This window comes from Lampris incognitus, chromosome 16 (genome assembly GCF_029633865.1).
Source record: "Lampris incognitus isolate fLamInc1 chromosome 16, fLamInc1.hap2, whole genome shotgun sequence".
NCBI classification, from domain to species: domain Eukaryota; kingdom Metazoa; phylum Chordata; class Actinopteri; order Lampriformes; family Lampridae; genus Lampris; species Lampris incognitus.
This window is the reverse complement of record NC_079226.1, coordinates 45,382,184-45,454,272: the sequence shown is the minus strand read 5'-3', so window position 1 is coordinate 45,454,272 and position 72,089 is coordinate 45,382,184. Positions and strand designations below refer to the sequence as shown.

Sequence of the window (72,089 nt, the reverse complement as noted above, 5' to 3'; positions counted from 1 at the left end):
TTGTTCTTAGAAATGAAGGCTATTCCATGCGAGAAATTGCTAAGAAATTGAAGATTTCCTACACCGGTGTGTACTACTCCCTTCAGAGGACAGCACAAACAGGCTCTAACCAGAGTAGAAAAAGAAGTGGGAGGCCGCGTTGCACAACTGAGCAAGAAGATAAGTACATTAGAGTCTCTAGTTTGAGAAACAGACGCCTCACAGGTCCCCAACTGGCATCTTCATTAAATAGTACCTGTTAGAGCCTGTTTGTGCTGTCCTCTGAAGGGAGTAGTACACACCGGTGTAGGAAATCTTCAATTTCTTAGCAATTTCTCGCATGGAATAGCCTTCATTTCTAAGAACAAGAATAGACTGTCGAGTTTCACATGAAAGGTCTCTTTTTCTGGCCATTTTGAGCGTTTAACTGACCCCACAAATGTGATGCTCCAGAAACTCAATCTGCTCAAAGAAGTGCCCATCCAACCAATCCAACTTGTGGGAGCTGCTTCTGGAAGCGTGGGGTGCAATTTCTCCAGATTACCTCAACAAATTAACAGCTAGAATGCCAAAGGTCTGCAATGCTGTAATTGCTGCAAATGGAGGATTCTTTGACGAAAGCAAAGTTTGATGTAAAAAAAATCTTATTTCAAATACAAATCATTATTTCTAACCTTGTCAATGTCTTGACTCTATTTTCTATTCATTTCACAACATATGGTGGTGAATAAGTGTGACTTTTCATGGAAAACACAAAATTGTTTGGGTGATCCCAAACTTTTGAACGGTAGTGTATATATATATATTTATTTATTTTTTTATTACCAAGTATTTTCCCTATTATTTGCGAGTTCTTAATAGCTTTTTTGTTCGTTGTTATCTTAGAAACAGACTCAAAGAGATGTTGTGCTTCAACACAAAACAGCCGGATATTAGTTGTGATCTGAAGCCCTTTAACCTTATGTATGTGGTATGATGTATGTGATATTATGTATGTGATATGATGTATGTGGTATGATGTATGTGATATTATGTATGTGGTATGATGTATGTGATATTATGTATGTGATATTATGTATGTGATATTATGCATGTGATATTATGTATGTGGTATTATGTATGTGATATTATATATGTGGTATGATGTATGTGGTATTATGTATGTGATATTGTGTAAGTGGTATGATGTATGTGATATTATATATGTGGTATGATGTATATGATATTATGTATGTGGTATTATGTATGTGATATTATATATGTGGTATGATGTATGTGATATTATGCATGTGATATTATGTATGTGATATTATGCATGTGATATTATATATATGTGGTATGATGTATATGATATTATGTATGTCATATTATGTGTGTGGTATGATGTATGTTATATTATATATGTGGTATGATGCATGTTATGTTATGCATGTGGTGTTATGTATGTGATATTATGCATGTGATATTATGTATGTGGTATTATGTATGTGATATTATGTATGTGGTATTATGTATGTGATATTATATATGTGGTATGATGTATGTGGTATTATGTATGTGGTATTATGTATGTAATATTATGTATGTGGTATTATGTATGTGATATTATATATGTGGTATGTTGTATGTGGTATTATGCATGTGATATTGTGTATGTGGTATGATGTATGTGATATTATATATGTGGTATGACGCATGTGATATTATGCATGTGATATGATGTATGTGGTATGATGCATGTGGTATGATGTATGTGATATTATGTATGTGGTATGATGTATGTGATGTGATGTATGTGGTATGATGTATGTGATATTATGTATGTGGTATGATGTATGTGGTATGATGTATGTGATATGATGTATGTGGTATGATGTATGTGGTATTTTGTATGTTATATGATGTATGTGGTATTATGTATGTTATATGATGTATGTGGTATGATGTATGTGATATTATGTATGTGGTATGATGTATGTGATATTATATATGTGATATGATGTATGTGGTATGATGTATGTGACATTACGTATGTGATATGATGTATGTGATATTATATATGTGGTATGATGTATGTTATATGATGTATGTGGTATGATGTATGTGATATTATGTATGTTGTATGATGTATGTGATATTATAATGTGATATGATGTATGTGGTATGATGTATGTGACATTACGTATGTGCAATGATGTATGTGATATTATGTACGTATGTGGTATGATGTATGTGATATGATGTGTGTGATATTATATATGTGATATGATGTATGTGGTATGATGTATGTGGTATGATGTATGTGGTATTATATATGTGGTATGATTTATGTGATATGTATGTGGTATTATATATGTGGTATGATGTATGTGATATGTATGTGGTATGATGTATGTGATATGATGTATTTGATATTATGTATGTGATATGATGTATGTGATATGATGTATTTGATATTATGTATGTGGCATGATGTATGTGATATGATGTATGTGATATTATATATGTGATATGATGTATGTGGTATGATGTATGTGACATTACGTATGTGATATTATATATGTGGTATGATGTATGTGATATTATGTATGTGGTATGATGTATGTGATATGATGTGTGTGGTATTATATATGTGATATGATGTATGTTATATGATGTATGTGGTATGATGTATGTGATATTATGTATGTGGTATGATGTATGTGATATTATAATGTGATATGATGTATGTGGTATGATGTATGTGACATTACGTATGTGATATGATGTATATGATATTATATATGTGGTATGATGTATGTGATATTATGTATGTGGTATGATGTATGTGATATGATGTGTGTAGTATTATATATGTGATATGATGTATGTTATATGATGTATGTGGTATGATGTATGTGATATTATGTATGTGGTATGATGTATGTGACATTACGTATGTGATATGATGTATGTGATATTATGTATGTAGTATGATGTATGTGATATTATATATGTGATATGATGTATGTGGTATGATGTATGTGATATGATGTATTTGATATTATCTATGTGGTATGATGTATGTGATATTATATATGTGATATGATGTATGTGGTATGATGTATGTGACATTACATATGTGATATGATGTATGTGATATTATATATGTGTTATGATGTATGTGATATTATGTATGTTGTATGATGTATGTGGCATGATGTATGTGATATGATGTGTGTGGTATTATATATGTGATATGATGTATGTGATATGATGTATGTGGTATGATGTATGTGACATTACGTATGTGATATGATGTATGTGATATTATGTATGTAGTATGATGTATGTGATATTATATATGTGATATGATGTATGTGGTATGATGTATGTGACATTACGTATGTGATATGATGTATGTGATATATATGTGGTATGATGTATGTGATATTATGTATGTGGTATGATGTATGTGATACGATGTGTGTGATATTATATATGTGGTATGATGTATGTGATATGATGTATTTGATATTATGTATGTGATATGATGTATGTGATATGATGTATTTGATATTATGTATGTGGCATGATGTATGTGATATGATGTATGTGATATTATATATGTGATATGATGTATGTGGTATGATGTATGTGACATTACGTATGTGATATTATATATGTGGTATGATGTATGTGATATTATGTATGTGGTATGATGTATGTGATACGATGTGTGTGATATTATATATGTGGTATGATGTATGTGATATGATGTATTTGATATTATGTATGTGATATGATGTATGTGATATGATGTATTTGATATGATGTATGTGGTATGATGTATGTGACATTACGTATGTGATATGATGTATATGATATTATATATGTGGTATGATGTATGTGACATTACGTATGTGATATTATATATGTGGTATGATGTATGTGATATTATGTATGTGGTATGATGTATGTGATATGATGTGTGTGGTATTATATATGTGATATGATGTATGTTATATGATGTATGTGGTATGATGTATGTGATATTGTGTATGTGGTATGATGTATGTGATATTATAATGTGATATGATGTATGTGGTATGATGTATGTGACATTACGTATGTGATATGATGTATATGATATTATATATGTGGTATGATGTATGTGATATTATGTATGTGGTATGATGTATGTGACATTACGTATGTGATATGATGTATGTGATATTATGTATGTAGTATGATGTATGTGATATTATATATGTGATATGATGTATGTGGTATGATGTATGTGATATGATGTATTTGATATTATCTATGTGGTATGATGTATGTGATATTATATATGTGATATGATGTATGTGGTATGATGTATGTGACATTACGTATGTGATATGATGTATGTGATATTATATATGTGGTATGATGTATGTGATATTATGTATGTGGTATGATGTATGTGATACGATGTGTGTGATATTATATATGTGGTATGATGTATGTGATATGATGTATTTGATATTATGTATGTGATATGATGTATGTGATATGATGTATTTGATATTATGTATGTGGCATGATGTATGTGATATGATGTATGTGATATTATATATGTGATATGATGTATGTGGTATGATGTATGTGACATTACGTATGTGATATTATATATGTGGTATGATGTATGTGATATTATGTATGTGGTATGATGTATGTGATATGATGTGTGTGGTATTATATATGTGATATGATGTATATGATGTATGTGGTATGATGTATGTGATATTATGTATGTGGTATGATGTATGTGATATTATGTATGTGGTATGATGTATGTGATATGATGTATGTGATATTATGTATGTGGTATGATGTATGTGATATTATGTATGTGGTATGATGTATGTGATATGATGTATGTGATATTATGTATGTGGTATGATGTATGTGATATTATAATGTGGTATGATGTATGTGATATGATGTATGTGATATTATGTATGTGGTATGATGTATGTGATATTATAATGTGATATGATGTATGTGGTATGATGTATGTGACATTACGTATGTGATATGATGTATGTGGTATTATATATGTGGTATGATGTATGTGATATGTATGTGGTATGATGTATGTGATATGATGTATGTGACATTACGTATGTGATATGATGTATGTGATATATATGTGGTATGATGTATGTGATATTATGTATGTGGTATGATGTATGTGATACGATGTGTGTGATATTATATATGTGATATGATGTATGTGATATGATGTATGTGGTATGATGTATGTGGTATGATGTATGTGCCATTACGTATGTGATATGATGTATGTGGTATTATATATGTGGTATGATGTATGTGATATGTATGTGGTATGATGTATGTGATATGATGTATTTGATATTATGTATGTGGTATGATGTATGTGATATGATGTATTTGATATTATGTATGTGGCATGATGTATGTGATATGATGTATTTGATATTACGTATGTGGTATGATGTATGTGATATTATATATGTGGTATGATGTATGTGATATGATGTATTTGATATTATGTATGTGGTATGATGTATGTGATATGATGTATTTGATATTATGTATGTGGCATGATGTATGTGATATGATGTATTTGATATTATGTATGTGGTATGATATATGTGATATTATATATGTGATATGATGTATGTGGTATGATGTTTGTGACATTACGTATGTGATATTATATATGTGGTATGATGTATGTGATATTATGTATGTTGTATGATGTGTGTGGTATGATGTATGTGATATGATGTGTGTGGTATTATATCTGTGATATGATGTATGTGATATAATGTATGTGGTATGATGTATGTGACATTACGTATGTGATATGATGTATGTGGTATTATATATGTGGTATGATGTATGTGATATGTATGTGGTATGATGTATGTGATATGTATGTGGTATGATGTATGTGATCTGATGTATTTGATCTGATGTATGTGGTATGATGTATGTGATATTTTGTATGTGGTATTATGTATGTGGTATGATGTATGTGATATTATATATGTGGTATGATGTATGTGATATGACGTATGTGGTATGATGTATGTGATATTATGTATGTGATATTTGCCGACAAGACAGTTAACCTTGAGAGCATCGTTAGTGGATTGTGAATCTGGATCACAGTTCAGGAACTAGACCATGTCTTCTAAACTTGGTGTCAATCTGTTAAAGCTTAGAAAAATCAACAGAGCGACTTCAACCCAGAACTCTTGAGAGTAAGAACATTTGTAGAATAAGTGAGAAATATATTCAATTACTGTTTTGCAGTGCTGGAGACATATCTTCTTTAAGTCTATGCAATAATTTATTGCAGGGGGAGTATCCATGGAATACCTTCTTCACGTGAACTTCTTTTACTTCATTTGGAATGAGGAACTCATTGGGGTCTGACCAAACTTTCTCTGCTAAGATTTCTGGAAAACTTAGTTTCCATAAAAGAGTCGATTTGGGAAAATAAGTCTGATCTGAGGTCAGTATGTTTCTGATATGGTGATTATTACACGTAGGATCTGGTAGATCTTTCCCACCAATTAGCCGCTCGGGGGTCTAAGCACGCAGAGGGCGTCTACTAATGCACTTCGGATGAGAAATAGGAACTTTGGTGATGGACTTCTCATAACGTTGTTATATTCTTTTCGAGAAATTGTCATGTCCTTCATCCGAACACAATCTTCATGTCCACAGAGGTGGCTGGCCTCTCTCAGTGGGCACATCTAATCCATGAATCAGGACGCACCTCATCACACTTGCTGTCATCTGTCATTCATGCGATTTATGATGTGTGTTGTTCTTGCCCTGTGGTGGTGGTTTAGGGGGAGATACTGCTGGCGTCGTGTGGAGCGGCCGCTTCTCCCTCTAGTAGCCCCCCTTCCCATCCACCCCTGTATGTTTGCCCCCCTTCGCATCCACCCCTGTATGTCTGTTCCCCTTCCCATCCACCCCTATATGTTTTCCCCCCTCCCCATCCACCTCTTTGTTTTCCCCCCTTCCCATCCACCCCTGTATCTTTGCCCCCCCTTCCCATCCACCCCTGTATGTTTTCCCCCCTTCCCATCTACCCCTGTATGTTTGCCCCCCCTTCCCATCCACCCCTATATGTTTTCCCCCCTTCCCATCCACCCCTGTACGTCTGCCCCCCTTCCCATCCACCCCTGTACGTCTGCCCCCCTTCCCATCCACCCCTGTATATTTTCCCCCCTTCCCATCCACCCCTATATGTTTTCTCCCCTTCCCATCCACCCCTGTACGTCTGTTCCCCTTCCCATCCACACTTTTTGTTTGCCCCCCTTCCCATCCACACTTTTTGTTTGCCCCCCTTCCCATCCACCCCTGTACGTCTGTTCCCTTTCCAAACCACCCCTGTATGTCTGTTCCCCTCCCCATCCACCCCTGTATGTTTTCCCCCCTTCCCATCCACCCCTGTATCTTTGCCCCCCCTTCCCATCCACCCCTGTATGTTTTCCCCCCTTCCCATCCACCCCTGTATGTTTTCCCCCCTTCCCATCCACCCCTGTATCTTTGCCCCCCCTTCCCATCCACCCCTGTATGTTTTCCCCCCTTCCCATCCACCCCTATATGTTTCCCCCCTTCCCATCCACCCCTGTACGTTTGCCCCCCTTCCCATCCACCCCTATATGTTTCCCCCCTTCCCATCCACCCCTGTATGTTTGCCCCCCCTTCCCATCCACCCCTGTACGTCTGCCCCCCTTCCCATCCACCCCTGTATCTTTGCCCCCCCTTCCCATCCACCCCTGTATGTTTTCCCCCTTCCCATCAACCCCTGTATGTTTTCCCCCCTTCCCATCCACCCCTGTACGTCTGCCCCCCTTCCCATCCACCCCTGTACGTCTGTGTTGTGTTTATCTGTCGTCTTGTCTCACCCCGTTTATTGTAAAGCCACTCTGAGCGTTAGCAAAGCGCTACTGTGTAAGAGTAACGTGTTATTGTTATTGTTATTATCTAAAACAAAGAGTACAGCCCATTCCTTCACATACTACGTATATGGGCATGTGTCTAGACAACACATGCTGATTGTTTCAAACGATGCATGAATGTGGAGAAACATGGTGCTTGAAAGCAATCCCCCGAGCTTCAAGAGCTTGTTCGTGAAAATTGGCGAGCTTGAGAGGCAATTTATTACACCCGTAATCACAAGATAATAGAAATCTTAGGCCGCCACACTTATCACATAATAAACTGGGAATATAAAACCACTGACAATTACTGTTAGCTAAACATCGCTTAATCCAGGTGACCTTGGAAATCTGATTGTTTGCGAGTGTAATGCATAAAGCCCCTTCAGACTAGCTTGTAATGCCTGGGTTTCTTCTAACAATCTCACTTGCGTTTGGCCGTGTGAAGCTGAATAGGAGAGAATCCAGGGCTGCTCATGTGTTTGGATCAGCATGACGTGACATGGCAGGGTATGGTATTCTTCTTCAGATGCCTTCTGCCTTCGACAGCAGCACACGGCCCTGTGTGGTAAGGTCTCTCTGCAACCAACAGTTAAAGACTCGTTTTGCTTTTTCTATCCTGGGTGAGCAATTGGCAGATACTCTGTCACCTAGGTCCCCAAATGCTGTGCCTCATGGCACACTGGCGTGCCATGAGGCAAGTCCGGGTGTGCCATGGGGTTTTGTGAAACCATACATTATTATTGCAATATACAACTAAAAATTTATTAGTGATTTTTTAATTTTCTGTCAGTATTTTGTACACACTCATTTCTGAATACAGAGACGAGGTGTGGCCGACATCGAGGACTATGACTGGATTCGAGACCCATTCCATCAGGAATCCTCAACAGAAAAACTCGTCTGGAGAGAGAGGAATGCTCAGACCTCCGTATGGACCGCACATTGAAACTCAAGTTTAGTGAGCTCCCACTAGATCAGGTTTGGGTGGCCTCTGCATCAAGACTACCCAACCATTCCCAGCCACGCTATTGAGCAACGTCTTCTTTTCCCCACTACCTACCTGTGTAACTTGGCAGGAGGTCTACCTACCTGTGTGACTTGGCAGGAGGTCTACCTACCTGTGTGAGTTGGCAGGAGGTCTACCTACCTGTGTGAGTTGGCAGGAGGTCTACCTACCTGTGTGAGTTGGCAGGAGATCTACCTACCTGTGTGAGTTGGCAGGAGGTCTACCTACCTGTGTGACTTGGCAGGAGGTCTACCTACCTGTGTGTGACTTGGCAGGAGGTCTACCTACCTGTGTGAGTTTGCAGGAGGTCTACCTACCTGTGTGAGTTGGCAGTAGGTCTACCTACCTGTGTGACTTGGCAGGAGGTCTACCTACCTGTGTGACTTGGCAGGAGGTCTACCTACCTGTGTGACTTGGCAGGAGGTCTACCTACCTGTGTGACTTGGCAGGAGGTCTACCTACCTGTGTTAGTTGGCAGGAGGTCTACCTACCTGTGTGAGTTTGCAGGAGGTCTACCTACCTGTGTGACTTGGCAGGAGGTCTACCTACCTGTGTGAGTTGGCAGGAGGTCTACCTACCTGTGTGAGTTGGCAGGAGGTCTACCTACCTGTGTGAGTTGGCAGGAGGTCTACCTACCTGTGTGACTTGGCAGGAGGTCTACCTACCTGTGTGACTTGGCAGGAGGTCTACCTACCTGTGTGAGTTGACAGGAGGTCTACCTACCTGTGTGACTTGGCATTCTCTACTCTGGTTCACATGCAGAACAACAGGAGGTCACGGCTGTCTGCTGAACAGGACTTGCGAGTGGCCCTCTCTTCAGTACCACCAAGGATTAAAAATATCTGCGAGCACCGACAGGCAGGCGCGGCGCTAAGGAGGGGCTTGCCGGTGCTGCAGCTCCCCCTAGTGGTGGCATGGCACCCCATGGAATCAAATAAAAAGTTACCAAACTAATAAGGCTGTTTATCTTTTTCACTTTTTATCTAATGTTAGTCCGAAAATGACCAACATCTATTTAATGACGTTACAAAACGTCGGAAATGCACTTAGGTCTGATGTCATGTTTTCTGTCCTGGCCCCACAGCGGTGGAATGAACTCCACACTGATGTCAGGACAGCGGAGTCGCTGCCCATCTTTCGGCGCAGGTTGAAAACTCACCTCTTCAAGAACTACTACTCTGTTAGTAACAGGGTAGTAGTTCTTGAATATACTATAAGTGCTAAGAACAAGTTCACTCATAAAATATATATATTGTAGGAGCCAAATGTCTCCTAATGGTTAATAATTAATGTTCTAATTAGTAATTTGACTAATTAGTTTAAATACTTAGTTTTTACACATCGTATGCTTTAAGTAACTACTTTCTTTATGTATTATGTTTGCTGTGTAGTCTTAGATAGGTGCATGTCACTTTAAGAACCGGAGAAGGGTGTTCCTGGGTTAGAGGAAGTAAGCGGAAGGGCGAGTTGCCTAGAATGGAAGAGTGGAACCACACGGTTTTTCTGACCATGCATAGCCTACGTGTTGGCTATGCATAGCCTACGTGTAGGCTATGCAATGCAGGCATTGCAGTCATGGCAGATGTGGAAGCAATGTTCCACCAGGTTAGAGTGCCTGATGACGACTCTTATTTACTCAGATTCCTTTGGTGGACAGGTGGTGACTATAACCAAGCCTTGTCTGAGCACAAAATGGCTGTACACTTGTTTGGGGCTATGTCTTCACCTGGCTGTGCCAGTTTTGCTCTGAGAAAGTGTGCTGAAGATCAGAGTGGGCAGTTCAAAGCTGAAGTGGTAGAGACATGTTGCAGAATGTCTACGTGGATGACTGCCTGAAATCTGTTGCTACAGATGAAGCAGCCATGTCAATATGTCAGGACGTGATCAAATTCTGCCAGAAAGAGAAGTTCTCAGATGAGATTTTAGCTCTACTCAAGGGACAGAATGTGAAGCGTAGTAGCCACCTGTATAAGCTGAACCCTGTGTTTCGAGATGGTCTGTTGCGAGTTGGTGGAAGGCTATGTCGAGTGGCTATGCCAGAAAGTTGTAAGCAGCCTGTCATTCTGTCTAGAGACTTTCCCATTGTTGATGTAGTTCTACGACAGATCCATGAGGAAACTGGACATGGAGGCCGCAATCATATGCTCTCCGAACTGCGGCAGAGATTTTGGATCCCTAGTGCCAACACAGCCATTGGAAAGGTTCTCTCAAAGTGTGTTACATGCCATTGCTAACATGGAACAATTGGGAAACAACTAATAGCTGATCTTCCTCGAGATCGGTTGATGCCAGATGATCCACCCTTCACCAGAGTTGGGGGGGGGACTATTTTGGACCATTTGAGATGAAACGTGGAAGAAGCCTCACAAAGACATATGATATATTCACTTGTTTAGCTGTTCATGCAGTTCACATTGAGCAAGGAGAGGACAAGTGAAAGAGATTCATTCAAATAATGAAACGAACTTTGTTGGGGCCAATCGTGAGCTGAAGGCAGCCATTGCTGACTGGAACTCCTCAAAATTCCAGCATTTGTTTCATCAGTATGGGATTAAATGGACATTCAACCCTCCCACAGCTTCTCATCATGGTGGAGTGTGGGAGAGGTTAATAAGATCAGTTAGAAAGGTGCTGAATTCCACTGTGAGAGAACAAGTCCTTGATGAAGAAAGCCTTCACACAGTCTTATGTGAAGTTGAGTCGATCATCAACAGCCGACGTATCACAAAGACATCTTAGTGGCCCAAATGATTTGGAGGCACTGATGCTGCTGAAGGTGAAACCATCTTTACCACCAGGATTATTCGACAAGGATGATCTCTACTCACGGCGTAGATGGAGGCAGGTGCAATATATGTCGGATTTGTTTTGGAAGAGATGGATTAAAGAGTACCTACCTCAACTCCAGGAGTGGCAACGATGGTCCACAGCATCAAGAAACTTTGCAGAAGGAGACGTGGTTCTTCTGGCGGACGACTGTGATCCAAGATATTCATGGATTATGGGAAAAGTCATTAAGGCAATTGCAGACAAGAAGGGGCTTGTTCACAGAGTTCGCAACAAGACAAAGACCAACATCTTGGACAGGCCCATCACAAAGATCTGTCTCCTCCTGGAATCTGAATGGGCAGGTGGTAAAGACTGGGCCCCCACGATGAGCCATGTGCTGGAAACCTCTCTCTTTCTCGCTCGCTCTCCCTCTCTCTTTCTCTTTCTCTCTGTTTCTTTTTTCTTTCAGAAAATGGACCTGTCAAGCTGACTGGCGAAATATTGGACTGTGTGCTTACCAAGCACTTCCTTTTCATATTTGTAACATCAGCTGTTTGATAATACAAAGGCCTGTTCATTTTATGTATTGATGTAATTTCATATGGAATTTGTTATGGATGTGGTAATTGTTCTAGGCTGTAGCATTATCAGAACAATTAGGGGCCGTTAATGTAGGAGCCAAATGTATCCTAATGGTTAATAATTAATGTTTTCATTAGTAATTTGAATAATTAGTTTAAATACTTATTTTTTACACATCGTATACTTTAGGTAACTGCTTTCTTCATGTATTAAGTTTGCTGTGTAGTCTTAGATAGGTGCAAGTCACTTTAAGAACCGGAGAAGGGTGTTCCTGGGTTAACGCGCTCCGGAAGAGGAAGTAAGCGGAAGGGCGAGTTGCCTAGATGGAAGAGTGGAGCCACACGGTTTTTCTGACCGTGCATAGCCTACGTGTATTTGTGCTTGGTGTATACGTGTATTAGGTCAGGTTAAGAGTTATTATTTCATGGATACAATTCATTATTTCACTGTGTGTCTTCAAGTAAGTTTAAATAAATACTTGAGACGCAAAGGAAGAATCACTCTTGGACCAAACAGACAAGTGGAACACGCGTCAGCCATAAGGCTCTTGTCTTTTATTCAGTTTACTTTATCGGGATAGTTATAGCAGCCCCTATATATATCCTTCGCTTTTACTGTAGCACTGGTTTTGCTCTTAGATGCTTGTTTAGATGCACTTATGACCTCTGATGACTAGTAGTTCTCCTGATTTCCTACATTAAATGCCCTTATTCTAAGTCGCTTTGGATAAAAGCGTCGGCAAAATGACTGTAATGTCATGTCATGTCATGTCATGTCATGTCATGTCATGTAAACTGTGTGTTTCCCCTCGAAATTGTCAACGTCCCGCTCGCGCTCAGTGCTGTTTGCTAGCAGTCTTTTTGCCCTTGCCAGCAAAACGGAACGTTTCGTGATCCAAATTAAGCGTGCTCGTAGTTCGGAAGAACCAGTACCAGTAAGCAGTGTGGAGGACACCGACATTCCACCGCTAAATACTGAGGATATGGCAACAGACAACACCTCGGAGTCAGATGAAGAGTGTTCAGCAGCAAGTGCTGGTCCCGCGGGGGAGCTGGCTATTGCCAGTGGCAGTGTTGCTCATGCTAATACTAACTCGTCCGCTGTTAACCTTGGCAGCAGCTCAGCCTCAAGCCAGGTTTGTGGACCGGAGGATCTCCGCGAAAATCCAGTGGAAGGACCGCGACGCCCTGTGCGCAAGTACCCAGCAACGACCTTTGGTACTCAGAAAATGAGCTCTAATCACGTGTGGTATGAGCAATATAGCTGGCTGGAGTGTTCAGTGATTAAGGGCGCAACCTCCTGTTTCTCATGCAGACATTTTGCCCCTGCAGGCAGTTATAGATTTCGTTCAGAGGAAGCTTTTACTGTGTTGGGGGTCCGGAATTGGCGTAAAGCACAAGCATCTTTCAAAGCCCACAACGTAAGTGCTGCACGTAAGTTTTCCATGGAAGCATGGTGTGAGTTTAAGCAGAGAAAGCAGGATGGTTCGGAAATGGAGAAAATGCTCGATAAGGGACATTCAAAGTTGGTTCAAGAAAACCGGGAGTATATGAAGGCGGTAGTGGAGAGCCTGCGATATACAGCGCGCCAGGAGATAGCTCAACGAGGCCACAGAGAGGACGGTCAGGCGGCTAACAGGGGAAACTTTGTCCAGCTCTTAGATATTACCGCTATGTTTAACAAAACAATTGCTAAAAAGATCTCAGACAACACACCTATCGCAAAATACACCCACCATGAGATACAAAACGAAATGTGCAGTGTTATGGCTGCCATGGCGAGGAAACAAATCAGTGATGAGATAAAGGAAGCTGGGCATTTTGTCATGATGGGAGCAAGGTCATTAGTAAGAAAGAGCAAATCTCAGTGGTGGTCCGCTATCCGCACAACGGAACTGTGCTTGAGGATGTTTTACACTTGATGCCAGCTGATGGACTGGATGCAGACTCAGCTGAAAAGTATCAAAATGACACTTAGCCAATGCAGCATTTACGTAAGTCACTGCATCGGCCAATGCTACGATGGAGCCGCAGTGATGTCGGGGTGTAATAACGGGCTACAAGAGAGGTTCAGGGAAGAGGTGCCACAAGCTCTGCTGCCCAGTTTTTTGAGACAGTGCGACTATTGTACAATTTCTTTTCTGGCTCGTGGTCCATGACATGCTCTTGAAAAAGCAGAAAGAACTGCAACCATCAGAGCAGCATGTTGAGCTGAAAAACTATCCGATACACGCTGGGCCTGCCAATGCACTGCATTGTGCGCTATTAAAGTATCCCTCCGACCCACCCAGGCTACTCTCCAGGACATCATAGGCCAGGCAAACGCGAAAAGACAGAGGCTATGGCTGCGCAAGGGCTTATCGATGAACAGTTTGTTTTAAGCCTCACTTTACTTGAGGATGTATTCAGGATGAGCAAGTTTGCCTCGGACCAGTTACAGTCACCCAACCTGGATATCTCGTTGCAAATGATCTGGTTCAGTCAGTCATTGCAATGTTTTTGGAGAAACGGGTCAGAAGAGTCATGGAGCAACATACAAGAGCGTGCTAAAGAGCTGTGTGTCAAGGCTGGCATAGCACAGCAGAGACCACCGCCACCAAGGAGAGGGGATCGGCAGCAATCCAGTCGTTTACGGGACTATGTGGTTGAGTCCCCGAATCCGATACGCCACACACATTCAGCAGATGACCTGCGCACAGCTTTTTCAACCGGTAATTGACAGGCTGGTCAATGAATTGAGGAGACGCTTCTCCACCGCTGCGGGTCATGTGCTGACAGGGGTCTCAGCCCAAAACAAAATCTTTCTTAGATAAGCGGTGCATGTTGCCAACGGCACAGAACTATGGCATCACCGAAGATCATTTAAATGCGGAGTTACACCAAGTCCGGCGTCTCCTCGAAAGGAAATCACAGCAAGGACACACCGTTAATACCACTTTGGAATTTTTGTCACCAATGGCACCATACAAGGACGCGTTTATGGACCTGTACAAACTCACATGTATATCCTTGACACTTCCCGTTACATCTGCATCCTGTGAGCGAACTTTCTCCTGTCTCCGACGCTTGAAGACATACTTGAGGAGCACCAGCGGAGATGCTCGTACCAGTAACCTTGGACTTTTTGGCCGTGAATATTAGGAGAGCAAGAGCCTTGGATGTCCACCAGATCATCGATGCATTTGCTCTCAGCCCCAACAACCGACGCATTGTCCTTCTGTGAAACGTCGACTGGTAGTTGACTGGTGTTTTTTCCCCCCACGGCGATGGGTTGAATATTGTGTTGTATATTGTGAATGATTGTAACTGTGTGTTAACATGATTATTCTATGGATAGACATGTAACCGGTTATTTTCTTGCCCGGTGCGGGATTCGAGACGGGGTGTACTGCACCACAAGGCGACGTCACTAACCGCTCGGCTAAAGGGTCAGACCCGTTAGCTAGGGACCAACGTGTCTTATTAGTAGTTTACAGTCGTCCCCCGTCCCCGGAACCGCGCCCTCGTGCTTTGTTATTCCCGCGCTCCGAAGAGACTCCTGAGGATCTGCACACCACCGCTGCCACCAATGTAACGGGTTATTTTCTTGCCCGGTGCGGGATTCGGTACGGCGTGTACTGCACCACAAGGCCACATCACTAACCGCTCGGCTAAAGGGTCAGACCCGCTAGCTAGGGACTAACGTGTCTTATTAGTAGTTTACAGACATTTAGTTGTTTTGGTATCATATGGCATTGATGGTTATAACCAATTGCTTAGTAATTATGTGGCTACTGTGTTTGAGTTCCCTGCAGTTTTGTGTTTTGACATAGCGGCCTCTGGCGTTAGGTGTGCGCGTCGCATGGTGCGTGTCGTGTTGTGAGTCTGCTGTAAATCTAGCTGTTTATCTACATCTGTGTGGAACACTACATTTGGCTTTTGTATTGAGGGGATGTCAGCCATTGGCATTATAGCAATTACAGTTCTGTGATACTTGCAAACTAGTATTAAATTAGCGTGCCCACACCCGTTTTTGTGGTTTGTACCTGTGCACGAGGCTAGCCTATATCTCAGAGCTCCCCCAGTCAATGACCAAGCACCCCCGTAGCACCGGCAATCAAAGCTCTCTGGCGCCGCCACTGCCAGGCACGCGTGTCTCACTAGTTTGGGAATAGGCAAAAAAATTTTTTTAATAATAATAATAAATGAAACTACGATAACAAATGTTTTAATGCTGCAAATTTAAGTTACATTTACAATTTCTGACTAAAAGTCAGGGACCAACGTTGCTACTTATCCATGCACGTTACACTACCCCCCCTCCTTCGAGAAGCGCGTCCCCGCGTTTAAGTATATCAGCTCCTTCACGCCTCAGGGCGCCTATGCTTTCGATGGCCTTACGGTCGCTCCATCCCACTTCTGACACCAGTGTAGCGAATTCGGGGGACAACGCAACCACAGGAACTGCTGCGGCCGGGACGCGAACCCGTATCGCCCGCACCGCGGGAGGCGTCGCTAACCGCTCGACTAAAGGGTCAGACCCGTTAGTCAAGGACCAACGTGTCTACTTATCCATGCACGTTACACTTTTATTACATGTTTTAAGGAAAACATATAATAAACCAAAAAAAAAAAAAGATTCGTCCGGCTCAGGCATCAAAGGTACATTTTTTACGAGATGTTTTACTTGTTGTGCGCCATGCTTTACGCAACCCTGTTACAAATATTCAGGAAGCGGAAAAAGTATATTCTAAAATATTGTTCAATTGAAATCCTTTACCATTAATTAAAGAAAGTCACATTCACATTGAATATTCGGGTAATTTCGGAAAAGACTTGTTTTATCTTCATTTAAGCATCTTTTGAAATCTATCTTGCCCAACTTTTCAATAGTCACACGTTTCTTTTTACTAATTTCAGCATTTATTTTCAAATACATTTTGCATATAATCACTGAAGCTATTAAAAGGACAAAAGCTTAAACCCTTGTGAGCTGAGAAAATAATTTTAGGTTATTTTAATAAAAATGATATGATAACAGGGTTGAAATTAGAGTAACAGGGTTGCAAATCAATATTCCAGCCACTGAGGATGCACAAGCCAGTGCATCCTTAGTGCCGGTCCCAAGCCCGGACAAATGGGGCGGGTTGCGTCAGGAAGGGCTTCCGACGTAAAATCTTTGCCAAATCAAATATGCGGATCATAAATAAGACTTACATACCGGATCGGTCGAGGCCCGGGTCAACGACCACCACCGGTACTGTTAACCAACAGGGTGCCGGTGGAAACTATGCTACTGTTGGGCGAAGGAGAAGGAGAGGGGGAAAGCATGTCCAGAGGCAGCTAGAGAGGAGGAAGGGTAGGAGTGTGGAGGTGAGAGTTGGAACTTTGAATGTTGGCACTATGCCTGGTAAAGGGAGAGAGCTGGCTGATATGATGGAAAGAAGAAAGGTAGGCATACTGTGTGTGCAAGAGACCAGGTGGAAGGGGAGTAAGGCCAGGAGTATCGGAGGTGGGTTCAAACTCTTCTACCATGGTGTGAATGGGAGGAGTAATGGGGTAGGGGTAATTCTGAAGGAAGAGTATGTCAAGAGTGTGCTGGAGGTGAAGAGAGTGTCAGACAGAGTGATGAGTATGAAGCTGAAGGTGTATTGCTGAATGTTATCAGCGCATATGCCCCGCAAGTTGGGTGTGAGATGGATGAAAAAGAAGAATTCTGGAGTGAGTTGGACGACGTGGTGGAGAGGGTACCCAAGGAGGAGAGAGGGGTGATTGGATCGGACTTCAATGGTCATGTTGGTGAAGGGAACAGAGGTGATGAGGAGGTGATGGGAAGGTATGGAGTCAAGGAGAGAAATGTGGAAGGACAGATGGTGGTGGATTGTGTGAAAAGGATGGAAATGGCTGTGGTGAATACATATTTCAAGAAGAGGGAGGAACACAGGGTGACATACAAGAGTGGAGGAAAGTGCACACAGGTGGACTATATCTTATGTAGAAGGTGCCATCTAAAAGGGATTGGAGACTGCAAGGTGGTGACAGGGGAGAACGTAGCTAGGCAGCATCGGATGGTGGTCTGTAGGATGACTTTGGAGACCAAGAAGAGGAAGCAACTGAAGACACAGCCGAAGATCAAATGGTGGAAGTTGAAGAAGGAAGACTGTTGTGTGGAGTTCAGGCAGGAGGTAAGACAGGCACTGGGTGGTAGTGAAGAGTTGCGGGTTGGCTTGACAACCACTGCAGGAATAGTGAGGGAGACAGCTAGGAAGGTACTTGGTGTGTCATCAGGACAGAGGAAGGAAGACAAGGAGACTTGGTGGTGGAATGAGGAAGTACAGCAAAGTATACAGAGGAAGAGGTTGGCAAAGAAGAAGTGGGATAGTCAGAGAGATGAAGAAAGACAGGAGTACAAGGAGATGCAGCATAAAGTGAAGAGAGAGGTGGCAAAGGCAAAGGAAAAGGCGTATGGTGAGTTGTATGACAGATTAGACACTAAGGAAGGAGAAAAGGACTTGTACCGATTGGCTAGACAGAGGGACCAAGCTGCAAAGGATGTGCAGCAAGTTGGGGTGATCAAGGATAGAGATGGAAATGTGCTGACAAGCGAGGAGAGTGTGCTAAGAAGGTGGAAGGAGTACTTTGAGGGGCTGATGAATGAAGAAAATGAGAGAGAGAGAAGGTTGGATGATGTGGGGATAGTGAATCAGGAAGTTCAGCGGATTAGTAAGGAGGAAGTGAGGGCAGCTATGAAGAGGATGAAGAGTGGCAAGGCAGTTGGTCCTGATAATATACCTGTGGAAGCATGGAGGTGTTTAGGAGAGATGGCAGTGGGGTTTTTAACTAGATTGTTTAACACAATCTTGGAAAGTGAGAGGATGCCTGAGGAGTGGAGAAGAAGCATACTGGTACCGATTTTCAAGAACAAGGGTGATGTGCAGAACTGCAGCAACTACAGAGGTATAAAGTTGATCAGCCACAGCATGAAGATTTGGGAAAGAGTAATAGAAGCTAGGTTAAGAGGAGAGGTGATGATCAGCAGCAGCAGTATGGGTTCATGCCACGAAAGTGCACCACAGATGTGATGTTTGCTTTGAGAATGTTGATGGAGAAGTATAGAGAAGGCCAGAAGGAGGTAAATTGTGTCTTTGTGGATGTAGAGAAAGCATACGACAGGGTGCCGAGAGAGGAGGTGTGGTATTGTATGAGGAAGTCAGGAGTTGCAGAGAAGTATGTAGGAGTGGTGCAGGATATGTATGAGGGAAGTGTGACAGTGGTGAGGTGTGTGGTTGGAATGACAGATGGGTTCAAGGTGGAGGTGGGATTACATCAAGGATCGGCTCTGAGCCCTTTCTTGTTTGCAATGGTGATGGACAGATTGACGGACAAGATCAGGCAGGAGTCTCCATGGACGATGATGTTCGCGGATGACATCGTGATCTGCAGCAAGAGTAGGGTGCAGGTTGAGGAGAGCCTGGAGAGGTGGAGGTATACACTGGAGAGAAGAGGAATGAAAGTCAGTAGGAGCAAGACAGAATACCTATGCGTGAATGAGAGGGAGGACAGTGGAATGGTCAGGATGCAAGGAGTAGAGGTGACAAAGCCATATGAGTTTGAATACTTGGGGTCAACTGTCCAACGTAACGGGGAGTGCAGTAGAGAGGTGAAGAAGAGAGTGCAGGCAGGGTGGAGTGGGTGGAGAAGAGTGTCAGGAGTGATTTGCAACAGAAGGGTACCAGCAAGAGTTAAAGGGAAGGTTTACAAGATGGTTGTGACACCAGCTATGTTATATGGTTTGGAGACAGTGGCACTGACAAAAAGACAGGAGGTGGAGCTGGAGGTGGCAGAGGTGAAGATGATAAGATTTTCACTGGGAGTGATGAAGAAGGACAGGATTAGGAACGAGTATATTAGAGGGACAGCTCAGGTTGGACGGTTTGGAGACAAAGCAAGAGAGGCAAGATTGAGATGGTTTGGACATGTGTGGAGGAGAGATGCTGGGTATACTGGGAGAAGGATGCTGAATATGGAGCTGCCAGGGAAGAGGAGACAAGGAAGGCCAAAGAGGAGGTTTATGGATGTGGTGAGGGAGGACATGCAGGTGGCTGGTGTGACAGAGGAAGACGCAGAAGACAGGAAGAAATGGAAACAGATGATCCGCTGTGGTGACCCCTAACGGGAGCAGCCGAAAGTAGTAGTAGTAGTAGATGTTTCACAAAGAGAAAAGTGCATGTAGTGGGACAGGCAAAAGAGGCAAGCGACAGTGATGATGATGATGACGTGCTGTATGTAGAGACAGTAGCACTAGTGGATGAGGATGGCACTGAAGATGAATGGATAGCCAACTTAGAAGTGGATAATGTAACAGTCCCAATGAAGATAGACACAGGGGCACGTGTCAATATCCTACCCATGAAATACTACAAGAAACTGAGAATAAAGCCCAAAGTGAGACCAAAGAAAATTAACACAAGAGCGTATAACAATGAGCCTATACCATCAAAGGGTGTGTAGGGCTACCCTGTCAGGAGAGGGGCGCTCTTTTAGCGCACTCTTTGTCCTATTAGAGGAGGATAGACAGCCTTTGACAGGTCTGAAAGCAAGTGAGAGGCTAGGGGTTGTCAAACGAGTCCATGTCATATCCAAAGGAGTTGAATCCGTTTCACGGATATGTACCAAGTCCAGTTGCACTTGATTCAACTCCTTTGGATAACCATGACCTGGATGAATGAGAACATTCACAGACAGTCCATGTCATAGATAGCACTCTAGTGACCCCCAGAGGAAGTGCAGGGGAGTCTGCGAACAAAGGCTCTACAGCGGAGATAGTGAGAGAGTACAAAGATATCTTTCATGGGATTGGTCGCTTACCAAATAAGTACAAAATACAGTTAAAAGAGGGTGCCGAGCCTGTAATACATGCAGCTAGGAGAGTGCCAGTAGCATTGAGGGAAAGACTGAGAAAAGAGCTGCAGTCTCTGATAGACAAGGCATAATAAGAAAAGTAGAGGAACCTACAGAATGGGTTGATTCCCTTGTTATAATCGAGAAGAAGACTGGTGCTTTAAGGCTATGCTTTGATCCAAAAGATCTGAACCAGTGGATCAAGAGAGAACACTTTAACCTACCAACAAAGACAAGACATCACAAGCGCAATGGCAGCTGCACAGTTCTTCTCTAAACGTGATGCATCCTCAGGCTTCTACCAGATTGAGCGGGATGAGGAAAGCGCAAAGTTGTGCACGTTCAACACGCCTTTTGGAAGGCACTGCTTCCTCCGCATGCCCTTCGGTATAGCCTCTGCTCCAGAGATTTTCCACAGGACAACCCAACAACTGTTTGATGGCATGGAGGGAGTGGGCGTATTTTTGGATGACATTGTCATTTGGGGAAATTCAAAGTCAGAGCATGATGAGAGGCTATGGAAAGTGTTGGCCAAGGCATAAGAGTCAGGGTTAAAGCTGAATGAACAAAAGTGTCAGTTTAGGGTGCGTGAAATAACTTACTGGGGAGACAAGCTATCTGCAACAGGGATCCAGGCTGACCCAGAAAAGATAAGAGCAATAAAAGAAACGCCGGCACCAAAAGACAAAACAGAGTTGCAACGTGCCTTGGGCTCAGTTAACTATGTGGGCAGATTTATTCCCAACCTAACGGCAAACACAAGAGCACTGCGCAGCCTACTGGAAGACAAAAATGAGTGGCAGTGGGAGCATGAACACAAGGCTGAATGGGAAAAGCTAAAGACGTGTCTCATACAGGATCCAGTCTTAAAATTCTATGACCCAGAGCTCCCAGTGAAAGTGCCCACTGATGCTTCTAAAGAGGGATTAGGAGCAGGTTTTGCTTCAGGAACATGACGGTACGTGGTTCCCTGTAGCTTACGCATCCAGAGCAATGAACACAGCGGAGTGTAACTACGCACTAGTTGAGAAAGAGACATTAGGAGCAGTATTTGGGTGTGAAAGGTTCCATGAATACATTTATGGACGAGAGGTGGCGCTAGAGGCTGATCACAAACCACTGATAGCGATCTCAAAAAAGGCACTGGGTGACACACCACCACGTATTCATCGCCTTGTGCTCCGCCTCCAAAAGTACAGTCTGACCTTCGAGTTCACACCAGGAAAGCATGTGGTCATGGCAGACGCTCTCAGCAGAGCGTACTTGAACAACACAAGCCCAAGCAGTACAGCTCAAGATGTGCATCATAGACTGTATACAAAAGAGCACACCTGTGTCTGAGGAGAAATGGAGGCAGATTGCAGAGGCAACAGCAAAGGACCGCGAGCTGCAGGTTGTTATGGAGAGAATACACCAGCCAGGATTACAAAGGCTACCACACCCATACCTGAACTTCAAGGAGGAACTAACTGAGGTAAATGGGGTTCTCATGAAAGGCAATAGGATTGTCATACCCACCTCAATACATTCACACATGGCAAAACTCACACATGAGGGGCACTTAGGCATATAAAATGCAAGCGACGAGCCAGAGCAGTGATGTTTTGGCCGCACATGAACAGAGACATTGAACAACTTGTGCAGCGCTGTGAGACATGCCAGCGGCACAGGTATCAACAACACAAGGAGTCCCTTATGGCTCACAGCAAGCCTGCAGAGCCATGGAGAAAAGTGGGCACAGACTTGTTCCACTTGGCAGGGAAAGATTACCTTGTCATCATCAATTATCAGCCGACTTTTCCAGAATATGCCTTGCTGCCTGACACATCAGCAAAGCAAGTGATAAAACACACCAAAACTGTCTTCGCAAGACACGGGATCCCAGTGACTGTGGTGTGTGATTGATGGGCCACAATTTAGTAGCCAAGAATACAAGCACTTTGCTGAGTCTTACGGCTTTGAGCACGTGACATCGAGCCCACACTTTCCACGGTGGAACGGCATGGCTGAGAAAGGAGTACAGATAGTAAAGAGGCTGTTAAAGAAAGCTGCAGAGACTAGAGGTGATCCTCACCTGGCCCTGCTTAACTACAGAGCAGCTCCACTTGAGTGTGCAAAGTCTTCAGCAGAGCTGCTTATGAACAGACAGCTGAGAACGCGGCTGCCCTCAGCTGAACACCTACTTAAAAAGAAAGAAGAGTGTCCTATTCACCAGAACAGACTGCAGGCCTACAATAGCTCCACCAAGCCATTATGTCCGCTGGCACAAGATAATATCGTCAGATGTGATGGACAGTGGGGGCCGGTTGCAAAGGTATCAAGGAGACAGCACCCAGATCCTACGAGGTGCTTACTGAATGTGGCAACACACTGCGAAGGAATCGTAGTCACCTTCTGAAAGTGCCACCTGCTGGTCGTGATGGACTGGAGTTCGGTGACACTGATGGACTGAGAGTGCAATTCAGTGCAGAGCACAGCCCACCCAGCTCCACAACAGAACACGGACTAACCAGCGTCACACCTGTTATTGGACGGTGTTATGTCTGCACACATCGACAGTGCTGCATTTGATTTGGCGCTGTTCTATTGTGCTGCGATCGATTGGTGAAGCCTGTGTAGCATGGTTAAAAATGTCATAACCAAAATATGTTATATAATTACACAAAGTATCACCACACGATTATTATTATTATTTTAATTGCTAACATTACTATTTTATTTTATTACATCAAGAAACGCTTATAGTAGCCCCTCCCTGTTGTGACCCCATTTCCTGTTAGTAGCTATAAAACGTATGTTCCCCCTGACCTCTGCCTCTTTCCCGCTCTGAACATGTAGAAAGAGGTATGTGCTCACTTTTGTCTGCCCCTGTAATGTATTTTATCCATTCCTGATGTGTCTTATGTGGGTCCCGATTCTTGCGTAGGCTACAGCAGGAGCTGATCTGACGTTTCCTGAAACCTGTCCTGTGTTGTTTATATGCGACAGACAGAATACAGATCCCACGCATGAGAGAAGTTGTCCTGTCTTTCCTACACAACGCAGTGAAACAGTACACCGGCCACACCTGGTGCCGTATGACCCGTCCGATCCCGTCATCTCCGATGCGAGAGCGTCGCCACCTGCTGCAGCCGCCGTCTTCTCTCGGTCCGCCCCGCCCCATTCATGGTATCAGGGTTAGCCTGCTATGCTAACAGTGCTACAGATGCTAGCTAGCCAGCTAGCTAAGCTCCGTGTTGATTGGTGACGACTGTGTGCGGGGGAGGGGAGGGGAGATCGTGTTGGGAGGAATTTTTTGTGCTGGCTAGAGCTGTGTATGTTTATTTATGGGTGAAAGAGAATTGGTTTTGTTTTAGATAAACTGTTTCCTGTTATCTTGTTAGGGTATTTGAAGCCATAGGCTGGATGTTTTGATGCTGTGAATTCGTTTGCTTTTGTTTAATTTTGTTTGTTTATGCACTGTTATAGCCTAATTGAGACATGCTAGCAGAGATATCTTCAATACACCTGTTAGCCCTTCCTCTGATGGGCATGATGCCACTGATGGTGTGGGAAGGGGACAGTTCGTTCATGGTATGGGAAGGGGACAGTCCACTAGTGTGGGTAGAGGGCAGTTAGTATTGCCAGTTGGGTACGGGAGAGCTAAGTTTAGGTCCGTGTGTCCTGTTGTGGGCGGCCTTGATCAGGGGAATGATGAGTCACTGTTTAGTGTGTCGGGTACCTCTGCCAGTTCAACACCTATCGTACACGCCCCCCGCCTGTCTCAGCAGACTTCCCCCCAAGTTGTTGTTACTACTGAAACACTGGGCAGTGTTATTACTGATTTAGCTAAGCAGATTACTGACAATATCGCTGCTAGCTTCCATGCCATGCACCTGGCCAGCAGCCCCCAGTCTCAGTCCCAGCCTCTAGACAACCAGAATGTAACTATCGATCCCATACAACTTAAAGTCGTAGTCCAGTCAAAGTCCAAGCCCCTCCCCTTTTTATAGGTGACAAGTCTGAGACATTTTCCATTCATGAGTGGGAAGATATGATGAGGAGCTACATGAGCAGGATGGCCTGCGGCTCAGATGCTGAGAGGTCTGACCTGATAATGAGCAGGTTGAGTGGTAAAGCTAGAGATTTGGTGAAAGTGTCACTCCGTAGTAGTCCTGGAGTCAGTCCAGCTGAGCTTCCTACCACAATATTTGACATCCTCAAGCGCAATTTCAGCGAGCTCACATACTCCAGCATGCCTATGAAGGACTTTTATGGGACTGTGCCGCGCGTGTCAGAGAGTGCAACGGATTATTGGATCCGTCTGAACAAAGCCATCGATGTTGCTGATGAGAGCCTCCGCAGGCGAGACAAGAGTGTTGAGGATCCGAGTGCTGAGGTAGTCATGATGTTTATCACTCATTGCCCTGACCCAAGACTGGCAGTGTATTTCCAGTTCAAGCCCGTGGAGCAGTGGACAGCAGCTGAAGTCCAGGAGAGGTTGGATGGTCATGTGAGGAGTCTGAAGAGCACAGCTGCCCATCCCCAACACGCAAACGTCTCAGTCTGCACACATGAATGGATGGTGCCAGCCCCTCACTGTGGCACACAGCACCAGCCTGTTGTGGTAACCTCTCCACCGGTTTCGTCTGCACCTGCCACTGCATATACTCTTGTTCCCAGTCAGTCTCAACAACCCCCTGTGTTGGCCGCTCAGTCTCCTCCTATGCCCACTGTGTCTGTTACTGATGCGAACGTTCAGCAGGTTACCGCCCTGTTTGACAAGATCCTGTCTCTGTGTACGGCAATGCTAGCTACCTCGGGCCAGGCTCCCACCCAGTCCCAGAACTACTCTCACCGGTCTCAGAGTAACTCCCGCCGGCCCCAGATCCAACCCCGCCGGTCAGGAGGCTATTCCAGCATGCCAGAACGCACTCACGCTCAGTCCAGTTCCCTATGCTCAGTGTGTGGTGACAGTAGTCACACGACCTATTCACACTGCAGGTTTCACAGACTTTGTCTCCACTGTCGTCAGCCTGGGCACTTTGTGAATGTATGCCCCACGGGCCCCCATTTACACCAGCACAGTCTCCCTCTGCAAATTTAAACTAGAGCGTGTGATGAGAGGGGTAGCAGGGGCAATAGTGATTTAACCCTCAGGAAAGAAGAAGACTTGCATTCACTTTATGTACAGACCTGTAGTGCATCACCTGGAGATGAGATAGTCATACTGACAGGCTCTCAGAGAGTAGAGTAGTGAGTTATTGTATGCTCCTGTTAAGATTGATGACAAAGCTGTGTTGAAAGGTATGCTAGATTCGGGCAGTATGTCATGTACCCTCAGTGAAGCTGCAGAGAGTGAGCTTAGAGATGCTGGGGCTCTTACCCTGTCCCCAGACAGCGCCACCCAATGTTGTCCTTGTTGGTTGTGGTGGTGGTATGACTAGACCAAAGTGCATTTATGAGTTGGAGATTGTTGTTTATGGTTTTAAATTCACTGTTCCATCATTTGTTGTTCCGAACCAAAAGGATAAGTTTATTGTAGGGAGCAATGTTCTCAGACCTATCATTCAGAAAATGAAGGGGGGTGACATGTACTGGAAGCTTATCTCCTCAAGCAACACTGACCCTGATTGTGAGCAGTTTCTCCAGCTGCTGAGCTGTATTACCCGGCGGTCGGGCCCGGAGGTGCCAGATGTTGTGGGTACTGTGCGACTGAGAAAGGCTGTCACACTCCTTCCCCAGCGCGAGTATGTGGTTTCGAGGAAGCTGCCCAGTGGGTCTCCTATCTCACCCGGGAGCACCGTGATGGTGGAGCCGACTGCTGCACGTTCGACGCCCAGAAACATCCTGGTGGGACGAGTTGTGACACCCATGTGGGGGGACCGCTGGGTGCCTGTCAGTTGGCTGAACTTGTGCTCTCTTATCAGGATGTCTTCTCCAGGGATAAAATGGATTGTGGAGAAGCGAAGGGGTTCGTCCACCGCATCCATCTCTCTGATGACCGCCCCTTCCGCCTCCCTTACCGCCGTGTCCCCCCTGGCCACTATCAACAGCTGAGAGAGGTGCTATCAGACATGGAGATGAAAGGCATTATCAATAAATCGGTCAGTGAGTATGCCTTCCCCGTGGTGATGGTCTGGAAAAAGAACGGAGACCTGAGGATCTGCACCGACTTTCGGTGTCTCAATGCCAAGACTGTCAAAGACGCTCACTCGTTGCCCCATCAGGTGGACTGCCTCGCTGCCCTGGGGGGAAACGCCCTGTTCAGCACCATGGACCTGACTTCAGGGTTCTACAACATCCCGCTCCATGAGTCTGACAGGAGGTTCACAGACTTCACAACACCCCTCGGCCTGTATGAATATAATTGGCTCCCCCAAGGTCTGTGCAACAGTCCGGCGTCTTTCATGCGCATGATGCTTAGCATTTTCGGTAACCTCACCTTCTCCAGCCTCCTCTGTTACCTGGATAACCTGCTGGTGTTTTCTCCGTCGGAGGAAGAAGCACTGGGGTGGCTGGAGGTCGTCTTTACAAGACTCAGAGCCAGTAACCTGAAGCTCTCACAGAAAAAATGTAACTTTTTGAGGAAGTCTGTGAGATTCCTAGGTCATGTGGTTGATGTCAGTGGAGTCTCTGTTGACCAGGAAAAGGTCACTGTCATCTCCAGGTTCCAGAAAGATCATCTGATGGAAGCTGATGGCTGCACCCCCTCCCAGAAGAAGATTAGGTCTTTTCTTGGCATGGCTCTGTATTATCAGCATTTTTCCCCTGATTGCTCGAAGATGGCAAAGCCTCTCTTTGCTTTGACTGGAGGACAGAAGCGCAAGCTGAAGGGCTCTAGAGGCTGCAGGAGAGCGGGGACGTTCCGCACACTGACTCCCCAGGACTGGGATCCGGATTGTGAGAGGGCTTTTGAGGGCCTGAAGTCTGCACTGCTTCACTCTGTCGTTCTGGCCCATCCAGATTTCAACAAGCTGTTCATCCTCTCTACTGATGCCTCTCTGGATGGTTTGGGTGCAGTGTTGTCCCAGGTCCCTGCCGGCGAAGACAAAACCCGACCCATCGCATTTGCCAGTAAAGCCCTCAGTCGCAGCCAAGTGAAGTATCCCACTCACAGACTCGAGTTCCTCGCTTTGAAATGGGTCGTGTGTGACAAGTTCAGCCACTGGCTCAAGGGCCCCAAGTTCACCGTCTGGACTGACAACAACCCGCTCACATACATCATGACGAAGCCGAGGTTGGATGCGTGTGAGCAGCACTGGGTCTCTAAACTGTCCCAACACTCGTTTGAGATCAAACATGTCCCGGGCAGACTGAATGTGGTAGCTGATGCTGTCAGAAGGACTCCCTTTGTCAAACCTCCAGGCCAGCGTCTCCTGTCAGAGCCCTACTCAGAGTTGCTGGAACAAGTGTGCAGCATCGACGACAGTTGTGTGCAAGATGCATTCCATGTGACCTCTCTGTGTGCTACTGGTGGCGTGTTATTGTCCGAAGAGGATGTGTCATCTCTCCTCTCCTCCTGTGGTGATTGGGAGTCTGGCCCAACGCAGAGGGCTGCTTCCTTGGCTGGTCACCTTGGCGGGCTAGCTCCTCCTGGCCAAGATGTGTTCTCCTCACTCTCATCCGCAGACCTGCAGAGCCACCAGGGACAGGATCCTACCATCGGGAGAGTCTTACACTTCGTTGAGTGGAGACCTTCGAGGCGTGAGCGGGATAAGGAGAGCATGATGGTGTTACGGATTCTGAAGCAATGGGAGAAACTTACCGTGTTGGATGGAACCCTGTACATAGTCTCAAAGGACCAAGTGACCAAACACAGGAGGTCCCAGTTCGTTCTTCCAGACTCCCTGAAATCGCAGGCCTTGGATGGCGTTCACGACCTGGCTGGTCACCAGGGTCAACTTCGTACATTGTCTCTGGTCCGTCAGCGCTTTTTCTGGTACGATATGGAGAGGGATGTGCAAAGCTATGTTAGGAACTGTCCCATATGCGTGCTCAGCAAGACTCCAGAGCCGGCAGCAAGGGCCACGCTGGAGACCATTACAACTTCGGCTCCACTGGAACTTGTGTGTATTGACTTTTGGTCTGCTGAAGATAACAACAACAAGTCTGTGGATGTTCTCGTCATAACTGACCATTTGACCAAGTTAGCACATGCCTTCCCCTGTCAAGACCATACTGCGAAGAGGGTGGCCAAGAAGCTGTGGGAAAACTTTTTTGTGTCTATGGTTTCCCGCAGCGCCTTCATTCTGACCAGGGGGCTAATTTTGAAAGGGAGCTGATTGCTGAGCTTCTGGAGTTGTCAGGTGTTGGGAAGTCCCGAACCTCCCCATACCATCCCATGGGGAATGGGGGCACTGAACGTTTCAATAGTACTCTGGGTAGCATGTTGCGTTCCCTCCCGCCGACGTCAAAGCACAAGTGGCCTCAGATGGTCCAAACCATGACCTTTGCCTACAACTGCACGCAGCCCGAGACGGCTGACTTTGCCCCATTCTATTTGATGTTTGGGAGGGTTCGCGCCTGCCAGTCGATCTGTTGTTCAAGAACGTCCTGCGTGACGAGTCAGTCTGTGACTACAATGAATATGTGAAGTCTCTGGCTGCCGATCTCCAGTCTGCCATGTTGCTGACCCAGAAGAACTCGTCTGTGGAGCGAAAACATCAGTCGGACCAGTACAACAAAAGAGTTAAGGGCTTACCTCTTTTTGTCGGTGACCGGGTCCTAGTGGCGAACAGAGGTGGAAGAGGCAAGCGGAAACTAGCCGACAAGTGGGAGCCGGATGTTCACACTGTTGTTGCTTCCAAGCCACAGTTCCACATCTACAGGATCAGCGACCGCAATGGTCGTGTGTGGGTTGTCCACAGGAACCTCCTCCTATCAGTCAACTTCCTCCCTCTCGACAACGCACTGGTTATGGAGGGTGATCTTGTCCAGGATGTTGACACAGTGTCCCATGACCCCTCTACGCTGCACATGCCTGATCCTGAAGCGGCAGTGTCAGAGCCTGACAGTGAGGCCGAGCATTCAGGAGTGGATTCATCCTCATGGCAGAACCCGGGTGAACATGATCGCACTGCTTCCTGGGTCTATGATCAGTCCAGCTATGCAGAGATGGAGAGTGTCAGTGACTTACCTGTTGAGTGCGCCCCCTCCCCTGCAGTAGATGTTCTCCCCACCGATGATGCTGCTCATCTCACACCGTCCCCCGCCCCCTTGCCCCATGCCCCTCCCCTCACTGACATCTTACCTCAGAGCCCTGAGAATAGTGTTCGCTCTAAGTATGGCAGGGTAGTGAGGCCAGTTCATAGGTTGATTGAAACCATGGTTCAGTCCACGCTTTACTGATGCTCCACAGTCTGCCTCCTTTTTGTTTTAGGCCTAACGTGTTTATGGATAGTGTAATGTAGGCCTACATTGCTGTTTGGTTCGTGTAATGTACACTGTGGAATTTGCCATTTCTTTTTTCATTTGGTTGATTTAGTTTTGTGAGTCGTCGCCCCTTTGTGTCCATTTTGGTGAGGTGTAAAAGGCACCTTGTTTTGTCCTTGGAGTGGTTTTAGATATGGTTTGGCACTTCGCCAGTCTGTGGCCCTCCTAATCTTAGTAGGTGGCAGGTATTGCTGACTTTATTGTGGGTGTTGTGTTGTTGGGTGATTGCAATTTGTGATATGTTCCAATTTTTGTGTAATTCTAGGGGGGTTAATGTAGCATGGTTAAAAATGTCATAACCAAAATATGTTGTATAATTACACAAAGTATCACCACATAATTATGATTATTATTATTTTAATTGCAAACATTATTGTTTTATTTTATTACATCATCAGGAAATGCTTATGGTAGCCCCTCGCTGTTGTGACCCCATTTCCTGTTAGTAGCCCCTCCCTGTTGTGACCCCATTTCCTGTTAGTAGCCACAAAACGTATGTTCCTCCTGACCTCTGCCTCTTTCCCGCTATGGACATGTAGAAAAAGGTATGTGTTCATTTTTGTCTGCCCCTGTAATTTATGTTATCCATTCCTAATGTGTCTTATGTCTAATGTGGGTCCCAATTCTTGCGTAGGCTACAGCAGGAGCTGATCTGAAGTTTCCTCAAACCTGTCCTGTTTTGTTTATATGCGACATAATACAGATCCCATGCATGAGAGAAGTTATTCTGCCTTTCCTACACAACGCAACTGAAAAAGTACACCGGTCACACTTTCGGGCTCTGGGTTGTTTGATCGGGTCTGCCTGTGACGCTGTGTCAGTCTAAATAAAGAATGCAACGCAGAGGTTGTGTCGAGCGACAGCGCTGTGTCCTGACGCGATTTCTAAACACAATATTGGCGACGAGGATGGCTGATATCTCTCTCCCACCACCTGCCCCCTTCCTGGCATTACCTGGCGAGCCTCCGGTACCATGGACTCGCTGGCTACATAGTTTTGAAAATTACATCATAGCCTCAGGGCTCGACGACGTGAGCCAGGCTAGGAAGACGGCTCTGTTGCTACACTGCTTGGGAGCAGAGGGTCATCGTGTGCTCGGGACTCTGGGGAACTTCACAAACTTTGACGAAGCTGTGGGACTTCTGAACACTCATTTCGCTGCTCGACAGAGAGCCCTCCTTCGGCGATTTATATTCCGTCAGCGACACCAACTGCCTGGTGAGTCTGTGCAGCAGTATGTAGCTAATTTGCGAGGGCTAGCTAGCTCATGCAAGTTTGGCGCGCTTCAGGACGAGATGGTTCGCGACCAGCTAATCGAACACACCAACAACGCAAAGGTGCGTGAGACTCTCCTGCTGGAAAAAGACGATCTGCTGCTGTCCAGAGCAATTACCATCGCACTACAGGTTGAGGGAGCAGCTGAGTGTGCTGCTATGCTAAATACACAGCAAGTGGCCACCTCCAGTCAAGCTGCCAACGACTCCTCCCTCTACTCACGGCTGCCCCTCGGGACGCAACCCAGCCAGAGCGAGGCGGGCGCCGACTCCACTGGGGACGTCTTGCAACTGCAACGAAGGCGTTCTCGGCCCCGCCCTCAACAGTCCTGTGGTAACTGTGGGTCTCGGTCTCATGTTTCAAGGGCTCAGAACTGCCCTGCCCGTGGCCAGACATGCCGTAGCTGCGGTAAGCACAATCACTTTGCCAACGTCTGTCGATCTTCCCCGGCTGGGTCAGAGGGCCACACCCCCCAGTCTTCAACCGCCGTCATTCACAAGGTGAGCTCTGCGCCAGTGTCATTCAAATCATGCACAGTCAACATTAATGATGTGTGCATTCCCCTGCTGTTGGACACCGGTGCAGGTGTGTCTCTCCTGAATGTTGATAGTTACAGTCAATTTTTCAGTTCACTGCCACTGTCCGCACCCTCAGCTGTCCTCTGTGGGTATGGTGACTAAAAAATCGGTCTGGTTGGCTCTCTCCAAGTGACTGTACGCTATGGAACCAAGCTGGTGCCCAATGCAGTTTTTCATGTGGCACTCCGTGGGGCCAACCTGATGGGCCTGGCCCTGTTCTCCGCTCTGGGGTTCTCCCTCTTAGACACGGGGGGGCAGCAATCCTGACTGTTGCCACACCTTGGCAACAGAAGTGGCCATCACTGTTTGTGGGGCTGGGCTGCCTCTCTGCCTTCGCCCATCAACCTCTCCTCAACCCTGCTGTGAAACCTGTCATCCAACCACTGCGCCGCATCCCGCTGGCTCTCCATGATGGGGTCTCCGCCGAGCTCCAACAACTGCTGGAAGCTGGCATCATTAAACTGGTGGATGCGTCACCCTGGGTCTCAAACCTCGTGGTGGCTAAGAAGAAGTCGGGGGGCCTGCGTGTCTGCGTCGATCTACGTGCAGTAAATAAGGCAGTGATCCCTGATAAGTATCCACTGCCCACCTCAGAAGAACTCACTGCTCAGTTCTATGGCTCTGAGGTGTTCTCCAAGCTCGACCTCAGACAGGGGTACTTACAGGTGCCCTTCCACCCCAGCAGCCGAAACCTCACAGCCTTTGTGACACATGTAGGAGTGTTTTGCTACACCAGGATGCCTTTCAGTCTCAGCTCCGCCCCTAGCTGCTTCAAGAAAGTCATGGTCTCCAAGCTGGCTGGCATACCGGGCGTGGCCATTTATCTGGATGATATAGTGGTACACGGGCCCACCAGTGAAATCCACAACAAGCGTCTCAACATGGTCTTCGCAACCCTGTCCAAGCACAAGCTAACTCTGGTGTGGTGGCCGGGGATAGACAAAGATATTGAGGCTCCGGTGAAGGACTGTTCTGCCTGCCTTGTGAGTGGCAAGACTGGCCACCAGGCTCCCCCACCCCTGCAACCTCTCGCCTGGCCCTCTCAGCCCTGGGAACACCTGCAGTTGGACATCTGTGGTGAGATCCATGAAGTTCCCCACCACCAATGCTTCATGGTGGTCGCCTATGATCTACACTCAAACTGGCCTGACTCACCACTTCCGGCATTGTGACCTCACAGGTCATCATCGACTTCCTGGACTCTCTCTTCTCTCGCTGGGGCCTCCCAAAGACCATCACCACTGACAACGGTCCTCAGCTGGTCTCTGCTGAGTTCACTGCTTATCTCGAAAACAAGGGCATCCGTCATATACGCACTGCGTACTACCACCCCCAGGCCAATGGCGGCGTTGAACGTTTTCACCAGTCACTGAAGAACGGCCTCAGAGCACACATGGCCCAAGGGTGCTCTTTCACGCAGGCCATCCGTCACACTCTGCTGCACTATCGGGCCACACAGCACTCAACCACAGGCGTCTCCCCAGCCTCTCTCATGCTAGGCCGGGAACTGTGCATGCCCCTTGACAGGCTCCGCCCCTCCACACCTCAGGCACCTCCCTCTGGGGTCAGAGCCTCAGTCACTCGTCAGCAGACGCGGATGAAGCAATTGTTTGACCAGTCAAAACGAACCAGGGTGCCAGACTTCAATGCGTCAGACTGGGTCAGGGTCCGCAGGCCCCACAGGGACAATAAAATGGCTTCATACTGGTCCTCTCCTCTCCAAGTCACCCGTCAGCTGGGCCCAGCCACCTACCTTCTCAGCGATGGCACTCGGTGGCACTCCAGTCGTCTACGGAAGGTGTCAGCTCCGCCACACACAGCTGGTGACACAACCATAGCCATTCCCTCAGCATGGCGAGACGCCCCGGGGCTTCATGCAGCTCCTACACGGGCCCCAGACATTCCTGGGCCTCAGCTTCCCCTGCCTTCTCCCTCCCCACCTCGGCCTGCCCAGCCTCAGGCCGCCTCGCGACCTGTTCGCACACGTTTACGCCCTGGCCACCTAGAGGACTTTGTGTCAACCTTTCATGTTTGAAATCCTGCCGGGGTGGGGGGGTGGGTGGGGGGGATGTGATGTGATGTCTGCACACTGGATCATCAGTGCTGCGATTAGTTAATGATAGCATTGTTCTGTTGTGCTGTGATTGATTGATATGTGTTGCCTAGTGATTCTGTGATTGTTTAATCTTTGAAATGTGATGTCTGCACACTGGATCACTGGTGCTGCATTTAGTAATGTTGGCATCGTTCTATTGCGCCTTGATTGAGTGTGATGCCCAGTAGTTCTGTTATTGTTAAATCCTGCCGGGGGGGGGGGTGTTACGTCTGCACACATCGACAGTGCTGCATTTGATTTTGGCGCTGTTCTATTGTGCTGGGATCGATTGGTGATGCCTGCGGGCTCTGGGTTGTTTGGTCGGGTCTGCCTGTGACGCTGTGTCAGTCTGAATAAAGAATGCAACGCAGAGGTTGTGTGGAGCGACAGCGCTGCGTCCTGACGTGATTTCTAAACACAATAGACGGGATACAGACAATTCGCCCCCCCCCAGAGACTGTGTGAGAGAGGCCAAGTAGACAGTTTATCAAACCAAAAAGACTAATTGAGGAATGTTAGGTATTTTGCTCATGATGAAAGAAGGGAAAAGAGAGAAGTGAAAGTGAACTGGAAATGTTTAGTATGTTTATGTTTATGGAAATGTTTATTTGCTTATGGGAACACAACACAGTAAAGGGTTGCTTACAGGAAATGTTTATACTGATGTTTAAAACTGTTTTTTTTGTTTTGTTATTATGGACTCTAAACAAAGGCAGTGACATTTTGGTATACTGTATCAGACAGATTGCTTATAATTTGCTGCAAGCCTCATTATACAGTAAGTGTATGGGGATACTTTCATTTTGTTTTCAAGTTATAGTCACTTGGTCATATCTGGAGCATATTATGGTTTATTGAGTTATGAAGAATGATAATAGCACTTACATTGTGTTGTAGTTTAACAGTGTATTCAACTAGGCTTATTTGTTCTCTAAAAAAAGGGGGGGGGAGATGTACTGATACAACCTAGTCTATAGATGGCGCTGTGGCGTTACTGATATTGCAGTACACTGTGTTGTATGTTATGCAGTAACGAAGAATAAACTACGCACTTGAGAATAGCATCTGGCGTGAGTAGCAGTCATTACAATAGCTAATAAATTGGGCCGGGGCTGTCCTGGTTCAGTTCCGGCACATAGCACCTCAAACGTCATCAGGCGGAGTTGAGCATCAGCAAAAAAAAATAAAAAAATCTTCCATCATTTATTCGATTCATATTTTTGTCCTTATTTTATTCTTCTCCTTATTTTATTCTTAAAATTATATATACATATTACTTGCTGGCCATTCGAATAAATAACAATTCATACTTTTTCGATTGTAAACTGATATTGTGTCATCACTTTAGCGGTCAGCGGCAGGCTGACGGTTTTATCCACCGGCCAGCGCCGTGTATAGAGTCTGGCCATCCCTTGATCTTTGCAACATGTGATTGGCTGAGAGCCTGTCACATGCTTGACGGGTGCCATGTTGCCTACCAACGTCTGGCTCTGTCATCATGACGTTTCAATGATGGCCGTATGATGCATCGATTTCCATAGGTGTGGTGTGCGATTCCTTTCTTCTCCAAGAAGCATGTGAAGTCAGCTTGGCATTGTGGGCAGTTATCTGTCACTAGAACTTGAGACTGGCCCCATTGTGTAAACAGGTCTGAAAGTCCATTAATCACTGTTGCAGTAGTCACGTTGCTTGTGGATATGACTTCAGGCCATTTGCTGTACAGGTCGGTAACAACGATCAAATACTTCTGATGTGCTGGTGCTGCTTGTAGTTCCCTGAAGATGTCCACTTGAATCTTCTCCCAAGGTCCTTTAGGCCATGATGTTGGCTGTAGCGATGGTTTCTCTGGTATGAATGACTTTTCACTCAGTGCACAAGGCACACGGTTTTTCACAAAGTTGGTGACGTCGTCGTCCATCTTTGGCCAACAAACTTTGCTGCGAAGGAACTGTTTCATCTTCATTGTTCCTGGATGTCCTTGATGTACTTGGGTGAGGACTTTGTGTCTGAGTGTGATTGGTACAAAGGTACAGTCTCCTCTTCCTACACATGACATTTTCCAACTGAAAAGTTCTTCCCTTGCCACATAGTATGGGCTGAGTAGCATGTCTTTCGGTGGACCTTTCCATCCTGTTTTCATGTAGCTCAGCACTTCCTTCAGTACTGGATCGTGCAGTGTTTCTCTTGCGAGCTCTTCAGGAGTGATGGCTGCTTGAAGCTCATCAATGAAGGTCTGCTGTATGAAGAGCTCATCTTCCTCCTCGTCGAAGTAAGACTTCTCTGACCCATTACCTTGTGGCACAAGTCTCGAAAGGGTGTCTGCAACATTGTTGGACTTTCCTGGGCGAAACTCAGTTTTGTACGTGTACTGGGCAAGCCGATCTGACCATCTGGAGATTCTCATTGGCCGTCTTCCAGTTCCTGAAGTCAACAGAAGAGTGGTCAGGGCCTGATGATCTGTTCTAAGAGTAAACGGTCGTCCGAATAAGTACACGTGCCATTTCTCCATGCTCCATACACAAAAAAGTGCTTCTCTTTCCCCAACTGAGTATCTCTGTTCAGTGGCTGAGAGGCTCGTTGATGCGTAAGCAACTGGATGTTCTTCTCCATCCGCGATAGGACTGCACCTAATCCAACGGCTGAAGCGTCGCAGGTAAGGAATGTTGTACGACCTGGGTGGAAGTAAGCTAGAACAGGTGGTTCTGCTGTAGCGAACGTAGAAGTAGTGACAAAGGTGACTTTTCAGTCTCTTTTATTGAACTCACACAGAGACGGGAACTTGAAAGAAATGCGAAACAATACATGGCGGTCATCTACCTGAACAATAATGTTGATCATGGTTTCAGTACCAAAGTTACACAACACAACAGAACGACAACTACAATTACACCACACCAAATAGTAATCACATAAACGCATAAAATCACATAAAACACTTGCAACGTTTAATAACATCACTAACAATCTGATCGCAGTGCCTGATGGGTAAAACAGGAGGGCACAATTCTAACGGGGTAGCCTCTTCGCTACATCTGCTATTGCATGTTTGAGTTCGGCGAAGGCTTGGTCTTGTGCGCATGTACATTTCCATTCCGCGTCCTGGCGTAGCAACAGTCTCAGGGGTTTTGTGGTCGTTGCATAATCTGGAACGAAATTCAAGTAGTAGTTTGTCATCCCCAAGAAGGTTTGAAGCTCTTTCACACTCTGTGGTGCTGGCATCTTCTCGATGGCAATCACGTTGGACTGGCATGGTTTCACTCCAGTAGCACTCACCTTGTAGCCAAGAAACTCGATTGTGTCATTGCTGAAGACACATTTCTCTCTGTTCAACGTCATGTTAAACTTTGCAAGGCATGCGAACACTTCTTTCAGTCTTTCATCGTGTTCTTATTGATCCTTTCCGTGGACTGTGATATCGTCAAGGTAGTGTGGCGCCCCCTTCAGGCCAGTCAGCACGATGTCCATGATTTTCTGAAAAGCACTTGGTGCAGACGCTAATCCGAAAGGTACGCGTTTGTACTGGAACACGCCCTCGTGCGTGATGAATGCGGTGATGTGGCGAGACTCAGGGGCCAGCGGAACTTGGTGATATCCCCTTTTCATGTCTAATTTGGAGAAAACCGAGGCTCTGGCAAACTCAGTAATCAGCTCGTCGATCGAAGGAAGAGGGTGTTTTCCCACTATGATCTCCTTGTTGACTTCTCTTAAGCAAGTACGAATCTCTCCTGATTTCTTCCTGGCAACTGTAATGTTCGAAACCCATTCTGACATGTCGACTGGTTCGATTATGTCCTTTTGTTGCAGTCGTCTCAGGTCTGCTACTACTTCTTCCCTGACAGACAATGGAAGTCGTCTCAGCGGTTGCACCACGGACCAGGCATCTTCTCTCACTCTAGGTGCATGTTCAAAACCTCTAATACAGCCTAGACCAGTGAAGAACTGTGCATATACTTTTACACACTCTGGTTCTGATTTTGTTGCAATCTGAAGAGCAGGCTGTGTGGGTGCAACGGTTGGGTTTCCCTGGACCAAGTGAAAGTTCAGTGCCTGCAGGAGAGGTCGTCCCATCAGACAGTACCATTATGTGCAACATACATCTTAGCTTGGACTGTTTTGCCTTTGTGAGACACTGCCACAACTATATATCCATCAACAGGCACACTAGATCCATCATACTGACTGATTTTAGCATCCAGTGGCTTTAGGGGAAACTTCTGTGCTAGCTTTGCATAGTAAACACCCAAGTTCAGCAAAGACACCTGGGCTCCAGTGTCCAGTGTCATTTTCACATATATGCCACCAACAATGCACTGATGAGAGAAAGTGTCCTCTAGGTTTTTCATGTGAAGACTGTGTACTTTTTATACTTGCATTACAGTGTTAACTTCCCCCATCTTCATCATCATCATCACCATCCTCTGTATTCTCTGTCACAGCTCTGACAGCTGAGTTTGAAGCATTAGCTGAATGGCACACTCTACTGAAACGAGAGCCCCGATACAGAACTGACGCTGCACTGGCTAAACCTCAAAACAGATAGTATTTCTCAAGTGTCCCTGATATTATTGCTCATTATCATTCACTTGTAGCCTACTGAACATTGCAAAACATGTAATACTGGTACTGATCACCAGTTTACCCACCACACCTGTCGTGTATCTATAGGATAACTGAATTATACAACGATCAAGGTGTATCTTGGTCTTCCTCTTTTATTTTCTAGAACGTAGTAACATTACAAAACAACTGCGTTAAGCAGGCACGAAAACACGAGTGACCCTCTTGCTCTGTTTTCTTCCAAGGGTGCGCACAAGAGCGTCGCGCGTACATTTATACAACATACACAACCAATAGACATCGAGGGTCAGAGGTCAAACATAAAATACATATTACCGCAAATAAAAACATTTGCTTTCGTGTGTCTCTCCATACATTACACTCCTCCCCTGAAATCTGAACCCAGTACATTTACAGTACAACATTTCATTATTTTTATCTTATTTTTTGTTTACATCTTTTCAGCATTACATTGTTATAACAACAACTGGGTTCTCACAGATTTAATCTATCAGGCGGCTTCACATGCCGCTTCGGCCTCTGGACACCCTCTGCAACTGAGGAGGGAGCAGTATCACTGGATCCTTGCTGCACAACCCTCTCAGTGGATTCTGGAACGTTTACAGGCGTTGCTACACATGCATGTGATACATTTGGAACAACCCTCAGATCATCATCAGATTCATCTGACACATTACAGTTCTCAATCTCAGTATTGATCAATTTGATTGACATGTCTCTTGTACACCTTTCCATACACTTTCACAAGATATGTGACAGGACCAAATGCTTTTACAATGCACCCAGGCACTCATTTAACACCTTCCCCTCCCCTGTGGTTTCCAACCAACACCTTCTGTTTTGGTAGGAAGTGTCTGACTTGTGCCAACTGATCTATTTGCTTGGAATGTTGACTGTCCGGTCTCTGTTGCATGGACTCTGCGAAATTAGGTTTGGTGACAGACAACCTGGTTTTGAATTGACATCTGAGAAACAAGTCTGCAGGTGTTTTCCCTGTAGTAGACTGTGGTGTACTCCTATAACAGAATAGGAGATTGTGTATGCAGTGCTGCAACGTCATGTTGCTACTCTTTCCCTTTTCAAGAGATGTTTTCAGGTTCTGCACCAAACGCTCTGCAGCCCCATTAGAAGCTGGGTGGTAAGGAGAACTCTTAATGTGTTTCACCCCATTGTTTTTCAGGGATGTTTCAAACTCAGCAGATACAAATTGTGGTCCATTCAGACACAAGTTCGTCTGGAAGACCCCAAGTGGCAAAGTATCCCCTCAAAACTTCTATGGTCTTTTCAGATGTAGTGCTACTCATCAAAGCTACTTCTGGCCAACGTGAATAGCTATCAGTGACCACTAGGAAGTTGAACTTTCCCTTCTGAGCATAATCTATGGGCATCCTCTGCCAAGGACGGTTAGGCCAGCTCCAATTGTGAACAGGAGCTGTGGCAGGTTGGTGTCTGTTTAACTGGCATGTCTGGCAACTGTTTACCAGTGACTCTATGTCAGAATCAAGGTTTGGCCACCAAAAGTGACTACGGGCTAATGCCTTCATCTTTACCATTCCCTGGTGATTTTCATGCAATTCATGTAACATCTGTGGTGTTAACACCTCTGGTATTATTACCTGGAAACCCCACATCATGCAGTCAGATTCAACAGTCAGTTCAGTGTTTCTTATGAAGTATGGCCTTAACTCATCTTCGTTCAAATGCTTTGGCCAGCCATTCATTGTGAAGTGCTTCACTCTCTGTAGTACTGCATCAGTCTTTGTGTGTTTTGCAATCTCTTGTGAGGACACTGGCACTTTATCCAAGAATGAGACCCTAAACACCGAACTATAATCTGAGTCTGCCTCTTGAGTCTGTAGTGGTAACCGTGATAATGCATCCGCATTTGCATGTTGTAAGGATGGCTTGTAATGTATGTCATACTGGTACGATGCTAAAATTAATGACCACCTCTGCAGCCTGGCTGCTGCCAGTGTAGACACTCCAGTCTTGGGCCCTAGTATCTTGAGGAGTAGTTTGTGGTCTGTAAGCAGAGTAAACTTTCGTCCATACAGATAGTCATTAAACTTGGTCACCCCAAAGATGATACTAAGTGCTTCTTTCTCTATCGGGGAATAGCTGACTTCTGTTTTAGTTAGTGTCCTAGACACGTAGGCTATAGGTTTCTAACTGTTGTCTGGAAACTGATGTGAAATCATGGCACCTATGCCGTAAGGCGAAGCATCACATGCCAACATTACAGGCAGTTTAGGATCATAATGTGTAAGCACTGGCGTGGCTATAAGCTGTGCTTTAGTACGCTCAAACGCCTCTTGACATTTTCTTGTCCAACCCCACTCTTTATCTTTATGTAGGAGCCCAGTCATAGGCTTAATCTCGCTGGACAGGTTTGGTATACATATGCCATAGTAATTGAGCATGGCTAAGTACGACCTCAATTCTGTCACATTTTTCGGCACAGGAGCTTTGTCAATAGCCTCAGTTTTCTCTTTAATTGGGCGCACACCCTCAGCATCAACGACATGCCTGAGGTAGGCCACACTGTTCTGAAAGAAGGCACATTTCTCTTTGTTAAGCCTCAGCCCATGTTCTTCCAGTCTCTGTAACACTTGCTTAAGATTGCGCAGATGTGCGGTGGTATCTGTTCCTGTTATCAAAATATCGTCTAAGTAGCATACCACGCCATCAAGCCCTTGTAATACTTCATCCATAGTGCGCTGGAAAATAGCGGGCGCGCTAGCGACCCCATATGGCAAGCGGTTGCATACATAGAGACCTCTGCGTGTATTAATGCTGAGAAACGGCTTACTTTTCTCATCCATGTCGAGCTGAGTGTAGGCCTGCGTCAAGTCAAGTTTAGTGAAATGCTTTCCACCTGCTAAAGTGCAGAATAAATCCTGCGGTTTTGGAAGTGGGTACTGAGCTACATCAAGCCACTGATTTACCGTCACCTTATAATCTCCGCAAATGCGCACTGATCCATCTTTTTTCGGAATGCACACTAGCAGCGCAGCCCATTCACTATGCTGCACAGGAGAGATCATTCCCTGTTGTTCGAGTTCGATTAACTTTTTATCCACGGCTCACGCAGTGCATAAGGCACTGGCCTCGCTTTGCTAAATGTTGGTATAGCTTCCGGTGATACACGCAAGGATGCGGTGAGGCCTTTTGCACGGCCCAGCTCTGCGCTGAAAACTGTTCTGTGCTCTGAGCACACCTGCTCCACTGGGTCAGATGCGGCAACGCGATTCACTTTTGACCAATCTAAGTTGAGCACTCTAACCCAATCACGCCCCATCAGCGCCGGTGCTCTACCACGGGCCACTAGCAAGGCAGCTGTAAATGCTGCTTCCCACATTGCACATTCACTAGGATTTTGCCCCACAAAGCTTACGGTCGGTCTGTGTATGTTCTCAATGTCACGTCACCTGAATGCAGTTTCGACCCTTTCAGTTTGGATTTGTATAGGCTCTCTGAGATAACTGACATGGCTGCCCCGGTATCTACCTCCATGTCCATCCTAACACCACTGCATTCTACCATCACCTTGTAAGGGTTCACATACTCACACTCAGTCTTTACTGAAGACAGTCTCATATCAGTTCGCTGTTCAGGATCAGTCCGAGTGCGGTTCGCGAGTTGCGTCTGCCTGGTCCACAAAGTTCACCTCCGGGCCGCCTTTGGTCCGAGCCGGGCGGGCAGACGAATGTCCAGCAGACCGCCTCCCTTGGTCCCTACCGGCGTCGGTGCGCTGGTTCCGACAGGCTCGCTCCAGATGTCCGTTCTTTCCACATCCGCGACAACGGAAGTCTTTGAAGCGGCAGCTCCCCGGTCCGTGTCCTTCCCCGAGGCCCCTGTAGCGGTCCTGGTGGCTGTCGCTGACCTCCCTCTGGTTCCGCGCAGTCCTGGGCTCACGGTGTCTCCGCACTCCGACATGATCCGCTCGCATATGCACAGATGACTGTCCCTTCCGCATGCTTTCTACTCCAGAATTCGTGCGTTCGCAATTGTTCTTTAATTCACCATCTTTTGCCATGTTAATCCCTCGCCAATGGCGGCATTCAGTAACTTCCGGCGCCGCTCTTTGTTAGATGTCCCACACACGAGCTGATCTCGGAGCTGCTCCTCCAGGCTCGCGTCAAAATGGCATGTAGAAGCTAATCAGCAAGTCTCTCCAGACTGTTGTCGACGGCTTCTGGAAGCAAATCTTCCCGCCAATACCTTCTTCTTTGGCGTGTCAAAACCCCGCAACGTCTGTAGCAAGGTTGTCATAGCAACTTCACTGAACTTTTCCGGTGATATCAAGTCCTTTAGCACGGCAAAAGTCCTCGGTCCAACCACGGACAAAAATGCGGCTCTTCTCCTATCTTGCTCAGTTTGGTTAGCAGACAAGAGCTGCAGAAGCCTTTCTTCATAATGGTCGAAAGTTTCTGCCGTTTGGTGGAACGGCAGTCCTGGTGTATCTGGACTATACAGGGCCATCGTGTACGTTAGCTGCTGAGCTGCTAGCATCGTTCAAGCATTACCGGTCCAGACGCGAGCAACCCGCTGCACATAAAAATATAAAAATAAAGAGGAAGATCCCATCCTCGTCGCCAAAACCTGTCGTGTATCTGTTCTGCAGGATAACTGAATTATCCAGCGGTCAAGGTGTATCTTGGTCTTCCTCTTTTATTTGCTAGACCGTAGTCACATTACAACACGACGGCGTTAAGCAGGCACGGAAACACACGAGTGACCCTCGTGCTCTGTCTTCTTTCAAAGGCGCGCACCAGACTGGCGCGCGTACATTTATACAACATACACAACCAATAGACATCGAGGGTCAGAGGTCAAACATAAAATACATATTGCTGCAAATAAAAACATTTGCTTAACATTTGCTTTCGTGTGTATCTCCCTACACTATGTAATATTTGCTAGTAATATTTGATTTGCTAATGTCCCTTACGGCTTTCCGTAGCGCCACAACAAAGTCACGTGATGTACGTAACAACGTCAGTCGGAATCCGGTCGGTGAATAAACACCCAGCACGAGAGAAGTCGTCCTTGCTTTATTAATGTTATAAGTTAACATAGCCAGAGGGCACAGATCATTACATGGTGTCAGAGTAGCGGAGTTTAAATACCCAATATGGATTCGTACGGCGTTCCAGCTCCACGGATGGACTGGGAATCGGCGAACTTACCTGAAGCATGGAGACAATTTCGACAAACAACGGAGCTAATGTTCAAGGGCCCCCTGCGCGGGAAGAACGAAGAGGAGAAATGCAGCTACCTCCTGCTCTGGATAGGGGAAAAAGGGCGCGATGTGCACAACACTTGGACACTCAGCGGAGAACAGGCCAAGAAGCTAGAAACGTACTACGATAAGTACACTGAGTACATCACCCCCAAAGCAAACCCGATTTATGCCAGATATAAATTTCATGAAAAGATGCAGGGAGAGAGTGAATCCTTCGAACGATTTGTAACTGAGCTAAAGCTCCTAGTCAAAGACTGTGGCTACCCAAATGCCGACGAGATGGTCAGGGACCGCATAGTGTTTGCCACCAACTCACCCAGAGTGAGAGAAAAGCTACTTAGCCAGGGAGCTGAGCTAACGCTAGAAAAAGCCATAGATGTAGCCCGCTCACACGAGCTAGCAAAGCAACAGCTAAAGTTTATGGGCCAGGGCAGCACGCATGAAACGGTGCACGCAATAGGCAGAAAGACTTACAAACCGAACGCACCCAAAGCAGCTAACGCTAACTTCAGACAAAGGGAGGGTAACGTTAGCCCCGCCGCCAGGGCGTGTAGCTATTGTGGAAGGCTACACGGCGCTAAAGCCACTTGCCCAGCTAAGGGTAAACAATGCGTTAAATGCAAGAAGCTCAATCATGTTGCTAAAGTATGCAAGTCTAGCTCCCAGGGACAGACAAAGTACTACCGCGGCACAGTACATGCCGTCGGAGAGAACCCAGAAGAGTACACCACTGACAGAGAACAGGAAGAACTGTACTTCGACAACATTACAGTGGAGAGCACCGCTGTGGGAGAACAGACAGAGCTGTACATAGACTGCATCTCAATAGAGAACAACGGAAAAAGCAACGAGCAGGCTTACGTAGAGGTTGGAATTGGCACACCTCCACAGAAGGTAAAGTTTAAACTAGACACTGGGGCACAGGCCAATACTATTCCCACCAACCTGTTCCAGGCGCTGTTCAAAAATGTGACACTGAAACCAGCAATACACAGACTCACTGAATATGGAGGAGGCGCGCTGAGCGTGAAAGGCACATGCAAACTCAAATGTAAGTACAGAGACAATGCAATGATGCTGGACTTTTACGTCATTGACACAAACGCCCCACCAGTCATGGCAATGAAAACATGCCGTGACCTAAACTTGGTAAAAATAGTGATGGCTGTGAGCGAGGAAAACAATGTCACATCACAGAGCATAATGGATGAGTATGCAGATGTTTTCCAGGGAATAGGAGAGTTCCCAGGCGAGTGCACCTTCCGCGTCACACCAGATGCAACGCCGGTCGTCTGCCCGCCACGCAGAATCCCCATCGCCCTACGCAGCAAACTGAGGGACGAGCTTGACAGCATGGAGAAAGGCGGCATAATCTGTAAGGTAACAGAACCCACAGAATGGGTGAACGTACTCGTCATTGTTGAGAAGCCAAAGACAGGCAAACTTAGAGTGTGTTTAGACCCCAGAGCTCTTAACAAAGTGATACAACGACCTCACTACCCCCTCCCCACGCTGGAGGACGCCATCACAAAGCTCGCTGGAGCTGAGTACTTTAGCGTGTTAGACGCGCGGACAGGCTATTGGGCCATCAAACTGAGCACTGAATCCTCAATGTTGACGACATTTAACACAGTGTTTGGCAGGTATCGTTTCCTCAGACTGCCATTCGGAATCGTGTCCGCTCAAGACGAGTTCCAGAGACGCGTGGATGAAACATATGAAGGATTGGACGGTGTGACGGCCATAGTGGATGACATACTAGTGTTCGGCAAGACTAAAGAGGAACATGACCAGCGTCTCAGAGCGATGCTGAAGCGCACAAGGGAGCGAGGGGTGAGGCTCAACCCCGACAAGTGTCACATATGCGTGTCCGAAGTAAGCTACTTCGGCCACACGCTCTCACACGAAGGCATCAAACCAGACCCACACAAGGTGAAGGCGGTCAAGGACATGCAACCCCCACAGAACAAAGCAGAGCTGGAGACAGTCCTCGGCATGATCAACTACCTCGCCAGATTCGCTCCACACCTCTCACAGATAAACTCACCCCTCAGACAGCTTCTGAAACAGGACAGTGAGTTTGTGTGGGATGCAGTCCATGACAAGGCGTTCCAAGAGATGAAGAATCTCATTACACAGCACCCAGGTCCAGTACTCTCATATTTCGACCCGCAGAAAGAGCTGCGACTCCAAGTGGATGCATCCAAAAGTGGCCTTGGGGCTGTCATGCTCCAAGATGGCAAACCAATTGCCTATGCGTCCAAGTCACTCAACAGCACTGAAGAAAACTACGCACAGATAGAGAAGGAGCTCTACGCTGTGGTCTTCGGCTGCAAGAGGTTCCACGAGTACATGTACGGACGAAAAGTGATTGTGGAGTCAGACCACAAGCCTCTGGAGGCAATACTAAAAAAGCCACTGGCAGCAGCACCACCCCGGCTGCAACGGATGATCCTGGCGCTCCAAAAATACGACATCCAAATCATCCACCGCCCCGGTAAGGACATACCGGTGGCCGACACACTGTCACGCAAGTCAATAGAACACCACGACAGTGACCTACAGGAAGGGATGGAGGCCCAAGTGCACACAGTCCTCAGCAACATCCCTGTGAGCGACACAAGACTCACAGAAATCAAGCAGGAAACAGCGCAAGATCCACAGCTCACCGCACTCAGACGAGCCACACTCACTGGCTGGCCAGACACAAAGAAAAAGTGCCCGCCCAGCATTCAGGAATACTGGAACCACAGAGCAGAAATCTCAGAAATGGACGGTATCCTGTTCAAAGGTGAGAGAATCATTGTCCCCCAAAAGCTTCGCAAGGACATGATACAGCGCATCCATGCCAGCCACCTTGGCGTGGAAAAAAGCAAATGCCGAGCAAGAGACTTACTGTTCTGGCCTGGCATGGGGAAACAGATCGAGGATGCGGTAGCAGACTGCAGCATATGCCAAGAACGGCGCAGCACAAATGCAAAGGAACCAATGATGTCACACGCCATACCCGAGCGGCCGTGGCAAGTGATAGGCACAGACCTATTCACATGGAACTCACAGGACTTCATAGTCACTGTGGACTACTACTCCAGATTCTTCGAGCTAGAGAGACTTTACAGCTGCACCTCATCTGCCGTCATCATGAAGCTGAAAGCAGCAATGGCTCGACACGGAATCCCCGAGACTATCGTCAGCGACAACGGTCCGTGCTACAGCTCTGGTGAGTTCCGCAACTTCTCACAGACATGGGGTTTCTCACACACCACCACAAGCCCCCACTACCCACAGAGCAACGGCCTCTCCGAGAAGACTGTCCAGACGGCCAAACGCATCCTGGACAAAGCCAAAGCTGAGAACAAAGACCCCTACATGAGCTTACTGGAGTATCGCAACACACCGGTGGACAACCTGAAATCACCGGCACAGCTACTGATGAGTCGGAGGCTGCGGTCCATTCTCCCATCAACAGCAAAACACCTGCAGCCACAGATCGCCAGTCAGGAGGATGTTCACAAAAGGAGAGAGGTATGTCAACAGCGCCAGCAGGCGTACTACAACCGAACAGCCAAACCTCTGCCCCACCTGCCCGCAGGCACACCAATCCGCTTCCGGCAGGAGGATGGATCCTGGAGACCTGCAACTGTGGAAAGACCAGCGAACACAGACAGGAGCTACCACATCCAAACCATAGAAGGTCAGATCTACCAACGCAACCGTCAACACCTGCGACAAAGCAGAGTGAACACTCACACTGCACACACACACACTTCACAGCAGACTGTTACCAGCGCTAACAACAACACACAAGCCCATCAGCAAGAGCATGCTGAACCTCCAGACACGAACAATCAGCGACAACCAGACACACAGCCTGGTTACACCACGAGGTCAGGTCGCACGATCAAACCAAGACAAATCCTTGACTTATGAATGTTAAAAAAAGAGAGAATTTTACACCAACCTGTACTCTACCTGCTATGTTTTGAAAAGAAATATTTACAGCGTTCACTTACCTTGTGTACCTACCTGCTGTTTGCAGTTACCAGTAATGAAATGAAAAAAAAAGATGAAATGTTATTACGGTGTCACATTTAGACAGTGAAGGAAATGTTTTACACTACTTTGTTGCAGTCCAGTTATATAAGAGTTCCACTTTCATATTCTTTCTTATTAAGATTGTATTCGCTTATAAACGTGCTCAACGTGGTCTGTATCTCTGCAGAGAAAGCAGCACTTTTCAGAAAAAGGGAGATGTAATATTTGCTAGTAATATTTGATTTGCTAATGTCCCTTACGGCTTTCCGTAGCGCCACAACAAAGTCACGTGATGTACGTAACAACGTCAGTCGGAATCCGGTCGGTGAATAAACACCCAGCACGAGAGAAGTCGTCCTTGCTTCATTAATGTTATAAGTTAACATAGCCAGAGGGCACAGATCATTACACACTACAACACCAGTAGTGTAGTGGATACAAACTAAAGTCTCTGGAGTAAATTCTTTGGGTTGGAATCTCCATGTAGGCAGCAGAGGCCCCTGCTCAGCGTGTAATGACCGCTGGTGGTTTTCTTCCTGATCTCATCACCTTCATCATGGACTGAAGAACTGAAACACGTTTTTACCATAGCCTCTGCCCCTGATCTGCTGTTAAATCCCCCACTCTGACTACTGGTACGCAATGATAAAAACATTTCTGGTTCTCTGAAACTGGAATTGAAATGATGGAAAATCCATAATTTCTGGAACCCCAAGTACTGAATGATGTAAACTACATCAAGTGCCTCTCAAAATTTTTCACTGACAACACTCGAAATGTACCCGCTTGACGCGTCCTTTCCAGCATGCCCGCCGCTGCGTTTGTCACGCCTACAGCACCATAGCCACGCCCACCGTGCCTGAGAACCTCGCCAGGCACCCCATCTCTGTTTTCCCTTATTCCTTTGAAAGTGCAGCTTGACAGGTCATGAAGTGAGCGCGATTTTGAATAGCACACGTGTAATCGGGTGAAATATGTTCAAACTGAAACCGATTAGTTAGGACTGAATCAGTTTTCAATTGCTCATGTCTGAGGAGATGTGACTAGGGGGGCACGCTGGGGGCTCCCGTCATTAATACAGCTGATGAAGAGCCCGCAGCTGTCCTGTATTCATTTCTTCCCCTGTTCCAGGTAAGGATGAAAAGTATATATGATTACAGCTCATTATCAGTGTATAAACCGTTATGGACCACTATGGATTCATTAGCTTACCGCAAATAAGGATGTTTAGTTTGGAACGGAGTGGAGTGCGTGCAGGGCTAGCTCGCTAGCATAGGGGTTAGCTAGCTGGCATGGCCGCGAGCCAAGGCGAGTTGTGCGTGTGACCAATGTGAAGCGGCGGAGATTGTTTGTTGGCTTTGGTATATTCTCAGAAGGCGGTGTGTAGTTATTACTATGTCGAGGTGTGTTTTGTTGAGCACAGTATTGGGAAGTGTATATTACTGGTGCCGAGTGCATGATGTGTGCTTGACATGAGCGCGTGACCGTGACTGCTGCTGGTGCAGAATATATGGCGTGTGCATGAGGTTGGCGCGTGATCGAGACATGCGCAGTGTGCGCCTTCCCTCCCGCCGCTTGTGCGCACTAGTGTGAATGTATGCTTGTGTGCATGGCTGAATTTACGTGTTATATTTGCAGGCGCGGTAACTAAATAGTATTGCTTTAGGTTGGAATTTGTATTTTAGGTTGTATTTCAGGGCACGCTGGGGGCTCTCGTCATTAGTACAGCTGATGAAGAGCCAGCAGCTGTCCTGTATCCCTTTCTTCCCCTGTTCCAGGGGTATTACACACGCAAGGGGTCGGTAGGCAATATGGCGCCCATGTAGCCAGTTGGCGGGAGTCGCTGTACACGGCGCTGCCACCGGCGGCTGCCGCGCCCGACTCGTGGGACCCGATGAAGGAACACGGAAATGATGCCCGGTCGGTGTATCCGGTAACACCGGAGGTGTCGTCACGAGTTTAACCACCACGCAGGTCGTGTGATATTCCCACTAAACAATGTCTCCTCTATCAACGCTGATATTTTAGCAACCACGAACCGTTTTTCAGTTTTAAATCAAGGCAGACTGATATCCTCAGACAGCCAAGTAACTTATATTAGCCAGCTAGCTATGGCAGGCAGTGGTATTAGCAGCCAGCATCATTTTGCTAGGCTTAATGTTGTGACTGTACATTGATATGAACTGGGCGTCTGGGTAGCGCGGCGGTCTGTTCCGTTGCCTACCAACACGGGGGATCATCGGTTCGAATCCCCGCGTTACCTCCAGCTTGGTCGGGCATCCCTACAGACACAAGTGCCCATGTCTGCGGATGGGTAGCCATAGGTGGGTACGTGTGCTGGTCACTGCACTAGCGCCTCCTCTGGTCGGTCGGGGCACCTTTTCAAGGGGGGAGGGGGAACTGGAGGGAATAGCGTGATCTTCCCACGCAGCACGTCCCCCTGGTGAAACTCCTCACTGTCAGGTGAAAAGAAGCGACTGGTGACTCCACATGTATCGGAGGGGACATGTGGTAGTCTGCAGCCCTCCCCAGGTCGTTAGAGGGGGTGGAGCAGCGACTGGGACAGCTCTGAAGACTAGGGTATTTTGATGGATACAACTGGAGAGAAAAAGGGGGGAAATCCAAAAAAAAAGAACCACCCCAGTAACCAGATTAGGCTGGACGGCAGTATGTGGTAGAGGTGGATGGAAACGTAAGGAGACAAATAGGTCAGAAACTGACCAGTTTAATAACCGAGTGTACATCGCTCTGACATTCTGCTTAAACAATGTTTTAAAAGCTCAAAACAGCAGTGGTGTGCCAAACAGTATCTGTCATGGCAATTATTTAATTCCACTCTGTCAATAATCTGACAAAAATCTCTTACAGTATTATCACACTTTAATATGCCAATGAACAAACGTACAATATATACTTAAGTGTGCGCCAATCTATACAGTACAGTGTCTCTTATAGGTCAGCTGTGTGTTATTCTCCTTCTTATCTCATGTTTTCCAGTTCACATCCCACCAAGGCCATTTCTCCAGTTACTGTGTAGAGACTTGCTACACCCAGCGAGTTCCACATACATTCCTCTGCTATCAGCTGACAGTTAACAATAGACCTTTATTAGTTCACATGCAGAAGACACTGTATAACACTACCTTTGTTCTGTTACTTAAGAACTTTAAGCATATACCTGAGAAATTTAGACTAAAGTTAAACATGGCCAAAGATTAAAAGTAAACAAATGCCATATGCCAGACGAATTGCCTTCACAGTATTTCTGAACACTCATTGTGTTCAGAAATACTATGAAGTTTTAAACTTAACAGTATTTCTGTGAAGTCTTTTTAGATTTAAGTCAAGGTAAACTGATGTCCTCAGACACCCCAGTAACTTGTTTTAGCAAGCTAGCTATGGCCGTAACATCAGCAGCCAGCACCATTTTGCTAGGCTCAATGTTGTGACAGACAAGTGATATGAACCATCCCGTTAATCAGGTTAAGCTGGAGGCCAGTATGTGGCAGAGTTTGGATAGAAAGGTAGGAAGACAAATGGGTCAGAAACAGAATGTAAATCGCTTTGACATTCTGCTTAAACAATGTTTTGTTTGTTGCAGATTGCCTCCAGTGTTTTGGTAGCCAACCGTCATGGAAAGGTTTGTTTTTTGTTGATTGAATGTTGATTGAGAAGTATAGAGAAGGTCAGAAGGAGTTACATTGTGTCTTTGTGGATTTAGAGAAAGCATATGACAGGGTGCAGAGAGAGGAGGTGTGGTATTGTATGAGGAAGTATGTAGGAGTCATGCAGGACATGTATTAGGGAAGTGTGACAGTGGTGAGGTGTGTGGCTGGAATGACAGATGGGTTCAAGGTGGAGGTGGGATTACATCAAGGATCGGCTCTGAGCCTTTGTTTGCAATGGTGATGGACCGGTTGACGGATGAGATCAGGCAGGAGTCTCCGTGGACTATGATGTTTGCGGATGACATTGTGATCTGTAGCAAGAGTAGGTTGCAGGTGGAGGAGAGCTTGGAGAGGTGGAGGTATGCACTGGAGAGAAGAGGAATGAACGTCAGTAGGAGCAAGGCGGAATGCCTATGCATGAATGAGAGGGAGGACAGTGGAATAGTGAGGATGCAAGGAGTAGAGGTGACGAAGGTGTATGAGTTTAAATACTTGGGGTCAACTGTTCAACGTAACGGGGAGTGCAGGAGATGTGAAAAATAGAGTGCATGCAGGGTGTAGTGGATGGAGAAGAGTCTCAGGAGTTTTCTGTGACAGAAGGGTGCCAGCAAGAGTTAAATGGGAGGTTTACAAGATGGTAGTGAGACCAGCTATGATATACACTCACTGGCCACTTTATTAGGTACATCTTGCTAGTACCGGGTTGGACCCCCTTTTGCCTTCAGAACTGCCTTAATCCTTCGTGGCATAGATTCAACAAGGTACTGGAAACATTCCTCAGAGAGTTTGGTCCATATTGACATGATAGCATCACGCAGTTGCTGCAGATTTGTCGGTTGCACAACCATGATGCGAATCTCCCGGTCCACCACATCCCAAAGGTGCTCTATTGGATTGAGATTTGGTGACTGTGGAGGCCATTTGAGTACAGTGAACTCATTGTCATGTTCAAGAAACCAGTCTGAGATGATTCGAGCTTTATGACATGACGCGTTATCCTGCTGGAAGTAGCCATCAGAAGATGGGAACACTGTGGTCATAAAGGGATGGACATGGTCAGCAACAATACTCAGGTAGGCTGTGGCGTTGACATGATGCTCAATTGGTACTAAGGGGCCCAAAGTGTGCCAAGAAAATATCCCCCACACCATTACACCACCACCAGCAGCCTGAACCGTTGATACAAGGCAGGATGGATCCATGCTTTCATGTTGTTGACGCTAAATTCTGACCCTACCATCCGAATGTCACAGCAGAAATCGAGACTCATCAGACCAGGCAACGTTTTTCCAATCTTCTATTGTCCAATTTTGGTGAGCCTGTGCGAATTGTAGCCTCAGTTTCCTGTTCTTAGCTGACAGGAGTGGCACCCGGTGTGGTCTTCTGCTGCTGTAGCCCATCTGCCTCAAGGTTCGACGTGTTGTGCGTTCAGAGATGCTCTTCTGCATACCTCGGTTGTAATGAGTGGTTATTTGAGTTACTGTTGCCTTTCTATCAGCTCGAACCAGTCTGGCCATTCTCCTCTGACCTCTGGCATCAACAAGGCATTTTCGCCCACAGAACTGCCGCTCACTGGATATTTTCTCTTTTTCGGACCATTCTTTGTAAACCCTAGAGATGGTTGTGCGTGAAAATCCCAGTAGATCAGCAGTTTCTGAAATACTCAGACCAGCCCGTCTGGCACCAACAACCATGCCACGTTCAAAGTCACTTAAATCACCTTTCTTCCCCATTCTGATGCTCGGTTTGAACTGCAGCAGATCGTTTTGACCATGTCTACATGCCTAAATGCATTGAGTTGCTGCCATGTGATTGGCTGATTAGAAATTTGCGTTAACGAGCAGTTGGACAGGTGTGCCTAATGAGGTGGCCGGTGAGTGTACAGTGATACTTGAAAGTTTGTGAACCCTTTAGAATTTTCTATATTTCTGGATAAATATGACCTAAAACGTCATCAGATTTACACACAAGTCCTAAAAGTAGATAAAGAAAACCCAATTAAACAAATAAGACAAAAATATTGTACTCAGCCATTTATTTATTGAGGAAAATGATCCAATATTACATATCTGTGAGTGGCAAAAGTGTGTCAACCTTTGCTTTCAGTATCTGGTGTGACCCCCCCCCCCCCCCCCCGTGCAGCAATAACTGCAACTAAACGTTTCTGGTAACTGTTGATCAGTCCTTCACATCAGCTTGGAGGAATTTTAGCCCATTCCTCCGTACAGAACAGCTTCAACTCTGGGATGTTGGTGGGTTTCCTCACATGAACTGCTCGCTTCAGGTCCTTCCACAACATTTCGATTGGATTAAGGTCAGGACCCTGCCTTGGCCATTCCAAAACGTTAACTTTATTCTTCTGTAACCATTCTTTGGTAGAATGACGTGTGTGCTTAGGGTCGTTGTCTTGCTGCATGACCCACGTTCTCTTGAGATTCAGTTCACGGACAGATGTCCTGACATTTTCCTTAAGAATTTGCTGGTATAATTCAGCCGTCCTGGCCCAGATGCAGCAAAACAGGCCCAAACCATGATGCTACCACCAGCATGTTTCACAGATGGAGTAAGGTTCTTATGCTGGAATGAAGTGTTTTTCTTTCTCCAAACATAACGCTTCTCATTTACACCAAAATGTTCTGTTTTGGTCTCATCCGTCCACAAAACATTTTTCCAGTAGCCTTCTGGCTTGTCCACGTGATCTTTAGCAAACTGCAGATTGGCAGCAATGTTCTTTTTGGAGAGCAGTGGCTTTCTCCTTGCAACCCTGCCATGCACACCATTGTTGTCCAGCGTTCTCCTGGTGGTGGACTCATGAACATTAGCCCATGTGAGAGAGGCCTTTAGTTGCTTAGAAGTTACCCTGGGTTCCTTTGTGACCTGGCCGACTATTACACGCCTGGCTCTTGGAGTGATCGTTGATGGTCGACCACTCCTGGGGAGGGTAACAATGGTCTTGAATGTCCTCCATTTGTACACAATCTGTCTGACTGTGGATTGGTAGAGTCCAGACTCTTTAGAGATGGTTTTATAACCTTTTCCAGCCCGATGAGACTCAACACTTTTTCTGAGGTCCTCAGAAATCTCCTTTGTTCTTGTCATGATGCCCTTACACAAACATGTGTTGTGAAGATCAGACTTTGATAGATCCCTGTTCTTTAAATAAATCAGGGTGCCCACTCACACCTGATTGTCATCCCATTGATTGAAAACACCTGACTGTAATTTAACCTTCAAATTAACTGCTAATCCTAGAGCTTCACATACTTTTACCACTGACAGATATTTAATGTTGGATCATTTTCCTCAATAAATAGATGACCAAGTATAATATTTTTGTTTTGTTTATCTTTAGGACTTGTGTGAAAATCTGATGATGTTCTAGGTCATATTTATGCAGAAATATAGAGCATTCTAAAGGGTTCACAAACTTTCAAGCACCACTGTATATGGTTTGGAAGCAATGGCACTGAAGAAAAGACAGGAGGTGGAGCTGGAGGTGGCAGAGTTGAAGATGATGAGATTTTCATTGGGAGTGATGAAGAAGGACAGGATTAGGAACGAGTATATTAGAGGGACAGCTCAGGTTGGACGGTTTGGAGACAAAGCAAGAGAGGCAAGATTGAGATGGTTTGGACATGTGTGGAGGAGAGATGCTGAGTATATTGGGAGAAGGATGGTGAATATGGAGCTGCCGGGGAAGAGGAGAAGAGGAAGGCCAAAGAGGAGGTTTATGGATGTGGTGAGGGAGGACATGCAGGTGGCTGGTGTGACAGACGAAGATGCAGAGGACAGGAAGACATGGAAACGGATGAACCGCTGTGGCGCCCCCTAACGGGAGCAGCCGAAAGTAGTAGTAGTAGTAGTAGTAGTATTAGTTGTAGTAGTAGTAGTAGTAGTAGTTGTAGTAGTAGTAGTAGTAGTAGTAGTAGTCATGGAAAGGTTTGGAAATTTGAAAATGTGTTGGCAGCTTGTGGGTAAACGTAAATTAATTGCAGATAAAAGTAACTAGTAAAGATACTTCTATTCGTATTACTTTCTATTGATATTCTCTGTATTTAGTGGCGGTCATCCTGTGCAGTTCTGCAGGCTGGCGACAGGACCTCCAACATGGTGGTAGTGTTCAGAGCAGAGGCTCGTCTCTCCTTCTTTATCTTATTTACAGTTTGTCCAACGGTGTCAGTCAGAGTTTGTAGTCTGTGCACACACACGTGCACCCATGTCAACCCTGAAGCCACAGAGACCCACATACCCCCCCCCCGTTTAACCCCCCGCTGTTGAGACCTGTGTGTTTGTATTGTGATGCTGCATAACAAGGCCGCATGCCAGTTGTGTGACATCATGTGTGTTATTTGTTATGTCACTCATCTCCCTGTGTCCACGTCCTGCACCGCCTCGTGGCAATGGGGGCATTTGTGACGTCATTCTTTGATGAGGTGTTTTCCCGTGTGGAGTCATTGAGCCAGGAGGTTTGTGTGTCGCTTCACTGACGAGTCGGATGCTGCCCAGAAACACTTTACTGTGTCCCACATACACACTTTACTGTGTCCCACCTTACACACTTTACTGTGTCCCACCATGCACACTTTACTGTGTCCCACCATGAACACTTTACTGTGTCCCACCTTACACACTTTACTGTGTCCCACCTTACACACTTTACTGTGTCCCACCATACACACTTTACTGTGTCCCACATGCACACTTTACTGTGTCCCACCATACACACTTTACTGTGTCCCACCTTACACACTTTACTGTGTCCCACCATACACACTTTACTGTGTCCCACCTTACACACTTTACTGTGTCCCCACCATACACACTTTACTGTGTCCCACCTTACACACTTTACTCTGTCCCACCATGCACACTTTACTGTGTCCCACCATGTACACTTTACTGTGTCCCACATACACACTTTACTGTGTCCCACATATACACTTTACTGTGTCCCACATACACACTTTATTCTGTCCCACCATACACACTTTACTGTGTCCCACCATACACACTTTACTCTGTCCCACCATACACACTTTACTGTGTCCCACATACACACTTTACTGTGTCCCACATGCACACGTTACTGTGTCCCACATGCACACTTTGTTGTGTCCCACATGCACACTTTACTGTGTCTCACATACACACTTTACTGTGTCTCACATACACACTTTACTGTGTCCCACCATGCACACTTTACTGTGTCTCACATACACACTTTACTGTGTCCCACATGCACGCTTTACTGTGTCTCACATACACACTTTACTGTGTCCCACATGCACACTTTACTGTGTCCCACCATGCACACTTTACTGTGTCCCACATACACACTTTACTGTGTCCCACCATACACACTTTTCTGTTTCTGACCATACACACTTTACTGTTTTCCAACTTACACACTTTACTGTCCCACCATACGGAATTTGCTGTCTCCCACATACACACTTCTCTGTGACCCACCATACACACTATACTGTGTCTCACATACACACTTTACTCTGTCCCACCATATGCAATTTACTGTCTCCCACATACACGTTTTACTCTGTACCACCATACACACTTTACTGTGTCCAACCATACACACTTTACTGTGTCCCACATGCACACTTTACTGTGTCCCACATAAACACTTTACCGTGTCCCACATACACACTTTACTGTGTCTCATATAAACACTTTACTGTGTCCCACATACACACATTACTGTGTCTCATATAAACACTTTACTGTGTCCCACATACACACATTACTGTGTCTCATATAAACACTTTACTGTGTCCCACATACACACATTACTGTGTCTCATATAAACACTTTACTGTGTCCCACATACACACATTACTGTGTCTCATATAAACACTTTACTGTGTCCCACATACACACTTTACCGTGTCCCACATGCACACTTTACTGTGTCCCACATACACACTTTACTGTGTCCCACATGCACACTTTACTGTGTCCCACATACACACATTACTGTGTCTCATATAAACATTTTACTGTGTCCCACATACACACATTACTGTGTCTCATATAAACACTTTACTGTGTCCCACATACACACTTTACTGTGTCCCACATACACACTTTACTGTGTCCCACATGCACACTTTACTGTGTCTCACATAAACACTTTACTGTGTCCCACATACACATTTTACTGTATCCCACATACACACTGTACTGTGTCTTACATACACACTTTACTGTGTCCCACATATACACTTTACTGTGTCCCACATACACACTTTACTGTGTACCACATACACACTTTACTGTGTCCCACATATACACACTTTACTGTGTCCCACATACACACTTTACTGTGTCCCACATACACACTTTACTGTGTCCCAAATACACATTTTACTGTCCCACCATACGCAATTTACTGTCTCCCAAATACACATGTTACTGTGTCCCACATACACATTTTACTGTGTCCCACCATACACACTTTACTGTTTCCAAAATACACACTTCACTGTGTCCAACCATACACACTTTTCTGTTTCTGACCATACACACTTTGCTGTTTTCCAACTTACACACTTTACTGTCCCACCATACGGAATTTACTGTCTCCCACATACACACTTTACTGTGTCTCACATACACACTTTACTCTGTCCCACATACACGTTTTACTCTGTACCACCATACACGCTTTAATCTGTCCCACCATACACACTTTACTGTGTCTCATATAAACACTTTACTGTGTCCCATATACACACTTTACTGTTTCCCACATACACACTTTACTGTGTCCCACATGCACACTTTACTGTGTCTCACATAAACACTTTACTGTGTCCCACATACACATTTTACTGTGTCCCACATAAACACTTTACTGTGTCCCACATACACATTTTACTGTGTCCCACATACACACTTTACTGTGTCCCACATACACATTTTACTGTGTCCCACATACACACTTCTCTGTGACCCACCATACACACTTTACTGTGTCTCACATAAACACTTTACTGTGTCCCACATACACATTTTACTGTGTCCCACATACACACTTTACTGTGTCCCACATACACATTTTACTGTGTCCCACATACACACTTTACTGTGTCTTACATACACACTTTACTGTGTCCGACATACACACTTTACTGTGTACCACATACACACATTACAGTGTCCCACATATACACACTTTACTGTGTCCCACATATACACACTTTACTGTGTCCCACATACACACTTACTGTGTCCCACATACACACTTTACTGTGTCCCACCATACACACTTTACTGTGTCCCACATACACACTTTACTGTGTCCCACATACACACTTTACTGTGTCTTACATACACACTTTACTGTGTCCCACATACACACTTTACTGTGTCCCACATATATACTTTACTGTGTCCCACATACACACTTTACTGTGTCCCACCATACACACTTTACTGTCTCCCACATACACACTTTACTGTGTCCCACCATACACACTTTACTGTGTCTCACATACACACTTTACTCTGTCCCACCATACACACTTTACTGTGTCCCACATATACACTTTACTGTGTCCCACCATACACACTTTACTGTGTCCCACCATACACACTTTACTGTCTCCCACATACACACTTTACTGTGTCCCACCATACACACTTTACTGTCTCCCACATACAGACTTTACTGTGTCCCACCATACACACTTTACTGTGTCTCACATACACACTTTACTGTGTCTCACCATACACACTTTACTGTCTCCCACCATACACACTTTACTCTGTCCCACCATATGTAATTTACTCTCTCCCACATACACACTTTACTCTGTCTCACATACACGTTTTACGCTGTACCACCATACACACTTAACTGTGTCTCACATACACACTTTACTGTGTCCAACCATACACACTTTACTCTGTCCCACCATACACACTTTACTGTGTCTCACATACACACTTTACTGTCTCCCACTTACACATTTTACTGTCCGACCATAAACACTTTACTGTGTCCCACATATACACTTTGCTTTGTTCAATCATACACATATTACTGTGTCCCACACACAGTTTACTGTCCCACCATACGCAATTTACTGTCTCCCACATACAGACTTTACTGTGTCCCACCATACACACTTTACTGTGTCCCACCATACACACTTTACTGTGTCCCACATATAAACTTTACTGTGTCCCACCATACACACTTAACTGTCTCCCACAAACACACTTTACTGTGTCCCGCCAAACACACTTTACTGTGTCCCACATATACACTCTACTGTGTCCCACCATACACACTTTACTGTGTCCCACCATACACACTTTACTGTCTCCCACATACACACTTTACTGTGTCCCACCATACACACTTTACTGTGTCTCACATACACACTTTACTGTGTCTCACCATACACACTTTACTGTGTCCCACATACACACTTTACTGTCTCCCACCATACACACTTTACTGTGTCCCACCATACACACTTTACTGTGTCCCACATATACACTTTACTGTGTCCCACCATACACACTTTACTGTGTCCCACCATACACACTTAACTGTCTCCCACATACACACTTTACTGTGTCCCACATATACACACTTTACTGTGTCCCACATATACACTTTACTGTGTCCCACATACACACTTTACTGTGTCCCACCATACACACTTTACTGTCTCCCACATACACACTTTACTGTGTCCCACCATACACACTTTACTGTGTCCCACATGCACACGTTACTTTGTCCCACATGCACACTTTGCTGTGTCCCACATACACACTTTACTGTGTCCCACCATACACACTTTACTGTGTCCCACATATACACTTTACTGTGTCCCACATACACACTTTACTGTGTCCCACCATATACACTTTACTGTGTACCACATACACACATTACTGTGTCCCACATACACACTTTACTGTGTCTCACATATACACACTTTACTGTGTCCCACATACACACTTTACTGTTTCCCAAATCCAAACATCACTGTGTCCCACATACACACTTTTCTGTCCCACCCTACGCAATTTACTGACTCCCACATACACACTTTACTGTGTCCCACATACACACTTTACTGTGTCTCACTTACACACTATACTGTGTCCTACATACACGCTTTACTGTGTCTCACATACACACTATACTGTGTCCCACATACACGCTTTACTGTCTCACATACACACTATACTGTGTCCCACATACACGCTTTACTGTGTCCCACATACACGCTTTACTGTGTCCCACATACACGCTTTACTGTGTTCCACCATACACACTTTACTGTGTTCCACCATACACACTTTACTCTGTCCCACCATACGCAATTTGCTGTCTCCCACATATACACTTAACTGTGTCTCCCACATACACACTTTACTGTGTCCCACCATACACACTTTACTGTGTCCCACCATACACACTTTACTGTGTCCAACCATACACACTTTTCTGTTTCTGACCATACACACTTTACTGTTTTCCAACTTACACACTTTACTGTTTTCCAACTTACACACTTTACTGTCCCACAAACAGACTTTAATCAGTCCCATCATACAAACCTTACTGAGTCCCACATACACACTCTACTGTCCCACCATACGGAATTTACTGTCTCCCACATACACACTTCTCTGTGACCCACCATTCACACTATACTGTGTCTCACATACACACTTTACTGTGTCCCACCATATGTAATTTACTGTCTCCCACATACACACTTTAATGTGTCCCACATACACGTTTTACTCTCTACCACCATACACGCTTTACTGTGTCCAACCATACACGCTTTACTGTGTCCAACCATACACACTTTACTGTGTCCAACCATACACACTTTACTCTGTCCCACCATATGTAATTTACTGTCTCCCACATACACACTTTAATGTGTCCCACATACACACTTTACTCTGTCCCACATACACGTTTTACTCTGTACCACCATACACACTTTACTGTGTCCAACCATACACACTTTACTCTGTCCCACCATACACTGTGTCCAACCATACACACTATACTATCTCCCACTTACACACTTTACTGTGTCTCACATACACACTATACTGTGTCCCATCTTACACACTTGACTCTCCTACAATACACACTTTACTTTATGCCGCCATACACACTTAACTGTGTCTCACATACACACTTTACTGTTTCCCACCATACACACTTTACTGTCCGACCATAAACACTTTACTGTTTCCCACCATACACACTTTACTGTCCGACCATAAACACTTTACTGTTTCCCACCATACACACTTTACTGTCCGACCATAAACACTTTACTGTGTCCCACTATACACTTTGCTTTGTTCAATCATACACATATTACTGTGTCCCACACACAGTTTACTGTCCCACCATACGCAATTTACTGTCTCCCACATACACACTTTACTGTGTCCCACCATACACACTTTACTGTGTCCCACATATACACTTTACTGTGTCCCACCATACACACTTTACTGTGTCCCACCATACACACTTAACTGTCTCCCACATACACACTTTACTGTGTCCCACCATACACACTTTACTGTGTCCCACATATACACTCTACTGTGTCCCACCATACACACTTTACTGTGTCCCACCATACACACTTTACTGTCTCCCACATACACACTTTACTGTGTCCCACCATACACACTTTACTGTGTCTCACAAACACACTTTACTGTGTCTCTCCATACACACTTTACTGTGTCCCACATACACACTTTACTGTCTCCCACCATACACACTTTACTGTGTCCCACCATACACACTTTACTGTGTCTCACATACACACTTTACTTTGTCTCACATACACACTTTACTGTGTTCCACATACACACTTTACTCTGTCCCCCATACACACTTAACTGTGTCCCACATACATACTTTACTGTATGCCTCCATACACACTTTACTGTGTCCCACATACACACTTTACTGTCCCACAGACACAATTTACTGTGTCCCACCATACACACTTAGCTGTGTCCCACCATACACACTTTACTGTGTCCCACCATACACACTTTACTGTGTCCCACATACACACTTTACTGTGTTCCACCATACACTTTACTGTGTCCCACATACACACTTTACTGTCCGACCATAAACACTTTACTGTGTCCCACTATACACTTTACTGTGTTCCACCATACACTTTACTGTGTCCCACATACACACTTTACTGTGTCCCACTATACACTTTACTGTGTCCCACCATACACACTTTACTGTGTCCCACATACACACTTTACTGTGTTCCACCATACACTTTACTGTGTCCCACATACACACTTTACTGTCCGACCATAAACACTTTACTGTGTCCCACTATACACTTTGCTTTGTTCAATCATACACATATTACTGTGTCCCACACATAGTTTACTGTCTCACCATACGCAATTTACTGTCTCCCACATACACACTTTACTGTGTCCCACCATACACACTTTACTGTGTCTCACATACACACTTTACTGTGTCTCACCATACACACTTTACTGTGTCCCACATACACACTTTACTGTCTCCCACATACACACTTTACTGTGTCCCACCATACACACTTTACTGTGTCTCACATACACACTTTACTCTGTCCCACCATACACACTTTACTGTGTCCCACATATACACTTTACTGTGTCCCACCATACACACTTTACTGTGTCCCACCATACACACTTTACTGTCTCCCACATACACACTTTACTGTGTCCCACCATACACACTTTACTGTCTCCCACATACACACTTTACTGTGTCTCACATACACACTTTACTGTGTCACACCATACACACTTTACTGTCTCCCACCATAAACACTTTACTCTGTCCCACCATATGTAATTTACTGTCTCCCACATACACACTTTACTCTGTCTCACATACATGTTTTACTCTGTACCACCATACACACTTAACTGTGCCTCACATACACACTTTACTGTGTCCAACCATACACACTTTACTCTGTCCCACCATACACACTTTACTGTGTCTCACATACACACTTTACTGTCTCCCACTTACACACTTTATTGTGTCCCACATACACACTTTACTGTTTCCCACCATACACACTTTACTGTCCGACCATAAACACTTTATTGTGTCCCACTATACACTTTGCTTTGTTCAATCATACACATATTACTGTGTCCCACACACAGTTTACTGTCCCACCATACGCAATTTACTGTCTCCCACATACACACTTTACTGTGTCCCACCATACACACTTTACTGTGTCCCACATATACACTTTACTGTGTCCCACCATACACACTTTACTGTGTCCCACCATACACACTTAATTGTCTCCCACATACACACTTTACTGTGTCCCACCATACACACTTTACTGTGTCCCACATATACACTCTACTGTGTCCCACCATACACACTTTACTGTGTCCCACCATACACACTTTACTGTCTCCCACATACACACTTTACTGTGTCCCACCATACACACTTTACTGTGTCTCACATACACACTTTACTGTGTCTCACCATACACACTTTACTGTGTCCCACCATACACACTTTACTGTGTCCCACCATACACACTTTACTGTGTCCCACATATACACTTTACCGTGTCCCACCATACACACTTTACTGTGTCCCACCATACACACTTAACTGTCTCCCACATACACACTTTACTGTGTCCCACATATACACACTTTACTGTGTCCCACATATACACTCTACTGTGTCCCACATACACACTTTACTGTGTCCCACCATACACACTTTACTGTCTCCCACATACACACTTTACTGTGTCCCACCATACACACTTTACTGTGTCCCACATGCACACGTTACTTTGTCCCACATGCACACTTTGCTCTGTCCCACATACACACTTTACTGTGTCCCACCATACACACTTTACTGTGTCCCACATATACACTTTACTGTGTCCCACATACACACTTTACTGTGTCCCACCATATACACTTTACTGTGTACCACATACACACATTACTGTGTCTCACATATACACACTTTACTGTGTCCCACATACACACTTTACTGTTTCCCAAATCCAAACTTCACTGTGTCCCACATACACACTTTTCTGTCCCACCCTACACAATTTACTGACTCCCACATACACACTTTACTGTGTCCCACATACACACTTTACTGTGTCTCACTTACACACTATACTGTGTCCTACATACACGCTTTACTGTGTCTCACATACACACTATACTGTGTCCCACATACACGCTTTACTGTCTCACATACACACTATACTGTGTCCCACATACACGCTTTACTGTGTCCCACATACACGCTTTACTGTGGCTCACATACACACTTTACTGTGTTCCACCATACACACTTTACTCTGTCCCACCATACGCAATTTGCTGTCTCCCACATACACACTTAACTGTGTCTCCCACATACACACTTTACTGTGTCCCACCATACACACTTTACTGTGTCCCACCATACGATCTTTACTGTGTCCAACCATACACACTTTTCTGTTTCTGACCATACACACTTTACTGTTTTCCAACTTACACACTTTACTGTTTTCCAACTTACACACTTTACTGTCCCACAAACAGACTTTAATCAGTCCCATCATACAAACCTTACTGAGTCCCACATACACACTCTACTGTCCCACCATACGGAATTTACTGTCTCCCACATACACACTTCTCTGTGACCCACCATACACACTATACTGTGTCTCACATACACACTTTACTGTGTCCCACCATATGTAATTTACTGTCTCCCACATACACACTTTAATGTGTCCCACATACACGTTTTACTCTGTACCACCATACACGCTTTACTGTGTCCAACCATACACGCTTTACTGTGTCCAACCATACACACTTTACTGTGTCCAACCATACACACTTTACTCTGTCCTACCATATGCAATTTACTGTCTCCCACATACACACTTTACTCTGTCCCACATACACGTTTTACTCTGTACCACCATACACACTTTACTGTGTCCAACCATACACACTTTACTCTGTCCCACCATACACTGTGTCCAACCATACACACTTTACTGTCTCCCACTTACACACTTTACTGTGTCTCACATACACACTATACTGTGTCCCATCTTACACACTTGACTCTCCTACAATACACACTTTACTTTATGCCGCCATACACACTTAACTGTGTCTCACATACACACTTTACTGTTTCCCACCATACACACTTTACTGTCCGACCATAAACACTTTACTGTTTCCCACCATACACACTTTACTGTCCGACCATAAACACTTTACTGTGTCCCACTATACACTTTGCTTTGTTCAATCATACACATATTACTGTGTCCCACACACAGTTTACTGTCCCACCATACGCAATTTACTGTCTCCCACATACACACTTTACTGTGTCCCACCATACACACTTTACTGTGTCCCACATATACACTTTACTGTGTCCCACCATACACACTTTACTGTGTCCCACCATACACACTTAACTGTCTCCCACATACACACTTTACTGTGTCCCACCATACACACTTTACTGTGTCCCACATATACACTCTACTGTGTCCCACCATACACACTTTACTGTGTCCAACCATACACACTTTACTGTCTCCCACATACACACTTTACTGTGTCCCACCATACACACTTTACTGTGTCTCACAAACACACTTTACTGTGTCTCTCCATACACACTTTACTGTGTCCCACATACACACTTTACTGTCTCCCACCATACACACTTTACTGTGTCCCACCATACACACTTTACTGTGTCTCACATACACACTTTACTTTGTATCACATACACACTTTACTGTGTTCCACATACACACTTTACTCTGTCCACATACACACTTTACTCTGTCCCCATACACACTTAACTGTGTCCCACATACATACTTTACTGTATGCCTCCATACACACTTTACTGTGTCCCACATACACACTTTACTGTCCCACAGACACAATTTACTGTGTCCCACCATACACACTTAGCTGTGTCCCACCATACACACTTTACTGTGTCCCACCATACACACTTTACTGTGTCCCACATACACACTTTACTGTGTTCCACCATACACTTTACTGTGTCCCACATACACACTTTACTGTCCGACCATAAACACTTTACTGTGTCCCACTATACACTTTACTGTGTTCCACCATACACTTTACTGTGTCCCACATACACACTTTACTGTGTCCCACTATACACTTTACTGTGTCCCACCATACACACTTTACTGTGTCCCACATACACACTTTACTGTGTTCCACCATACACTTTACTGTGTCCCACATACACACTTTACTGTCCGACCATAAACACTTTACTGTGTCCCACTATACACTTTGCTTTGTTCAATCATACACATATTACTGTGTCCCACACATAGTTTACTGTCTCACCATACGCAATTTACTGTCTCCCACATACACACTTTACTGTGTCCCACCATACACACTTTACTGTGTCTCACATACACACTTTACTGTGTCTCACCATACACACTTTACTGTGTCCCACATACACACTTTACTGTCTCCCACATACACACTTTACTGTGTCCCACCATACACACTTTACTGTGTCTCACATACACACTTTACTCTGTCCCACCATACACACTTTACTGTGTCCCACATATACACTTTACTGTGTCCCACCATACACACTTTACTGTGTCCCACCATACACACTTTACTGTCTCCCACATACACACTTTACTGTGTCCCACCATACACACTTTACTGTCTCCCACATACACACTTTACTGTGTCTCACATACACACTTTACTGTGTCACACCATACACACTTTACTGTCTCCCACCATAAACACTTTACTCTGTCCCACCATATGTAATTTACTGTCTCCCACATACACACTTTACTCTGTCTCACATACATGTTTTACTCTGTACCACCATACACACTTAACTGTGCCTCACATACACACTTTACTGTGTCCAACCATACACACTTTACTCTGTCCCACCATACACACTTTACTGTGTCTCACATACACACTTTACTGTCTCCCAATTACACACTTTATTGTGTCCCACATACACACTTTACTGTTTCCCACCATACACACTTTACTGTCCGACCATAAACACTTTATTGTGTCCCACTATACACTTTGCTTTGTTCAATCATACACATATTACTGTATCCCACACACAGTTTACTGTCCCACCATACGCAATTTACTGTCTCCCACATACACACTTTACTGTGTCCCACCATACACACTTTACTGTGTCCCACATATACACTTTACTGTGTCCCACCATACACACTTTACTGTGTCCCACCATACACACTTAATTGTCTCCCACATACACACTTTACTGTGTCCCACCATACACACTTTACTGTGTCCCACATATACACTCTACTGTGTCCCACCATACACACTTTACTGTGTCCCACCATACACACTTTACTGTCTCCCACATACACACTTTACTGTGTCCCACCATACACACTTTACTGTGTCTCACATACACACTTTACTGTGTCTCACCATACACACTTTACTGTGTCCCACCATACACACTTTACTGTCTCCCACCATACACACTTTACTGTGTCCCACATATACACTTTACTGTGTCCCACCATACACACTTTACTGTGTCCCACCATACACACTTAACTGTCTCCCACATACACACTTTACTGTGTCCCACCATACACACTTTACTGTGTCCCACATGCACACGTTACTTTGTCCCACATGCACACTTTGCTGTGTCCCACATACACACTTTACTGTGTCCCACCATACACACTTTACTGTGTCCCACATATACACTTTACTGTGTCCCACATACACACTTTACTGTGTCCCACCATATACACTTTACTGTGTACCACATACACACATTACTGTGTCCCACATACACACTTTACTGTGTCTCACATATACACACTTTACTGTGTCCCACATACACACTTTACTGTTTCCCAAATCCAAACTTCACTGTGTCCCACATACACACTTTTCTGTCCCACCCTACGCAATATACTGACTCCCACATACACACTTTACTGTGTCCCACATACACGCTTTACTGTGTCTCACTTACACACTATACTGTGTCCTACATACACGCTTTACTGTGTCTCACATACACACTATACTGTGTCCCACATACACGCTTTACTGTCTCACATACACACTATACTGTGTCCCACATACACGCTTTACTGTGTCCCACATACACGCTTTACTGTGTCTCACATACACACTTTACTGTGTTCCACCATACACACTTTACTCTGTCCCACCATACGCAATTTGCTGTCTCCCACATACACACTTAACTGTGTCTCCCACATACACACTTTACTGTGTCCCACCATACACACTTTACTGTGTCCCACCATACACACTTTACTGTGTCCAACCATACACACTTTTCTGTTTCTGACCATACACACTTTACTGTTTTCCAACTTACACACTTTACTGTTTTCCAACTTACACACTTTACTGTCCCACAAACAGACTTTAATCAGTCCCATCATACAAACCTTACTGAGTCCCACATACACACTCTACTGTCCCACCATACGGAATTTACTGTCTCCCACATACACACTTCTCTGTGACCCACCATACACACTATACTGTGTCTCACATACACACTTTACTGTGTCCCACCATATGTAATTTACTGTCTCCCACATACACACTTTAATGTGTCCCACATACACGTTTTACTCTGTACCACCATACACGCTTTACTGTGTCCAACCATACACGCTTTACTGTGTCCAACCATACACACTTTACTGTGTCCAACCATACACACTTTACTGTGTCCAACCATACACACTTTACTCTGTCCCACCATATGCAATTTACTGTCTCCCACATACACACTTTACTCTGTCCCACATACACGTTTTACTCTGTACCACCATACACACTTTACTGTGTCCAACCATACACACTTTACTCTGTCCCACCATACACTGTGTCCAACCATACACACTTTACTGTCTCCCACTTACACACTTTACTGTGTCTCACATACACACTATACTGTGTCCCATCTTACACACTTGACTCTCCTACAATACACACTTTACTTTATGCCACCATACACACTTAACTGTGTCTCACATACACACTTTACTGTTTCCCACCATACACACTTTACTGTCCGACCATAAACACTTTACTGTTTCCCACCATACACACTTTACTGTCCGACCATAAACACTTTACTGTGTCCCACTATACACTTTGCTTTGTTCAATCATACACATATTACTGTGTCCCACACACAGTTTACTGTCCCACCATACGCAATTTACTGTCTCCCACATACACACTTTACTGTGTCCCACCATACACACTTTACTGTGTCCCACATATACACTTTACTGTGTCCCACCATACACACTTTACTGTGTCCCACCATACACACTTTATTGTCTCCCACATACACACTTTACTGTGTCCCAACATACACACTTTACTGTCTCCCACATACACATTTTACTGTGTCCCACCATACACACTTTACTGTGTCTCACATACACACTTTACTCTGTCCCACCATACACACTTTACTGTGTCCCACATATACACTTTACTGTGTCCCACCATACACACTTTACTGTGTCCCGTCATACACACTTTACTGTCTCCCACATACACACTTTACTGTGTCCCACCATACACACTTTACTGTCTCCCACATGCACACTTTACTGTGTCTCACATACACACTTTACTGTGTCACACCATACACACTTTACTGTCTCCCACCATAAACACTTTACTCTGTCCCACCATATGTAATTTACTGTCTCCCACATACACACTTTACTCTGTCTCACATACATGTTTTACTCTGTACCACCATACACACTTAACTGTGACTCACATACACACTTTACTGTGTCCAACCATACACACTTTACTCTGTCCCACCATACACACTTTACTGTGTCTCACATACACACTTTACTGTCTCCCACTTACACACTTTATTGTGTCCCACATACACACTTTACTGTTTCCCACCATACACACTTTACTGTCCGACCATAAACACTTTACTGTGTCCCACTATACACTTTGCTTTGTTCAATCATACACATATTACTGTGTCCCACACACAGTTGACTGTCCCACCATACGCAATTTACTGTCTCCCACATACACACTTTACTGTGTCCCACCATACACACTTTACTGTGTCCCACATATACACTTTACTGTGTCCCACCATACACACTTTACTGTGTCCCACCATACACACTTAACTGTCTCCCACATACACACTTTACTGTGTCCCACCATACACACTTTACTGTGTCCCACATATACACTCTACTGTGTCCCACCATACACACTTTACTGTGTCCCACCATACACACTTTACTGTCTCCCACATACACACTTTACTGTGTCCCACCATACACACTTTACTGTGTCTCACAAACACACTTTACTGTGTCGCTCCATACACACTTTACGGTGTCCCACATACACACTTTACTGTCTCCCACCATACACACTTTACTGTGTCCCACCATACACACTTTACTGTGTCTCACATACACACTTTACTTTGTCTCACATACACACTTTACTGTGTTCCACATACACACTTTACTCTGTCCCCCATACACACTTAACTGTGTCCCACATACATACTTTACTGTATGCCTCCATACACACTTTACTGTGTCCCACATACACACTTTACTGTCCCACAGACACAATTTACTGTGTCCCACCATACACACTTAGCTGTGTCCCACCATACACACTTTACTGTGTCCCACCATACACACTTTACTGTGTCCCACATACACACTTTACTGTGTTCCACCATACACTTTACTGTGTCCCACATACACACTTTACTGTCCGACCATAAACACTTTA

The 72,089-nt window shown here is 45.3% G+C and overlaps 1 protein-coding gene across 1 annotated transcript; it reads right to left on the bottom strand.

Moving 5' to 3' along the window:
* Positions 1-41,542: 41,542 nt before the first annotated feature.
* LOC130126170 (uncharacterized protein K02A2.6-like) lies at positions 41,543-42,178 on the bottom strand (the record flags this gene model as incomplete). The annotated part of the gene is made up of 1 exon (XM_056295555.1): positions 41,543-42,178. A coding segment is annotated over exon 1 (636 nt), but the record flags the coding sequence as incomplete, so codon positions are not given.
* Between the last annotated feature and the right edge of the window lie 29,911 nt (positions 42,179-72,089).